Genomic DNA, 71,487 nt, shown 5'->3' on the forward strand with positions numbered 1-71,487 from the left:
TCCCCAGTCCCCAGGACACATGCTCACCCCTAGGAAACTGAAGCCTAGCAATTGCTGCACTCAACATATTCCTTCTCCCCAACCTGCCATGCTGTGCTGGATGCAGCCCCTCGGGATAAAATTTGGGTGGAGGCCCAGAGTGCTGAGCCGAGATTTGGGGAGGGGTCTCTAGACTACTTTACAACAAAAACTGCCCTTCTGAGATGGCAAATGACTCAGGATGAAAAGCTGTTTTTATTCTGGCCTGCAGGAAGTAGACCCTGCAGAGGGTCTAGATGACTCTTTGAAGCCACCATGCCAGGCTCAACACCCAGTCATGCCAAATCTGGGCATCTGCAGTGTGAACTGCTCTGCCACCCTTCCAACCAGTCAGCAATGGGGAAAGGCATCTCCTGTCAATGGACTTAGCCAAGCCATTTTATAGATGTGCAAGTTGAGGTGCAAATAGATCAAAAACCTCATAGGATTCCCCAGGTCACCCCTCACTCTCCTTGATGTCTGTCCCTGGCCTCTCTGAGCAGGTAAAAGATGAGGAATTAACACTTCTTTAAAACAGTTGTTAGCCAGATGTGGTGTCCCATGCCCGTAATCCCTGCTGCTAGGGAGGCAGAGGCAGGAGGATCACAAGTGCAAGGCCAATCTCAGCAACTTAGCAAGGGTTGTGGATGTAGTTCAGTGATAGAGTACTTGCCTAGCATGTGGATGGCCCTGGGTTCAATCCCTAGTATTGAAAAAAAAAAAAGTCCCATCTGTGTTTGCACACCTTGAATGCCATTCACAGACTCCTTGGCTAGTATTTCACAGTGTGACAATGACTACCTAATGGTGGGATCTTAGGCTGAGATTCTTTCCCAGTGCCCAGTACACTTCCAGACACTCATGGAAATGCATGCTGAATGGTACCCAAGACCTCTCCTAGGCCCCCACATCCCTGCTTCTGCACCTACCACTGGGCTGGTTCCTGCAAATCTTGGGCCCTTCAGAGAAGGGCTTTCTCCTAGTTGAATTTGATGGGAAGCCAAGAGGACATTAGCAACAGGTCCTGAGACTGCTGAAGAGAGACCTGTGCTGCAGGAAATGTGCTAGATAAGGATTGATAAGGACAGTTCATCCTTATAAAAATATCCTCTATCTGACCCCAGCTAGCTTAGAGATGAAGGAGAGCGAGGACAGTTGGAAATGAATCTCCAATCCAGAATCAGCCAAACCTTTCATGGAGGCAGTTTTCCTCCTGCCCTAGCCATCAATGAAGAAAATGCCAGTAAATTGGGGCATCAGCCTGTCCTTGTGCCCCAGCTCAGATTGCCTGCTCCCCAAGACCACACAGGGAGGAGTGGTGAAAGGTCTGACCTGCAGCCATGCTCCTGTGGGCATCTGTGAGCCCACCTGACAACAAGACTGGTCTTGGATCCCCCCACTGACTGGGCAGGTATTGCATCCTTGCTTCCTTCCTTTGGCTCCTGCCAATTGTGGTAAAGGTGATCGACTTCAACTCAACAGTGGTGTAGGATAGAGGTTATATGCCCAGACTCTGCAGGCAGACCCTGGTTCAACTCCCTTTTTACCACAATGCTAATTTAACCTCCCTCAAATACAAGTACCCATTCTACAACCTGCAAGATGGACCTAATAATAGCATCCACCTTATAGAGTTGTCAATGAAATCCAGCTATGCACTCAATTAAAGGTAGTTATTGCTTATAATTTAACAAAAGAATACTGTCTTTTTTTTTTTTGGTACTAGGGTTTGAACCCAGAATCACTTTACCACTGAGCCACATCCCTACCCCTTTTTATTTTTTATTTTGAGACAGGCTCTCACTAAGTTGATGAAGCTGACCTCGAATTTGCAATCCTCCTGTCTCGGCTTCCTGAGTCCTGGGATTATAAATGTGCACCACCACGCCCAGCACAAAAAATGTTTTGCACTTAGGAGGAGGACAAGGCATCATACTGAACCATTTCAATGTTCATTGAGGATGCACCAGGTCCAAGAAGAAGAAATTATTTAATTCAGTAAATTATGAGTTATAGGAAAGAAAAGTGTTGGTGGTCTGAGGAAATGATAGCATTGACTGAAGGACAAGAACTGTTGTGCCCTTGATGAGGGGGAGACCCCTGGTGCAGTGGGATGGGGCAGGCGAGTGCCAAGACTTTCTTCTCCCTTCATGTTCTTGTGCTGTAAAGGGAGAAGAAAGCCCTGTCCTAGACCCACAGGGGTGTGAGAAACCCCCAGCAAACAGGAGCCCCCCCAGTGTCTGGCTGTGTCCCAGGAGCCCTTACCAGTCCACACTGCAGATGCAGGGATTGCTCAGGGTTTGAGGGGTGCAATCCGCGCAGCCCTGAAATTGAATGCCACATTTCGTGTGTGTGAGTGTGTGTGTGTGTGTGTGAGTGTGTGTGTGTGTGTGTGTGTGTATGTACACGTGTGCATTTTCCTGGGGAGACCATTTTTGTTGAGGGCCACAGCGGAGTCGGGATGACGCATGGCATTTTTGCCAGAAGTAGTGGTTGAGAGGTGACGCAGCGAGTTCTCGAGGAGTTCCCCTTGAGTTTCAGTTGAGCTCTCCCGCTGGGATTCCCAGAGAGTTCCCATTGGTTGGGAAAGTGCCGGAGGAGGGATATTTCCTGCTGCTGGTTCCTGGAGGAGCCACATGGCTTTGGGAGAATTCCCGGGGAACGTGTGTGGAGTGTGCTGGTGGAGTTCAGAAATAAAGTTTGTTCCTGCTTCAGTGGCTCGTGATTTGTGCCCAGCCAGACTGCGGCAATTGTCTTCACATTTCCAATGGGGGCTTTGACCCCAAAGAATTGAAAACTATTGCTGTGAAGATTAGCTTCATCCTGTCTGTCACGGGTGCTCAGACTACAAGTGAGCACCACTCCTCTGGGGTGGGATTTCTATATATTTGAACTTTTCCCAAAAATCTCACTCTCTCTCACTTGAGAGCACAAATCCTAGGAGGCCTTCCCAGGTACAACTAAGGTAGGTCAGGAAGATGGTGATGGTTTCTCACCTCAACTCACAAGGCCCTGGATTCAATCCCCAGCACCAAAAAATAATAAATAAATAAAATAAAAATAAATATTTATTGAGCACCTACTATGTGGCACACACTCTTGCAGATGTTGGCGATACAGCCATGAACCGGTTAGGCGAAGTTCCCACTGACATGCAGCTCTTCTTTCAGCAGGGAGGCCATCAACCAGTGATCAGACCAGCGTGATGCTTTCAGACAGCGGCAAGCACTCTGAGGAAGATTATTCAGGGGAGAGAGTAGGGGAGAGCAAAGGCGGAAGTCTGGAGGTGGGAAGGAGCTATGTTTGAAGAACAGGAAAGAAGCCAGGACAGCAGGAGCATAATAAGCGAAGAGTGCCAGGTGCCATGTGAGAGGTGAGCAGGAGTCACATCACACAAGATCATGGTGAGGAACTGTGCTAGGTGCAGTAGGAAACCACCGGAAAATTCCAAATATCAAAGTACCCTGGTAGAGTTTGAAATCACTGGACTGCCATGGAGAGCTGTGGGGGAGAGCAGAAGCAGGGAAGCCATATGCCAGGCACCGAGCCAGGCCCAGGGGACGTACGTGCATGGCAGACAAGACAGACCCTGATCTTTGGGATGCAGAGCTTTGGTTCTTAAATTGGGGATTCTGGGGTTCCCTCCTGTTTTAGTCAGCTTTGTCACTGCTGCGATTGAAAGACCTGACCAGAACAACTGTAGAGGAGGAAAGGTTTATTAGAGGGCTCACAGTGTCAGAGGTCTTAGTCCACAGAAGGCTGGCTCCATTCCTTGGGCTCAAGGTGAGGCAGGAAATCATGGTAGCAGAGGAAATAGCTCACATGGTGATCAGGAAGCAGAGAGAGACTCCATATGCCAGATACAAATGCATACCCCATAGCCGTGCCCCCAGTGAAACACTTCTTCCAGCCACACACCACCTGTCTCCAGTTACCACTCAGTTAATCTCCTGAGGGATTAATTCACTGCTTAGGTTTAGGCTATGACTCGATCATTTCTCCCCCAAACCTTGCATTGTCTCACATGTGAGCTTTTGGGGGACCCCACAGCTAAACCATAACACCTCCCTCATTTGACTCTTGGTCATAGACAAACACCAGGCTGAGGTTACTGATCTCTGTGCTGATAAATGGGGAAAAGCATAGTTTCCTTCTGCTGTCCCCAGCTGCTCCCTACCTCAGAGACCCACCTCCACACTCTATGTCTATTCAGACCTCTGCCTCTCTCACTATCCCCTTCCCTAATTCTTCCCTAATTAGTCCAAAGCCTGGTCAAGACCACTTCTTCATCTTGCCCATCAGTTAGTGTTCCTCCAACCCTGGGCCCCAGTCTCCGTGATAAGTGGATTTGGCAGAGGGGCAGGTCTTGTTTTCTTCTGCATCACGAGAATAGTTTTGTGATCTTCTCCCCCAACAGCACTCTACACAGAATTGGACATAGATTAAAAAGCACTTTCTTTGGTGCATGTTGGGGGGTATTGAACCCAGGGCCTCACACAAGCCAGGAAAATGCTCTACCACTGAGCTACATCTCTAGACCTAAATGTGTGCTTTGCTATATTTTATTTTATGTATTTATTTTTTTATGGTGCTGGGGATCAAGCCCAGGGTCTTAAAAGCACTTTAAATGCTCCTTAGATTTACATATTTGGGGAAAAGACATTTGTTTATTTCATTGACTGGAACAGAATGAGATTAGATTAAATTAAATGGCTGGTGAACATTGTCAGTATTTATGTGGGTAACATATGACCTTCTAGGAACTTCTCAGATTAAATGCGGGTTAGAAAAAAGCTAATACAATCTACAGATTCCTTATGAATGGCCACAGCCCCAGCCACGTGCCACAGTAGCCACAAAGATTATAATGTATTGAGCGTACAAATTTTTCCAATTAAGAATGCTTGCTATTCAGAAGGGGGAAAGCTCAGTAACTGAATTTATTTACATTTTCTATTTTCAACTTTCTACCCCTGTTACTACTTAAGTATCCCTCTCCCAAAAGCCATGACTGTAAATAATGACTAAAGTTCCTTATAAAGGACTGGTTTGGGGGTGATCCAGGGGCATATGGTGCCTTGAAAGTGAACTGGTTCCCATGTGTTCAGAACTGATTTCTGCATGTGTATCCACTATTACTATTAATTATCAGTATAAAGCATGTATGTGCATCTACATATGTGTGGGGACAGGTATTTACCTATATGCATATTATTTATGTAAAATGCAGACACACATGTAGGTGTGCCCCTACATTACCCTTTGAACAAGGACTCTAAAGTCTTTCTAGGGCTACCAAATGTCTCACTTCGTCCTTCTTCCATTGCTATAACAAAATATCTCAAACTAGAATTTTTTTTTTTAAGTTTGTTTGGACTTTTGGTTCTGGAGGCTGCGAAATCTAAGATCACAGCATTGGCATCTCGCTAGCTGCTGGTGAGGATCTCGTTTGTGCTGTTTCATAACATGACTAAAAAGCAGAAGGGCCAGTGAGCTCATGGAGGAGAGACATAGCATGAAGGGCAGCCTTGCTTTGCAAAAAGCCACTAACCTAGTCCTGCAGGAGCAAGAACTCACCCACGCTGGGAGAGGGAAGCCAACCCTCATCCCTCCGTGAACTCATGACCCAAGCACCTCCTGAAGGTCCCACCCCCTCTCAACACTGCCACATTAGAGGCCAGAGTTCAACATGAGTCTGGCTAGGACAAAGCACATCCTAACCATAGACTGTCACATGGCCAAGCTCAAGGACAGTGAGGAAGGACTTAGGCTTCTCCTTCAGAAATGTAAGTAGGTGGTGATGTGTATTCATGACACAGGTGAAAGAGATCATGAACTACATACTGCCCAGGATGGCGGAAGCCTTGAATAAGAAGTGGGCATCTTGGAGAGATCTGATGGACATGCATGCAGACTGGCAACAAAGGGCCTCTTCTGCTATGCTGGAGTCTAAATTTTGCCCTGAGGTTAATAGGTATCATTAGAGGAATTTAAACAGAGTTATCACAATCTTATCCGTGCTCTAAATTGGTGACTCTGGCTGCTTTGTGATGGGTGGATTGGAAAAGGCACCAGCATTGAGGAGCTGGGGAAAATAGGAAAGGAAGAAAATTAATATGTATTTAATGACCCTTATGTACCATGCACTAGAATTGCACATTGGATGGCAGAGTGGAACAGTAAGCCCTACACTCACTTCACACCTCCAAGTCTGGGCTCACTGTGTCTGCAGACTGGGCAGTGGACCATGCAGTCCCGCCCACCCACCTGAACCTCAGTTATTGGAGTAAGAATTACCTGAGATGAGCCTATAAGGTGTTCTCTGGCTCCTTCTCTTCCTTTTCTCCTTATCCCTCTTTTTCTCTCTCCTTCTCTCCACTCTTTCCCTCTCTTGAAAATTTGGAATTGGGCCAGATATTTTGTAATGCCAGAACCAAAAAGATAGATTAAAGGCAAGAGAAGGATCAAGAGGAATAGAAACAGAGAGGGCTGTTCCATAGAGGAAGAAGAACACAGACTTTCAGAGAGAAGCAGAGAAGGAGGCCATTCTACCACCTGGAGGCTGCCTCCATCCACTCTGAACTGTTCTCTGGGTTCTTGTTCTATTTCTCTTTAGAGGTGGTGGTCCCTGTTCTCGAATCCATGTTCTACCCCTGAGTCCTTATAATAAATTTATTTTTTTTGTTTGAATTTCTGTGACTTGTGCTTCAATGCACCTTATCTAAGACACTATTTCTCTGGGTGCCACAGGCTCCCCACAGGTGTAATGGATATCAACTCAGCAGAGCCAAGAGTGTGGCCAGACTTCACCAGCTGTGGGGTTGAGAATGCAGCTGTACTGCTGGCCTGGTCACAGTGGCTCCTACCAAGCAGGGGCAAATGGGGACCTAAGGCCACAAACCTCAGGGAATCTCAAGGCTTCAGGAACATAAGTAGGTGGTGATGATGAAGCTGTTAATCATGCCCAGCTCTTCGAGGTATTTGAAATTATGTGAAATGCACAACAGCTGATCTGATAACTGAGATAGCTACCAAGCGACTAATGGGTGAGTAGTGTGTACTGTGCAGAGTGGATATGCTGGACAAAGAGATGGTTCATATCCCAGGAGGATTGGAGCAGGACCACTCCAGATTATATCATGATACTCTGAATTGCACACAATTTAAAAACAATAATTATTTCTGGAATTTTCTGTTTAATGTTTTCAGACTTCAGTTGGCCATGGGTCACTGAAACTGAAACCATGGTTAAGGGGAGACTGTATAACACTAGGTATATGCAAACCTAAACTCCCTATCAAAATCACAGCCCTATCGACAGTAGCCTCATTATTTGACACCTACTACGAACCAGATGTTTCATGAGGATCAAAGCAACTGAATTCCATTCAAAACCAACTGTTGAGTGCTTACTATGCACTGGGCTCTTGTTCTCATTTTACAAATGAGCAAAATAAACTAGCACCATTAAGTAACTTACTAAAGTGGTGGGTCTGGTCAAGGACCCAGCCTGTCTGATGCCAAGGCCCAAGTCCTTATTTCCTTCTCCATGAGTGAGCATATGCTAGCAGGGCAACTATAGTATAATGATAGTAATTGCAAGAGGACCAATCCTATCTGTCACCACAAGCTAGAATGGCCAGGTGTTACCAGAAGGCCTCTATTTGAGACTGGCTTTGACTATGTCCTTCTGCAGCAGCTTTATGCACAGGTTTCCCTGCGCTATCTGCCCTCCTTGGCAGGACTGTATCTTGTTTCTACCGACTTCATTCAAAAGTTCTTTCAGCACTGCATGTAAATTAATTAGCACGTCTTCTATAAGAAAAGGCCCCTGGATTTTAGCCTTATTTCACAAAATATTGGACTGCCAAGTTGAGAAGAATGTTGGCTTTTTCCAGGTCCCATTTCAAAATGCAGAACTTTGTGGAAATCCTGTGTGGGCTGCTTCCAATAGCCAGATGGGAGTGGTCTTTTGCCCAGTCATTACCCGAATCAAGAGAGCCAAGAACAGTCACCAGCCAAGGGAAAGGGTGTCACTGATGAGTGGGTCTGACATATTGTAATTAATGGTAATAAAAATAGATACCACATGAGAGAGAGATGCCAAGCAGGAATTCCTACTCCCAGATAGAGTTTCTCACAGGTAATGGAAAGAAGTGGGGAAAAGAAGTCCTTTCTTACAGGAAACCTGATCTATTCGTTACTTGCAGAGGATTTTTGTAAAGTGACTAAGGAAATGCAACTAAAGACAGCAAGAAAAATCAGAATAACTCTTCTTAGAAAACTTTCTTTCCTGCAACCCATGGGAATCTGGTAATGCTACAGGTAGATCTGGAATTCTGAAGAACAGCAAGTTCAGCCTATAGCTTCATGGGTCTCCGAGGAGACTTCAGCACCCAATACCTCTGGTGAAAGGAAAACATGCAGCTCCGTGAGACTTCCCCTATAAGGAAGAGAATGGATGGAGGTTGAGGCAAAGAGCCAGAGGAAAGAGGAGGAAGAGGGCTATCCTCCTATTGGCCTGGTCACTTCCCAGCTGTTGCTGTCAGTCAAGCCCCGCTGGTCATTCAGGCATCCATTCAAACATTTCCTTGGCGTTCAGAAGCTCCAGAAGGAACATTCTATGGAGCAAAGGCCATGTCTGTCTCCCAAGAATCTTGCGATCAGACCCTGTCTGGCAGCCTATTGCACCTCAGGACCGTGCGAGTGTCTGTAGAGCTCCTCAGGGGCTCCTTGCATTTCTCGTGCTTTCTCCGCCAGCGCACAGCGGGGAATCGGTGCTGCGGGTACTGAGGAGGGAGCCTGGAGGCCCCCCCAGCTCCCTCTTCCTCTTTGGCTAGAGGCCTGGGGGAAACTGACACGCCGACCCGCAGACCCGCCGACCCGAACGCGGGGACCTGCCGCGCGGGGGCGCCCGTGCGCAGAACCGGCCGCAGACTGGACAGGGACGCACAGCGCTTCTACTGTCCCGCGGAAAAACTACCCCGCGGCGGACTTTACCGCTTCCCGGACCAAAAGCTGCGAGCCCGGCCCGCTCACCGGATGCCTGGCCCGCCGCGCCGGCGCCCCCACCCCTGGACGAAAGGGCCTGGAAGGGAACCCGGCGCGATAAGAAGGCACACCAGGTCTGAGCGGTGACGGCAGGCTGGAACCAAAGGGCGATCTGGACCAGTGGCCACCTCGGGTCTGGGCACCCGCCTCAAATACCACCTGGGCCTGGCAACGCCCAAACCAATTCGCCGCCTTGCCGGCCTTCAAACGGGCCCCAGGTCTCAGTGCGCGCTCTTTTCGTTTGAGCAAGATCCCTTGAGAGGCCGTGGCCTCCAAACCGTTTTCTTTTGAGGGGCCTCCAGGTCGTAAGCTAATGGCTCGGAGGGTAGAGGAGCGCGGGGACCCACGGGTTGGTGCTGTTCTGGCTCTCAGGGCCTGTGACCAAGGCGACCACGTGCGGCATAGGCGACGCCAGGAGTGAGGTCACCGTAGCCCAGGGTCCTGCAACCTTGCACTTGTTGGGGGCCGCAGGGGCTGCACGGAGTATTCGCGTGAGCAGAAGTTCCGCTCCGTTACTTGCCCCTAGCGTTGGACAATGCGGAAACGCCTGGACTGTTGGGCTTTGCAAACACCCAGCTGTGCCCTCCCTCACGCGACAGACCGACAGACCCGGCGGATTTGAGGCGCAGGTGGGGACTCGGCGGGAACCCAGGCGTCTACCGTCAGGGCGCAACTGACCTGGCCCGCTTTCAACGAAACACGTCGCCAGGCCTCGGGAAGGGCCCAGGTCTGGGCGAGCGTGCGATGGGGAGAGAAGGCACCGAGGCTGCCCGGCACCGCGCCCGGAGCTGCGGAACCACCAAGAGCCCCGACCTGATCCTGGTGGTCCAGACCCTCAGAACCCAGCGTTGGGCAATGCAGAAACCGTGCTGCGTGCGGAGCGGCGTGGAAGGCCTGAGGCGGGCGATGCCAGGGCAGGACTCTGCCTGGGATTTCTATAGCGATTATAGGCTGGAAAAATAAAAACCATTCAGGCACACAGCTCTGGTTTTCTGGTTTGGCACCGACCGCTCCTTTCTCTTCTTCCCTCAGTCACAAACAGGGATTCGTGCTGGTAAGGGTGGCCTTCCCATCCTCTGGCATTGGAAATAACCTTCCAGTCCTTCCCCCTAGATCACCCCGTTCCTTCTGAAATGGCCCCAACCCAAAGCAAAGGAAGCCCTTCGGAGCACTGCATGGCTGCTTTCTCCCTTAAGTTAAAAGTCCCATGATGGGCCAAATATGTCAGTCCTTAGCTGATCAATGACGGTCATTAATGGCCTTTGGGCTCTGTCCTACAAACTTCTGACCAATTTAGACTCAAAGGCCCCAGCCTGTCCCTGACCAAAAGTCTGGGGCAAAGGCATTCCGTCAGCGTGAGATCATGGGGCCCACCCACTACAGCTTTCCAGCAAGTCCTATCCTCCTAGGGGACTTTCAGAACAGCTTGGAGGTGAAAGGAGGCATTTCAATGAAGCCCAGATTTCCATGGGTTTACAAAAGTTTTCTCTTTCCTGGCCTTGGAACTGCTCCTGTTACTGCTCTATGAGCAAAGTAGGCTAGCCATAAGTCTCTTAGGTGTGTACTCTGAGGGGAGAAAGATAGGGATTTTGGACATTTCCATCTGGGGTAGACCCAAAGCACCTGGCACTGCAGGCCTCAGGAGCAGCTGCTCTAAGCAGCTGGAAATGGGAATGAAATTGTCTTGGGGTCAAGCTGGCGTCTACCAAATCCTCACCCAGACACCTACCAAGTGTTTCATCTTGTGACAAACACTGTCAGGGAGGAGGCCAGGCAAGGAAGGACTGAAGAGACCCTAGCTCAGCTACTAAACTTTTTAGGGCAGACATCCAACAGCCCTTGTGGTCAAGAAGTTCGGGCCCAGACCTGCTAGAACTGGTTTCCTACAAACATGAGAGGATAACTAGTGGCATAAGGACACACACCCATACATCAAGTTTTCTGTACTTACTCTGTAATGATTTTTCATATGGCACCCACACTATATTATCCAAGGTGGTAGGTTCCCCATCTGTTCTGTTCTGTCTCCACAGCTGAGTGCTGTGGAGGTTCCTGGCAAGGCTGCTTCTTGGATTTAGGGCATGGAAGTTTTTCTGTATCTTTTTCAGATTCCCTGTCTCTCCCAGTGCTACCCCCACCCCCGAAAAGTCTGCCCTCCCAGAGTCTGAAAAAGATACAGAAAAACTTCCCTCGCTGAACAGTTCTGAGGGAAGTTCAATATTGAAGCTCCAGCTATCCCAGGAGAGGCACATTCGTGGTAAAGTCTGGGACTGAGATTGCAGAGATCACCCACTTTGTCAAGGTTAGTATTATTAAACCTACACCAGCCTAGAATCAGCAGAGATTGAGAGATCACCCAAGCCTCTTCTAATAGTGAGAAAGAATGAAGCAGAGCAAACCAGAAACTGGCCCAAAGTCTTATAGGAGGAAGTAATTGCCTGGACTCATCCACCCACGCCCAACAAGGCACTCTCCTCCAGCCCCAACCTGATCTTGCAGAGATATAAAATGACCATGGCTAGAACTGGGGCCAGCCTGCTACTGGGAGTCTTTCAAATGTGTGCCTGAGAACAGGTCTTGGAAAGAGCAGGTCACCTTTGTTGAATATTAGCAAGGTGGCTCTGAACCTCAGAGCAGTCTGGAGTAAATTTTCTTCAATATTTCCCAAGGTCCTCCTGGCTGACTCTGAAGCAAATCTTGTGTGGCAGCGCATAGGACTCTGGATAGGGTGTCCTGGATGCATCAGATGAAGACTCCAAAGATACCACCTGGATATCTGCAGGAAGCTGTCCTGCCACTGGTCTGGAACTTAATTTGACAGCCCTTTGGCCTCAACACAAGGGGCAAGCACCTAGGAGCAAACTCTTAGGGAGATTCCAGGTGTTCCACTCTCATGATTGCAACACCCCCCAAAGGAACCCCAGCATGCTAGAGCACTATAGAAGGAAATTTTTGAAAATCCTGATGAACACTTAAAGGAATACATATGTGCCTTACCCTTAGACACAAAGCAAAGCAAAAAGTTAGGGCCCTGGACTTCCATGCCAGGACTGCTAGCACAAACCCTCTAAAAGCTTAAAAGGGTGGAAACAAGAAATGTATTCTAGACTCTGATTCCATAGCCCTATACTGAGAGGAGGGCCAGAGATCTGTGCTGGCTGGGGACCCAGCATTGACAATGGCACTGGGAGTTCCGGCCTGCAACAACTGAGAGTGAAGAGGGGAAATGGAAGGGGAAAGGACAAGTCACAGAACTAGTTAAGCCCGGGGCCTTTCAAAACCGTGGAAATGGAAGTAACACCCCCTCACAAACACACCCCAGTTCTCTCATTTCCTCCACGTGCGCCTTTCTGCCAGAGAAAATGCACCATGCCCTGAAAAGAAAAAAAAAAAAAAAAATCCCTCTTTCTAAGGCCCTCATTACCGAGCCCAGCTCGAGGTTCCCAGGCTGAAGCCGCCTGGAAGGAGTGCGAGCCGAGCCTGAGCCGAGTCCAAGCGTAGAGGCAGGACGGTGGAGGTCCCTCCACTCTCTCCTCCCTACCACCCAACCGGGAAGAGCTGGAGCCCCTGCCTTCAGCTCCCCGTAGGTAGTCTGTAGGTGTACGTCGTTCCTCGGCTCTTCGTCGCCGCTCCCGCCGGAATCAACTTCCGTATAAGCCACACGGAACTGCCTGAGGTTTTTCGGGCCCTGGGACCCGTGGGGTTAAGTCTGAGTCCCCGCCCGACGAGGAGCAGAGCGCGATGAGTAGGGCGGTACCGGCTGAGGGGCAGCCGGCCGGGCTAGGAGAGGGAGGAAAGGCGGGATCCTCCGGGAAGTTGATTCTCAGGCGTCCGCCTGCAGCTACTGCCAAGTCCCCCACTTCTCTCCCCTGTTCCCTCCCCCTTTCCCTCGAGGACAGCTCGGGTCCGGAGTTTCTAGCATGGGGGTGGGGCGTTTTCAGTAAGAAAAGCCAAGTTTTTGAGCGGCGCCTGGGCACGTCCAAACTCTCCATCCCAATAGTCCGCTCCTGGATAGTATCTGCCTGCGAACGGCCACCCTGGCAGGGATGCGGTGACCCAGGTGGGACCCGGGCAACTAGCAGGGCCTGGGTGAGGCTGCAGCGCCGCCCCTTGCAAAAAGCTGCCCCAAATTCCTTCCCCCTGGAAGCTCCTTCTACCCTTCTCCCTCCCCTTCCTGCCAGGAACCCCCTTAAACGGTCCTCCGCCTTTCCTTCTCTCCTCTTCCCTCCCCACCTCCCCTTTTCTTCTTGCGTCCAGTCTCCCCCAATCCTCCCGCGTCCTCCTCCTCCTCCTTGTTCTTTGGGCGTCCGCCCCGTCAATCACCGCCGCCGCCGGCCCCTGCCAGCTCCTCTCCGCCTCCCAAGCCCTTGGAGCGCCTCCGGCTCCTGTCTCGGGCCGCCCTCAGCTTTTCGCGGAGCCTGGCGATCTGTCAGCGGAGCCGGCCGGGGGGAGCCGCCCGGCCCGCCGGGGCTCGGGTTACCAGTGACTGACAGCGTCTCCATGGCGAATAATTTGACTCGACTATTGTCTGGCGCGGGCAGGCCCCGGGTCAGATAACCGGACCAATCAGGGCGCGGGCCGCCGCGCCTCATGCCCGCTTAGAATAATATTATTAAAAAAGCTGCGAGCGAGCTAGACGGGAGGGAGAGCGAGCGAGAAGCGAACTAGGGAGCGGCGGGCGGGCGCAGAGCATGCGGAGCGGCGCCCCAGGCGGCCCCCGGACTTGGGCGAAGGCGCGGGCTGGGCACGCAGGCGGCGGGGGCGCGGAGCTGCGCGGGACCCGCGGCCGGCACGAGGACGTGCTGCAGTGACTCAGGACTCGCCCGGAGCCAGCGCCGGACCAGGGGGCCCGCCCCTCCCGCCTCTCGGCCCGGACGGCTGGCGGGGAGGCGCCCATGCGGGACTGCGCGGCGCGGTGAGGGCGCGCGCGGGCGGGCGGGGGCGCAGCCGGCACCATGTCCATGCTGCCCACCTTTGGCTTCACGCAGGAGCAAGTGGCGTGCGTGTGCGAGGTGCTGCAGCAGGGAGGCAACATTGAGCGGCTGGGCCGCTTCCTGTGGTCGCTGCCCGCCTGCGAGCACCTCCACAAGAATGAAAGCGTGCTCAAGGCCAAGGCCGTGGTGGCCTTCCACCGCGGCAACTTCCGCGAGCTCTACAAGATCCTGGAGAGCCACCAGTTCTCGCCACACAACCACGCCAAGCTGCAGCAGCTATGGCTCAAGGCCCACTACATCGAGGCGGAGAAGCTGCGTGGCCGGCCCTTGGGCGCTGTGGGCAAATATCGCGTGCGACGCAAGTTCCCGCTGCCGCGCTCCATCTGGGACGGCGAGGAGACCAGCTACTGCTTCAAGGAAAAGAGTCGCAGCGTGTTGCGAGAGTGGTACGCTCACAACCCCTACCCGTCACCCCGGGAGAAGCGCGAGCTGGCGGAGGCCACAGGCCTCACCACCACGCAGGTCAGCAACTGGTTCAAGAACCGGCGGCAGCGCGACCGGGCCGCCGAGGCCAAGGAAAGGTACGAGTAAGTAGAGCTTCGGCGCCGGCTTTCCCGGGCCCGAGGGAGTGGGTCGCAGGGGCGTCTGCCCAACCCCAAGCGAGGCCTAAACTGGACCCTTCAGTCCCAGCAACGGCCAGCTGCAGACTAGCCTGACCTAGAGGGCGCACAGGTCTTTTCGGAGACCCGGCGGGCAGGGATTTGTCTAAAGCGGGCAAAGCCCAATGCGGGAAGTTGTCAACTAACTCCCTGGTCGTTTATGGACAAAAGTGAAGAAGCAGCGAGCTTCAAGGAGAGGGCAGAACTGTGGGCCTGAACCCGCACAAAGTAGGCTCAGCAGGCAGGCCCTGGTCTTACCTGGAAAGGCCAAGGACTCTGTGTGGGCCCAGGTAGAAGCGGGAGGCGATTCCTGACTGGTTCTGTGCTTCCCCGCACTTCCCCTCAGCCTTACTCACCTCCAAACCTAAGTGTGACTAGGGGTCAGGACTGGGATTTCCGTAGTATGGACTGAAGGAAGAAGCGCCTGGGCAAGAATTTTCCTTGTCTGAATGTGGGAGTTGAGAGCCAGTCTCTTATGCTGCATGCAGAGGACTGAGGTGAGGCTCCAGAGAGCAAGTACCAGCTCTAAGAGAGAAGAGGAGAAACGCATGACCCCTTTGCTGCTTAACTGGACCCAGCAGCCCTTCCCTGGACTGCCAGGCCCTTGACCCTTTTCCTCAGATTCTACTACCCTCTTTAGGGGGTAGGTCGGTATGTCACCAGTGAGCTAAGAGCCTCACAAGGCCTGAGAGTTGTATGTTGTCAGGGAAACCAGGACTTTCTGAAATAGTCTAGGGGTTGACCAGCAGGCCCTTGTTACTGCCTGCTTTGTAGCCCCTCAGAACTCCAAATCTGGAGAAGGGGTGGGAGAGAAAGTAATTATGGGAACAGAATCCAACCTGAAAGTAACAAATAGGACACCTGAGGTTGGTGGTATGGGGTGTGTTTAGCCCAGAGTTTGAATGATTAGGGTCAGAATTGGAGTGCTGAAGAGTAGAAATGGAGGGAACGCTGCAGGCTGAACTTTGGTATCTGGATATCTGAACTTTGGTATCTTGAGGTTGGGGTATCCACAGTGGTCAGGTTCCCCGCAGCCTGTCTGTGGATTCGTCTCCTAAGATATCAGGAACAGAAGCCCCCAGCGAAAAAGAGACTCTACCCAGTATTTCAAATATCCAAGTCTGAGCAGGGACTGTCAGCAGAGGCAGGGCAAGAGGTGAGTTCTCTTTGCTGGGTCCCCCTACATCCAGACTGGTCTAAGTCCAGACTCCTTAAGAACTGCCTTCCCTGGCCCAAGCCCCTGGTGAGAGCTGGAGTTTCAGGTTATGATGGAAAAGTCTAGGTCAAGACTACCAAGTCCTCCCTTCTGTTTTCTCCCAGGGGCTACCCTCCATGCCCCAGCTTCCAGTTCCCTGGCCAAAGTTTCCACTATGCCCACCAGGGAAAGGGAACCCTCTGTTCTTGGAGCCTTGATCCTAGGCTTAGCAAGGGCAGCCCTCACAGGATGTGCCCAGGTTGGAGAAATAGGACCCTCGGGGTCAGGACCCCGTGCCCAAAAGTTTCTCTCATGCAGACAAAAGCAGAGAGAAATGAAAGGCTATGAGATACTCACTTTCAAATTGGTCACCCAGCCTGGGATCTAGGGTACCTCATCCTCCTGGCCCCACTTCTATTTAGTAAACCTACCTGGAGATTCCTAGAGCAATCTGAAAATCGAGGTATCCTTGTTTTGTTTTGTTTTGTTTTTCCTGCCCACCCTCCAACTCCAGGGTCGCCTTCTCTTGGAAGAAGGGAGGGGGGCAGATAGAGTAGGAAAGATAGTCATGAGACTGAGCGCATGGGAGGCGGGGGAAAGAGAGAGGGAGATGATATAGGAGAGAGGGACAAGCGAAATCGGGTGTTGAAAGATTGTGAAAACGGGCATAAATGAAAAGCCAAGGCCAGGCCGAGAAAACCATAGAAACCGAAAACACCCGCAAGCAGGGCGCCGGCGCTCTGTCTCCGCAGACCGGTGGCAAACTGGCTCAGGGTAAGACTGCGCTAAAAGGCCTCATTTCCCCGCTGACCCGGCTGCTTTGCTCCTGCACTTGCAGGGAGAACAGCGAGAACTCCAATTCCAACAGCCACAACCCACTGGCTTCTTCTCTTAATGGAAGCGGCAAGTCGGTGCTAGGCAGCTCTGAAGACGAGAAGACGCCGTCGGGGACGCCAGACCACTCGTCGTCCAGCCCCGCGCTCCTACTCAGTCCGCCGCCACCACCCGGGCTGCCGTCCCTGCACAGCCTGGGCCACCCTCCGGGACCCAGCGCAGTGCCGGTGCCTGTGCCGGGCGGAGGCGGGGCGGACCCACTGCAGCATCATCACGGCCTCCAGGACTCCATCCTCAACCCCATGTCGGCCAACCTCGTGGACCTGGGCTCCTAGAGCTCTGCTGCCTCTTCGCGTTTGCCTTCCAGGCTTGGCGCTGGGACCCGAGAGAAGGCGGTGCCCGGAGGGCCCCAGCGCCGGCGGCCCCTCCAGGTACTGAAAGACCCGCGCGCAAGGCCGGCAGAACCGCCGGCAGGGACAAAGCGGATGGCACTCTGGGTCCTTATTTGGAATTTATTTTCAACAAGCCGCTTTTGAGATCCTTTGGAGGCCGGGGACCAGGTCTTGAACCAGGGAAGGGAATAAATTATATACACCATTCTCATTCTTTCTCTCCGTCTTTTCTTTCTTCTCTCCTCTTGCCTGCACCCCTTTCCTCCTCTTCCTTTCCTTTTCTTTTCTCCTTTCTCCGTTTTCTGTCCTTTCGCCTCTCCTCTCTCTCCTCTTCTTGCTTTTCCTTGTTTTCTTCTAGATTTCTAGCTCTTTTTTCTTTGTCTCTCCTGATGGTGTCTTGCACTCTGCCTTGGCCCTCTGGGTCTGTACCCTCTCTCTCTTCCGGTCTGGCCATTGATTTCCCTCTCCGCACTTTCCGGGAGTGGGGAGGAGGAAAAGGCCCTTAAAGTCTTGGATCCTAGGTCATCTCCAAAGGCTTTCCGGAGAGGAAACCCAGCTGCAGGTGTCAGCTTTTCGCCTAGTAACTTAAGTGAAAGGCATCCCAGAAGCTCTTTTATTCTCCCCTTGATCTCGCTGTCGCTCTCGCTGTCACTCTTGCTCTCTCCTGCTCTCTCTGCGAGGCTCCTCCACGATGCTCTCTCCTCTTTCCCCGGACTGTGGCCGCAGCACTCCCGGCAGAGCGTGCCTCCCGAGCCGCGGTCTTGCCGTTTCCCTGTTACGCCCTCCTGTGAATGTTCTTCGGAATATATTTCTGCTTTTATTTTATAATAAAATTAGAAATCAAATATATATGAATATATGCCATGAAGCCCGAGGGCCAGGAGTGCAACAGTGTCTGATTTCCCCACAGGGATACTCCGGTGAGTCCCAGAAACCCATGAGTCCCTGAAACCCGGAGGCACCCTCCCAGACAAAGTGTATCACTTGCTAGGTGAAGGGCCTGAAAACTTGAAAGTTCCTCTCCCAAAGCCCTCAATCCCTTTTTTTTTTTTTTTTGTTCCAGAAAATTCCCTGCAGAAGTGGGCAGGGTGCGGGCTCCTTCTCCCCATACCACTGCGCAGAGCACACACACCCCCTCTTTTTCCACCTGGGAAGGGGAGGTGGGATGTGCCCGCCGGGTACGTGCATTTAGAAATGCGGAGGCTGGGGAACCAATCAGACCGCGGAAGTATCCTGTCTAGCTGACACCTTGGAGTAGTCTCAGCCCCTGGAACTAGGGGCAATACTCGGGGAGATATGCCAGCCCCCTGCCCCCTCCCGCCTGGCGGCGGGGTGGGGGGCGGCTGCCAAGACCTAGGCTCCAGGTACGCGTGTAGCCTGTAGGACAGCGCGGCAGAGCGAAGGTCTCTGAGCTCACGTACACGCACCCACCCAATGCTTCAGTCGGTTTGCTCTGGAGGTGAACAGGGGAGAAAGTCAGAGGCGACCGAGCGGCTGGGCCTGCAGGGCGCGTGTTGTAAATGAAGAGTAAGTGGGCACCTGGGTTCGGAAGGTCAGGCCAAGGGGATGCCTTCTCGCGTCGTGCGTCACAGGTGCTTCTGTGGCTGTGAATTAATCTTCAGCGCTGACTCTCCTCTGTGGTTCTAGCCCCCTTTAACTGGCTGGGCCAAGCCGGTCCCGGCAGATTCGCAGCAGGAAGAACTCTGCGAGAAGGAAGTTGGGGCTTTTGGGTGTTGGTTTTCAGTGGCTATGGGTACTGAAAACCCTTCTCCAAAACCAGGACACCCTAGTCCCTGAACTGGAAGGGATGGAGGGGAAGAGGCATTTATTGAGCTGAGATCCCAGAGCACATGGACCTCTTAGGACTACCTTTCTGGCAAAATCAGCGCTTTTGGGTAAAATCGGGGCAAAATCAGAAGACCTTTTTCCTCGGACTTTCTAAGTTATCAAGAATTCTCTCGCGGACTCAGGCTTCTGAGTGGCCTAACTAGGGAAGCTACTATCTGTGCAGGTCTGGAATTCAAGGAGATAACCTACCAGCTTGGACTGCTCAATGATGCTGGAGTCTCCGCCTTCGTGGGCACCCAGCGCTTGTCCACTTCTACACCCCGAGAGAAATTCCAGCCGGGGTACTTCTCTCTGCCTCTCCTGGAGGCTCTACTCTCAAGAAACAACTCAGGTCCTCTCGGGTACTGTCTGTGCTTGTGGGACCTGGGCGACCTAACTTCCACAGCCTAGAAGGATGAAGGGCCAGCCATTGCCTGAAGGTCCAAAAACCCAATCCATGCCTAAAACCGCTTCTCAAAACGACCTCTCCTCAACCCAAAGGGCCGCTTGCTATGTCAGAGTCCACTCTTTTCCATATTCACTTCTGGAAATGAGACAAACACATATTGTATATGTGTATCACCCCTACCCACTCCCTGTTTTTCAGTCCCACACTCACAGGAAAACAGACTATATTAACGTTCATATAAACATGAACATACACATTTAATATTAATTTGATTCAGGCAGTTATGTTCCATGGCTGTTGGATGGCAACAAAACTTTTCACCCTCTCATCCATAGTGACCACCCAGAGAAATAGACTGTCACACACACTCATACCTGCATGCATCAAAATATAGAACCAAGCACACAGAGACCCTCCTACCATTTGCAGACACAGCGGGTCCTCAAGCACTCTCTCTTGGATATATATGCAAGAGAATGCAGAAATAGACCCCCTCCAGCCTGCGTGTGCTCTCTCACACATGCCGACACACATATTAGGCTTCTTTCCAAGAAGCACGCAAATCCACAACCCACACTGTTGCCCCTGCCAGCAGCCACTTTCTGCCCACCGACCTGTGGGGACCAGGGCCCAGTCTTTCAGAAGGACTTACTGTAAAGGCCTGGATACCTAACTGCTCCGTCCTAGAGAAAGAGATGGTCCCAGCCCAAGGCTGCAGCTGATTAGGGATCCCACCCAAGACACTCTAGCGTCTGCCCAGGTGGGATCCTTGGAGTCTGCCCAGAGTCCTAATGCGCCAGTAGAGGGCGGGGTGCCTGTTCCAAAGGCCGCATAGCAGGGGCAACTTGCTGCAATTTCCCGCTTCTCCTAGTTGGACAGCTGAAGGAGAAAATATTTATTTAAACGGGGTGGGGGAAATTATGCAGAAGTTCTGAAAACCCCAAGTAGCTAGCACCAGTTGCACACCAACCGGAGCACTCCAACTGGGCAGGTCTTGCCTGGAGAATATAGACACTCCTATTGGCATCTAGGAAACTGGAATCTCAAAGTCCTGTTACCCCTCTCCCAACCACTGCCCTCTGCCTGAGGACAGCTCTGAAGCCACAGGTTTTGTCCTGAGCCCAAAGGGATGTAGCCACTAGAAGTGGGGAGCCTCCCTTTCTGCTCCCCTCATCACATGCGCTCCCAAATACCCTTCATTTGTTCCTTACCAGGTCCCATGCTCACAAAGCCCTCAAGGGCGAAACCAAATAAACTAAACACAGGCTCAGGGGCAGCAGGCTGGACTGAAGAAAGGAAATCTCCTTGGGGGCAGAAAAGTTCCGAAATATAGGAGACGGGAGGGGCTCCCAGTCATTGTCCTGCGCACCCTCACCCTGTAACCCTGATGAGGACCTTGGTCAGTACACTGACTTCCCTACTTCTTGCATCTTATGTGGTGGCCCCACTGGGGAGCAGGTAGTAAGGCAAGGATTAAACAGAGCCAGGGAGATCTGGGGAGAGAACATGGCTGCAGGTACTCAGTCCTTGGTTATTGCCAGTACTTGTCGGAAACACAATTCCGGTCTGTAAGAAAAGGAAAGGCCAGCTGAGTGGCAGGATGCAGGAAATTCGGCCCTCACAGCGCCACCTGCTCTATCTCCTGTGGGATGCCTCAGGAACTCTGGAAGAGTTTGTGTTGAGGGACAGGTGAGGAAGAACCGAGGTGGAGTTGGACTCAGACTGGCCCTTTCCCTTTTTCGTGTTTCAGTCTCTGAGCACCCAGAGTTGCCTAGGGGATGCTGGAGGGGGACCACCACACAGTGCCTGCGGATGTACTGAAAGATGTGAGAAGGCATGAGAGACACTGTGTGCCCGCAGCGTGGAAAAAACCGCGCTGCTGTATGTAGGTAGGGTCGTGGGAGCCTTGAGAGAGGGGCTGAGAACACAGGCGTGCGCAAGAGCCGGGGAGTGCCCAGGGTGTCTGCGGGAGCCAGGAAAATCAGTGGACACCAGAGCCCTCCCCCTCTAAGTAGATGCCCTGGGACTGCAGGAGTGCCTGATCCCAACCTGGCGCGAGTTAGTCCTTGTTTCTGGAGCCATTTTTGGCCATGAGCTGAGTCGCTGGGGGTCACAGCCGGAGGCGGGGCGAACCTGGACCGGAAAGACCCGGCATCCTGGTGTCAGGGTCAAGGCCCTCCATGCCTCATCTCAGGAGACGGTTTTCAAAACTCCCAGGCGATGTGTGCGGCGGGATCTCAGAAATGGTTTTTCCGGGGTGGCATTTGGAATCCAGAATGCAGAAGGGCCGCGACTACTATTTGCCTCCTGCGGCCGTCTCGCAATGGAGAATCTCAGTAGCTCGAAAGAAGATCGGCCTCACGAGGCCCAGAAGGTGCCCCTAGTTGCCCCCAAACTCCCTTTCTAGGAGAGATCCACAATCCAGAAAGGCCGGCACAAGGGCTGACATATGGAGGGTTGCGGGCGCTTCTTTAGGACACCTGCAACCTTTATCCCTCTCAAGGCTAACTCAGGAACCATCAAAGGCCCTCTCCAATGCAGAGCGCCAAGATCCTTTATTCCGTGAGTAGTGTGTCCAGGTCCCGGCAGCTGCGCCCGGCTGGGGAAGGATACAGGAGAAGCAGGCCTCTGAGGTCCCGCCGGCACTCGGCAAGACCACGGCGCTCTTCTGCCCAGTGCGATTGGCTTTGGGGCTGTGGTCCTGTGCCTCTGCCCCGGTACTGCTGAGGCTAACGTGACTCCAGGATCTGAAGGCAGGACAGTGGAAGACCCAGGGATGGGTAGCCCTGGTCTCTCCGCCCCTTTAAGCAGACGGTGCGTAGGACAGAGGCTTGGGAGCCAGGACGTTTGGGACGCTCCATGGGCACAACTCTGTAATCCCAAGTAGCTATCGTGGCGCGGAGGACCTATCTCGGCACCGAAGCTCACACCTAAGATTCTGGGGGGCTCCCTGGAAGAACGCTTTCCCCGCTACACTCTGGGAGTTGTAACTGAGCCACCTGAGAGTCTACAAAGAGTGGCGGGTCTATCGCACGGAGAGCGGCAACCGGCGGGAACTTGCGGAGCTGCCCGCCCTCCATTCCCTTCTCCCAAGGTTTTTCCACCGGCCAGGGTCTGTCCGCCCAGTCGGGCCCTCTCACTCCTCAAAAGCTCATTGTTGGCAGAATTAGCCAAGTAACTTTTTTTTTGGGGGGGGGGGGCGTGGAGACTTCTTTGGTCCCCAAACTGGTCATAACTACCATTTCTTGAATGCATGCTATGAGTCGGACACTGCCGCACCTGGTATCTGTTTAATTCTCGCAGCAGCCACACAAAGACGCTAGTATTACTGGTGAGAGAATCTGAGGCGCCAGGTTGGGGAACTTAACAGCGGCGAAAGATCGGCCTTTGAATTTGGTCTCTTGGATTTTGCCCACAAGTTCTTCCCTGGATGTCAGCTGCCACTAGCGCAGTGCGGGAAATTGGAGCCTTGTCCTGGAGCCCCGGCTGGCAGCGGGGGCGCGAGTTCTCCACCCGGTTTAGGGACAGCGCTCAGCAGCGCAAGAGCCAGGCGAACCACAGGACCAGGGTCGGCTGCAGGCGGAGGGGCGGCAGTGGAGCCTGCACCTCAGGGCTCAGTTTACCTTTGAGATGCAAAGAGTTTATCTCCTCCAGAGTTTGGCTAATTACTCAGTTCTTCCCTTCCTCACCGGTCACGATGGAATAGCACAAAAGGAGGTTCATGGGGCAGATTATTCCAGAGTAAAGATGAAACCTTGAGACCCCAGTCAGCCTCCTGCAGATTCCCTTTTCCCGCTCCTCTGTACCCCCTCCCCATCTGGCCACTTCTGCGGAAGATGAGGCTGATGCTGGGACTCTGATGAACGTCCACTTTGCCTGCCCCTGCGCTGGTCATGCTGGGATGGTTTGGATGGGGTGTGTGTGTGTGTGTGTGTGTGTGTGTGTGTGTGTGTTTCACACGCGTAATATCCTAAAGCATCATTCCACTCACACGGTTTACCACAGGGGTGAGAGGAGGCAAGGAGGGAGAGGGAGCCCCGACTCTCTAAAGACCAGAATAGATCTGACCCACTCCTCTCCCAACACATTTAGGCCCCACTGCAAGCCTTCAATCCCCTTCTCTCTGGAACGATGTTGATGGTTCAAGTTCTCCAATTCCACCTAAATGATATCTTCACTTTCAAGATAAGGTATGTAATATGTTACTGACCACAGGCAAAGCCATCCAAGTCCCTTGAAAGCTACTGTGAGTCACTTGCACTCAGGAAGTGAGTGAATGGAAGGAATGAAACCAGGTGTAAGGATATAAAATCAAGAAGTGAGTGACTCCTTTCTTTTCCACCCAGGGGAAAAGTATGGGCACCTCCCCCAGCAGTAGGTGGGGGCGACCCTCTTCAACTCCTAGGGCCCTAATGGGGTGGGAGAGGAGGCCAGAGGGCATTAGAAAAGTCCCATCATTTGATATTCAAAATTAAATAGGACAGGCAGGTAATTTTTATCCCCATTCAACCGATGAGAGAATGAGACTCAGGATATTGTTATGTGTAGCTTTCCCGAGGTAACAGGGCTAGTGGGGGCTCTTTCCTCTACAGTCTATTGTTGAGGTAAACTAATTGGGTTTTGGTGAAAATATCAGATGCCAAACTTAGAGCAACGATTGTCCCCCTGGGGTAGGGGGTAGGATGCAGAGAGATGGCAGCCATGGTGGAGGTATAGAGACCTCAAGAAAATGTCTCTCAAAATCACAACACCCTGCTCCTTAAATAACAAAAAGGAATACCCAAACCGAGGGAGCTTGGGGAAGCTGATGGAACTGAGATCTAGAGATTCATTCTCTAATTGGACTTAGCACATGTCAATTAAGTCTCTCAGCCAAATGAGTTGAAAACCAGAGTTTCCTTAGAAGGTGAATAAAAAGTCTGTGGGTGTTGCCCCAAAGTCTGTAGCTTTTCTAACTGAAAAATAGGGTGGGGGAAGAGACTCAAGATTTTTATTTATACTGACATACTAGACCCTGATGTTAGTTTGGAGCCATTGGTATGAAAATCAAGTCTCACTTTCAATTTATTCATTATTCTTTAAAGAAGTAGATAAAGCAATCACCTGAAAGCAAATATTAAATAGGAAGAAATGGCAAGGACGGTTAGGGACAAGGTAGGAAGGAAGATAAGACTTCAGAGAAGATGTGAAGGAGGTGATAGTCCAGGATAGGTGGAGCCAAGACACACTCTTCAATGTTAAAGGCCAATGAGCAGCACCTCCCTCCATAGAATACAGGAACCAAGAACCACGGAAGGCATAAACAGATAGTGCCACATTACCCAGAGGCACCTGGAATGTACTAGGCACCAAACCAGAAACCAGGAAAGACTGAAAAACTACTGTACCTGGTAGCTGTGTCAACACAAACCTACCTCAGGTTCAAAGTTAACCTAATGCAGACCAGCTTCCAATGCATTTGCAGCAGAGGTAAAGAGCGGGAAGAGACGTTAGGGATGGTCTCAAAAGCAATGGCATAAAAGCAATGTATATTCAGTAGAACCATACCTCGAAATTGAATTTTGAATTTTGACCTTTTTGCCAGGCTAACTGTATGCAGTATAAGACTCTCACATGGGCAGTGAGCCAAAGCTCCTAGTTAATCCCAAGGGGAAAGAGCCAACATTTTGCAATGTACTATGTTGTTAAACTATGGTTCAGTAGTTCAGGCAGAGTAGATGCATTTTCAATTTAGGACTAGTTTGTCAGGATGTAAGCCAAACAGCATTTGTATTAGGTATTGCTGTAACCAATAAATCCCAAACCCTGTGCTAATTTTTCACCTGGGTAACAGTCCAATAGGACCATTTCTGGTCAGCAGGTGATTTCCCAGGTGGGTGGTTAAAGGTTCCCTTGTGAGGTGGCTCCACATTCACCTGGGGCCTTAGAGTTCTTTGCATTCCGCTGCTGGATGGGTAAGGAGCATGAGAAGAGATGTAGCTGGGTGGGGGGCAGGTTAGAAGTGGTCCACATCACTCCCACTCATATTCTATTGGATGGAACTTAAGTCACATGACCAACCCAACTGCAAAGGAGGCTGGAAAGTGGAACTACATGTCTGACTAGGTGGGAAAAAACTCCCAGGAAAAGGATTTACTGAGTCTTATAAAGTCAATCAATCATCAGAGAGTTTAGAACAGAGGTATTTATACTCTGTAAATTTTCCCTTTCCTATGCACCTGTATTTATTGTTTTGTTGTTGTTGTTGTTGTTTGTTTGTTTACTATTATGGTTTTAGTGTGAAGGGTTTTTTTGGTTTTTTTTGAGAGAGAATTTCAGTATTTATTTTTTAGTCTTCTGCGGACACAACATCTTTGTATGTGGTGCTGAGGATCGAACCCGGGCCGCACGCATGCCAGGTGAGCGCGCTACCGCTTGAGCCACATCCCCAGCCCCGTGTGTGTGAAGGTTTTTGAGGGGAATTTTTTCTTATATTGGTTTCCCTCATATCTTCATTTGAAGATGTTTCCTGGAAACACAGAGAAATACTGGGAGGGGGGAAGGCAGTTCATAACTTCTTTCATTGTTAATAGAATAGGGAAGGCATCCAAAACATTCCTCTAACTAGCTTTGTAGCCATGGAAGAATTACTCCATTCCTTCATTTGTTTATTCATCCATTCACTTATCCCATCATTCAGTAAATATTTTCTGAATATCTCCGCCTGTTCAGTACCAGATACGGGGTATAAATATCATTTTTTCCTACCTTCATTAATAATGTAACTGAAGCCTCCAACTACATGACTTTTCCAGCCTTTCTTGATGCTAGGTGTGACCATGCTTGCTTCAGAGGAATGTGGGCCACTTCATAAAATCTCCACATATGCTTCCTTGTCCTTTCTCCCTTCCCACAGAATGGCAATGACCAGAGTCATCTAGTAAGTTGTGCATGGAAGATGGAAGTTCTACCATTAGCCTGGGTCCCTAAGTGACCACATGGAATAGAGCACTGAACACCACCCCCCTCAACCCCTATCAGCCAAGCTAAACCAGCTGCCCCAGATTAAGTAAGAGAGAAACAAACTTCTTTTGAGTTTGAGCCAACATGTTTTGGGATCTATTTGTTACAGCAATTTAATTTAATTCAGTTCCAGTGAATCTCTAAGCCCCAACAGGCATTATTCATACTGCCTTATGAGCCTGTGGAGCACAACAGCCTAATTAATAAATTGGGTAAACAGAATGGGCATGCCAAGCAGAGAATTCCTGATGTAGACAGATAACTAGATCTGTGTCCTATTTAGGAAGTGAAAGATCATCCTGTCCAACTCTCACCTGTGTGATTCTGTGAGCCACAACCACAGCAAGCAGCAGAGAACTTTTGAAACAAATATACTATTCTAGAACCAATGCTTTGAGTGAGAATGCTCTCTCTCTCTCTCTCTCTCTCTCTCTCTCTCTCTCTCTCTCTCTCTGGAAGCCAGCTTGTTTGAGTGTTCTAAGAATTCCTGACTTCATGATGTGTGGGAATGGGTATGGGCAGAGAGCAAGGTGGTCCAGGAAGAGGTCAGCTGAAGTCAGCACTTCAAACTCATGGAGAAGATAAAATCCAGGTTCACTGGCACAGAGCACCTGCACACACCTCTCCAGCTTCATCTCAGGAAGAGAGCATTCGGTGGGGAGTTGGGAAATCTGAGGCTTCATCCTGGTTCCCATCTTCTCATGAGGCCTTGAGCATGTTAGTCAGGATTTGAAGTTGGCTTCCCCTGCCCATAAAGGAAGAGGACTCACCATAGCCTCTCATTCCACAGGCATGACAGAGGAAGTGTGATGAGTATGGAAAGCAGCCTGGAATTTCTGGAGGAAAGACCTTGAGAATGGCAATTGGTATTGGTAAGGGCACTGTTCCTTTAGAAGACAAAATTATGCAATACTGACACTATGACCCTAGAAGCTGGGTTGGAGGACGATTATTTGAACCCTCTGCCTTGGAGTTGATATGCTGGGATTTAAAAAAAAATGAGTTTTGGGGAAAAGTCTTCCAGTTAAAATAGCAGAATAAGAAACTCCAGGACTGGGGTTGTGGCTCAGTGGTAGAGCGCTTGCCTGGCATGTGTGAGGCCCTGGGTTCGATTCTCAGCACCAGGTCTATTGGCAACTAAAACAACAACAACAAAAATTTAAAAAGAAGAAAAGAAACTCCATAAAAATCAATTAAAAAAACTGTCAGAATTATCTTTTTCAGAACTCTGGAAACTAATTAAAAGCTTACAGCAACTCAAGGAACGTGTATTAAAGAAAATAACTGAATCTCAGTAACCATGGCAAACTTGATAGTGTTTTTACTTTTCCTAGTGCCATCCACTCACCAGCTCAGCAGTAGACTTAAAAAGAATAGTCCACACTCAGCACCAGGACAGGAGGGAGTAGAATGGACCTCATTTTACTCAAATTGTGGGTCTATCTGGCGGCTCCCTAGAAGTTCTGCTCAAAAGAATTGCTTTATCTTGCCTACCTGACTGAAATTTATCTTGTGCTAAAGCCATTGCCAGGGGGCATTTATCAAAAACATTTACAGGTAAGGTTTCATTTCTGCTGCCTCAGACAATGGATAAAAGTTGGGCAAACAACACAATAACTGAAATTCTTGGGAGGAAAGTTTGGAGAATGAAATGCTTTGGGGAGTAAAGCTCCAATATTCTTGGGACTCTGGAACACCATATACAGGTCCAAGGTTGTGTGCATGCCCAGTAAGTACCTGAGGAGTCTCTAAGCTCTCAGCTCTGGTTGACCCTGAAGCTCTGCTCTAGAAGAACATAAAGGCCAGAGCAGAGGGATACAATTGCTGACTTGGTGTTGAAGACACACTCCACATGCATACAGAATCCCTCTGCAAAGACAGAGCTTTTTGGTTCCAAGTATTTAAGGAAATTGCTGTCTAATCATTAGTTGACTAAAAATCTAATGGAACAGACTTCAGTGGCCACACATATGACAAAAACTACAAACTTTACTAAATTAATTCAGAAAAGTCATTAAGTAAATAAATCATATACAGAAAAAAAATCAAATGCTGAGGAGGGATAAAGTCTTATTCCCAATGTTGGCACATCATAGTAGTAAAGTATTCAGTTTTAACAAAAGTTATGAGGCGTACACAGAAACAGAAAATTACGCTTGGTAAACAGGACAAAATGGAGATCAGTAGAAACTGTCACTGAGAAAGCCCAGGTATTTAAGAGCTAAAGGAAATAATGTCTAAAGAACTAATGGAAGTATCAGAATTGTGCCTCACCAAGTAGAAATCACCAATAAATAGAAATGCTTGATATTGGTACATGCCTATAATCCCAGCAACTCAGGAGGCTGAGGCAGGAGGATCACAAGTTCAAAGCCAGCCTCAGCAACATAGCGAGGCCCTAAGCAACTCAGTGAAATTCTATCTCAAAAAATAAAAAATTAACAGGCTGGGGATGTAGCTCAGTGTTTAAGCATCCCTGTGGCAGTACTAATATAACAAGAAAGGAAGGAAGGAAGGAAGGAAGGAAGGAAGGAAGGAAGGAAGGAAGGAAGGAAGGAAGAGGGGGAGGAAAGAAAAAGAGCTAAGTTAAAGTACAACTGAAATTTAAAAATTCACTAGAAGGACTCAACAGAAGATACAAAGGGATAGAAGAATAAGCAACTTGAAAATAGATGATTGAGATTATCTGATCTAAGCAATAGAAAGAAAAAGCATGAGGAAAAATTAACAGAACTTATGAGATCTGTGGAACATCATAGAGAATACCAGCATAAAAAATAACCACAATTCTAGAAGGAAAGAAGAGGAAGAATCTTTGGGGATTAGCCCCAAATATTAGCCCCCCCCCTAAAAAAATCCTCAAATCTAATGAAAAACCTACATATCCAATAAGCTCAATAAATTTCAAATAGGAAAAACTTGTCTGAGGAGATCCATACGAAGATAAATTATAATCAAAGTGACAAAAGAAAACGAATCTTAAAAGAATCATGAGAGAAGTGTGTTTTATCAGCTTTTCATTTCTGTGACCAAAATACGTGATGAGAACAGTTTAATAGAAGGAAAGATTTATTTTGGCTCATGGTTTCAGAGGATTCAATCCATGGTAAACTGGTTCCAAGGCAGAAGCATCATGGTGGAAGAGCATGGCAAAAGAAAGCTGCCTCAGCTCATGCAGAAAGGAAGCAGAGAGAGAAAGAGAGGGGACAAGAGAAAAGATGAACCTACCCAAGGCATGCCCCCAGTGACCCACGTCCTCTAACTGGGTCCCACTTCCCAGTAGTCCATTCAGCCATCATGGATTAATCCACCAATGAGGTCAGAGCCAATTCATTCTCCAATCACTTCCTAAGAGCCCCACCTCTGAACAAATGAAATTTGGGGGAACTTTCCAGATTCGAACCATAACAAGAAACAACTCATGTGCAAAGGATCTTCAATAAGTTTAACAGCTAATATCTCATCAGAAACCATGAAATCCAAAGACAATAGGATGACCTATTCAAAGTGCTGAAAGAAAGAAAAGAAAACCCCCTTTAACTAAGCTTCTATACCTAGAAAAGCTGTCCAAAAAATGCAGAAGAAATTAAGACATTCCCAGTTCTGCTTTCTGACAATATCCTTGAGTGCTACCAAAAACAAACAAACAAAAACCCTCCATTTTATAGTGAATGGTGTTTTATAAAGCTGTGATTCTCCTGCCACAATGTGAAGAGGCCATTGGCCTCAGTTTGCTCATTGTCCTGAGCAACCAATTAACACTCACTGATCTCCACCCCACTATTAGAGATGACACTTATTTCCAAAAATAAGTTAAAAACAAAGCAAACAAACAAACAAGTAGCCAGAACTACAGTCGAAGTGACTGGCCTCCAGAGTCATTTCCGAGTCCTAGAGTTTCAAAGGGCCCTTTTTTTTTTCTGAAAAAAAAAATTATATAATTAATCTCTGCAATTTTCAGTTGAGAAAGTCAAGGTTCAATGATATGGGGTGACCTTCCTGAGCCCACGTGGGGTGGTTGTCCTGGTTCTGATAGTTTTGTAGATCTCTCTTTTCTTCACTCTTGGTAATCATCCATCTTGGTCCATCTCAAATACATACAGGAAGGGAGAGTCCAGGTACTTTACATATTGGTAATTAAGTAATCTCAATCGATTTTTAATTTCTTTCAAAACGTTCAAAATCTGTGAAATGTCAGAAGGAAAGAGGAAGAAAAAACTAGAAAGGAGAGAACTTGGAAACAGGAGGAAAAAAGAAAAAAAAGAGACGAGAAGAAAAGAGAAAAGGAAGCATCACTGGGAAAAGGAAAATAGAAGAATCAAGGGGAATTGAATGAAGGCAAGAAAGACATGAGCAGAGAAGGAGTGGAATGGAGTGGGGGTCAGGAAGTCCAAGGAGACTCAGATTCATCTCTAAGCAACTCTCAGTTTCCCTATATTGAGGGCACCACATTCTTATGCCCCAGGGCTGTTGCAAAGAGATGTCATTTTGGGGCTGGGGATGTGGCTTAAGCGGTAGCGTGCTCTCCTGGCATGCGCGGGGCATGCGCGGGGTATGCGCGGTTCGAGCCTCAGCACCACATAAAAATAAAATAAAGATGTTGTATCCACCGAAAACTAAACAATAAATATTAAAAAAAAGAGAGAGAGATGTCATTTTCTTTTGCACCATGAAATATGGAGGTTGACATTGGAGGCAGAATCTCCTGGTGGAGAAGGGTCCTGGTCCACAGATCCCTGACTCTATCCCTGGGTACTTTTTTTTTGCTGATTAACACTATCCTGATGGCTTCAAGGGCCAGTTTGGAGCTTAACACTAGCCTTACCCTTGTTCTCATAACACAGCTAAAATTTTGCTAGAATTCAAAAGGGATTTTACTAAAAATCACTTCTTCCAATACTCTCTGCCTCTTTTCCTTGGTTCTCTGCCTTCCTGGCTCTGTCTTCTAGTCTGGATCTCCATAGTTGCCTTGCTTTAATTGCTCATCTGGACTTGTTCCCTTCCCTCTCAACAGTCCCTTGATTAGACTAGAACCAAGAAGTAAGGAATCCTGTCTGGGATGTTCATACCAGACATCGCCCCCTTGCCCCGCCCCCTTTTTTCTTCCTACCAACACCAAGATCTTCCTTTGAAAACTCATTCTTCCCCTTTGTATAACAGCCACGTGGTTTGGGTGGTATTGATGCCAAGCCCAGCTTCAGGATAGAGTCCTGATTGTCCTATACCATCAAACCAATCCCACCCTCTTGCCATAGTTATGGTTAAAAGGATGGTCATATAACCCAGGCTTAGGTCAATGTGGTATTCTATGCAGAGTCATGTGATTTGTTTAGGTTTGCTGACTCTTAGAGAAGTGAAAGACATATTATCTAAGTTCAGTTAAGGAAGAGAAGATTTCTGGATGCAGGTGGCACATATATAATCCCAGTCACTCAGGAGGCTGAGGCAGGAGGATCGCAAGTTCAAGGCCTGCCTGAGCAACTTAGCAAGACCCTGTCTCAAAATACAAATACATACATAAATAAAAAGGAATAGGGATGTAGCTCAGTGGTACAACACCCCTGGATTCAATCCCTGGCACCTCCCATCATTCTCACAAAATATTCCTATATATTTGAAGAGAAGATTGCTTTCTGTCTCCATGTTTGGACTGTGTAATAGGAGGTTGTGGTCTGAAGCCACTTTGGCCACCTTGTCACCTTGAGGAAAGATAGCCTGAGAGTAGGGCGAACACATGGAGGAAAGCAGACTTTGGAGAAGTCTGGAGAAACTGAGCCCCAATTCAACTGCACTTGAGGATTGCCCTACCGCTAGATATTTTTTTTCTGTGAATCAAAGAGTTACCTAATTATTAGATATGCTGTTGTCTGAGTCCAAAAGCATCCTACTGATACTATCACCAGCCTCGATCCAATGGGAACCTATGGACACAGGTTTCTTTCCTTTAGTGAAAGGGGCTGAATCCCCAGGTCCACTCTCTGCCGAGTGCCAGGGGCAACTCCCCAAACCACATAACAATGGCAAATATGGGATTTTATCCAGAACAAGGGCACTTGAACTCTTAGCTCTGATCTCTGTTAGTTTCCCAAGCCTGGCATCTCCTGGTCAGTGTTTCTGCAGCTATCTTACCCATGATGTATAAAAATCCTACCCACTTCCAGAATGTGATATGGGCAGACCCCACGTGATATGTGATTACATCCTACCAAGGAAAAGGGGGACACTGCTTCTCAGTGAGGCGCTGGAAAACTCACACGGTGTTTAGATTCACAGTAATTGAGTGGGGAGGGTGGTTTTCTCAATTAGAAAACTATGGGAAGGTCTTCAGTGAAATAGAAGGAAGTGACAGAGCCGGCGACCATAGAGTGCTCCAAGAAGCATCCATCACGAGCAGTAGTCAGGTCTGCCTGCTTGGTAGCCATGCCCTTTGAGTCTGAGCTGGGAAAGGCGGCCTTCCTTCATCTCCTATGCAAGGTGAGGACTGACGCTAAGAGGACAGAGGGTAGAAAGATGGAGGGGTCCAGAGTAATGGGGAGAGAAGAGAGTAAGTGATCAGGAGAAACCTCCTGATTCTCCTCTAAAGTGAATCCCAGATAGACTAATTAGGTGACTCAAAGAAATTTTTTTTAAAAAATGCTTTTCATATTCCTTAGTTGTGTAGTGTGTGTGTGTATATGTGTGTGTGTGTGTGTTGTGTATGCCCGCTAGGCTGTGGTACTATTTTCTTTCTGGTAATCAGCTCTACGTTCCCACCTGGGCACAGTCGGCCATCAGCCCTCTTCATCCAGAATCCACATCCTTCTTAACAACAGAATCTGTAATCCATAGGTGGGCAAGTGGCCCTCCAAAATAAAACTACATTTTCCAGTCTGCCTTTGACTAAATATGTCATGTAATTAAGTTTGGGCTAATTAATGTAATAGGAAGCATGTATGTAGCTTTCTGGAAATGTTCAAGGAAGAGAATCCCTCTCTTCTCCCTTCTCCCTTTCTGATCATAGGAATTCAGATGTGATAACTGCAGCTGGGACAGCCATCTTGGAACTTGGACCTTGGACCATGAGGCAGTGGGCTGAAGTTGGTGGAGCAGCCAGGCAGAAGGAGCCTGAATTGCCTGTGACTTTGGAGACTTGGTCCTCCGACTCCAGTCTTCATTTAAGTGAAAGAGAAATAAAATTCTACCTTATTTTAAGTATGTATACTTTGGGTATTTTGAAAAGAAGAGCTCCAGCATTGCTTGGATAATGAGGAAAGTTTCCAGCCACACAAATGCCCAGATGGATTTGCCCAGCCTTGGCAGGCTTCCAGAGATGCTCCCACTTTCAGTTCAGGCTTTTTCTTGGGGTGAGCTATTGGTAAACAGAGTTGACTTTATTTTCTTTTCTGCTTGTAGAACCAAAACTGTTTTATCTCATTTTTTATCAGTGCTCTGGAAGAACATAGTGACAAATCTAGATTTTCAGATGTTACTATGCTTCTATAGCGAATGAAAGACCAAGAGGATGAGAACAAATCCAGGAAGCTCTCATCAAGGCTTGGGAGTGGGCAAGAAAATGTTAGGTAAATGGAGGCAAGTTAGTGACACTCTGGGGGTGGAGAGTCACCTAAGACTCGTGAGCTAAGAGCTAATGGTGAAGGTGCAGACTATTGCTGGCTACTCTCTAAAGGCATAGCTAGAGAGCATCTGTGGTCAAGAAGCTCAAAGCAGTTCAATTGCACAGCATTTAGCAAAAGTCTATAACACGCTAGGCGTCCTACCCTCAAGGGGTGTATGGTTTAGTTCCAAGTATCACCAGGAAGGGGTTTGAAAATATTTTCCTCCCCTGCTTTCTGGGATACTGTCTACAGAATGGCTCACTATACTCAGAAGGAGCCACAACAGAGCTGGAGGTCAAAAAACGTGGAACAGTGTCTGCCTCTGCACACTGGTTAGAGGCAAGGGCTTCCCTCTGAGCCCAGACTGGATGTCACTTCCTCTGTGAAGCCCTGCCTGATTAGCTCCCCCAGGAATTGCCTTGCTTTTGAGTGTCCCACAGTACTTTATACTGTTTTTCTTTTTCTTTTTTCTTTTTTTTTTTTGGTGCTGGGGATTGAACCCAGGGCCTTGAGCTATGCAAGATAAGCGCTCTACCAACTGAGCTATACCCCCAGCCCCCCCACAGTACTTTATAAACCATTTCATCCTGATACTTTATTCCAACTACTTTATTAAACATAGCTTCCCTTCCACAATATGTGAAAGTAAAGATCTATGGGGTTTTGTGTCTTTAGCATTTGGTATAGTATATACATGCATATAGTAGACACTCAATAAATATTTTCTAAATTGATGGAAAGATGAAAGCAAATTCCATTGGTTTCCAGATGATTTTTTCCCCCCGGTACTGAAAATGGAATGAATGCTGGGCAAGCACTCTACCACTGAGCTACCTCCCTAGTCCATTCCAAAGTCTTTTGTTCATATACTGCATCCAAAAAAAAATTTTTTGAGCATGCTCTATAGGAACATTTTTAAAATATTTTTTTTAGTTGTAGTTGGACACAATACCTTTATTTATTTGTTTGTTTGTTTGTTTATTTTTATGTGGTGCTGAGGATTGAACCCAGTGCCTCGCATGTGCTAGGCAAGTGCTCTACCACTGAACTACAACTCTAGCCCCTCCATATGAGCATTTTAAATACATTATATATGATATTGTATACATTGAAAGCACAAAGATAATTAGAACTAGATGAGGTACAAAATTCACTATAACATTTTTAATATCTTATTTTTAACAACTCATCAATAACAACAATGGATTCAATATTTGATTATTTCTTTGCCTTATATAATTAGGATAACATTGTTTTTATGTCATCATAGGGTAAATGAAATATCTAAGCCAGGAATTAAAATGCCTCGTCTGCCATTTTTTGCATTATTTTGCTTGGATTAATTGCGTAGTTTTTTAAAAGTACAGATTGCTTGCAGAAATCCTACTAAGCTCTGTGTTTGGGGGGGTAATTTAATTAGAACCAGTCAAGCATCTTGGCATGTCTAAACTCCAGCACCTCTGTAGCATGAGGCTCATGCATGGTTAAGGATTCCCCTGGCAATCCTGTTGGGGAATATCCACTCTTATCTTGGCATATCTTGTATACAACAGGTAGCATATTTTTACACTGAGATACAGCCTGAATGCCAGAGTCAACTCACCCATGACATATTAAAAAGTGTCATTTTAATTTTCTAGGTAACATTAAAATATGAATGGAAGTTCTGTTATTTGGGGTCTCATTCTCAACTATAATTTTGTAGATTGGGTCATAGCTATCTGGAATCTTGACAGAGAAGTTTTGTTTTGTTTTATAGTAATGGGGATTGAATCCAGGGCCTCATGCATGCTGGGGAAGTCCTCTACTATTTTTTAAAATTTTTATTTGTTCTTTTTAGTTATACATGACAGCAGAGTCTATTTTGACATATGTACACAAACATACAGTATATCTCATTCTAATTAGAACCCCAGTCTTGTTTTCCACTATTGAGCTTATATCCCCAACAAGACAGAGAGGTTTTGAATAGAGAAGAAAGGCTAGATTTAGTAAGGATACAGATACAGGAAAAACTAGAGGCAGATACAGAAAAAAAGAATTTCAATTTAATAACAAGCTTTCAGATCATAGTGGCAATTTTTTTAAACACACCTGCCCTATCAAGAAATAGAATTTAATCTCCTTTCTTCTCCAATCTGGGAAGGTCTCTGACTACTTGACAATCAGGATGTGGTGGCCATGGTGCCCTGTGACTTCCAAGCTAGATCCTGAAAGGTCTTGCAGTTTCTAGTTGTTTATCAGCACACTCACTCTGGATGCTCTGAGCCTCCTCACCAGAAGCCTACCTACCCTGAGGCCACCAGAGGTGACCTAGTGGATATTCCAGCCAATCCACTTCCAGCCCTCCCTGTCAAGGCACCAGACAGGCAAAAGAAGCTGTTTTGGACCCTCCCCCAGCTCACTGGCCAACTAATTGCCACCGCCTGACATCTGTCAGGGCTACATGGGACAGGAAAATCAGCCAGGCAAATGCTCCCTGAATCCCTGATGCCCAGAATTATGAGATATAAAAATATAGCTATTGTCTTAAATTACTAAGTTGGGGTATAAGGACATGGTATTGCTTTAAATCACTATTTATTCTGCAGCACAGTGCCGCGTCCGGCTAACGGAGGGACGGCGAGGGACGGCGGGGTTAAAAACTACACAGGACACCAAGGTTCTTCATCCAGGAGGGAGCGTGTGCGCGCTTTATTGCCAAATTTGTTCCCCTTATATATCTTTTTAACAGCTGCGGGAAATCACTCAAAAGTGAGGAGGGAAGAGTAATAACTGCATCCTTGGGTTACCGTCACGTCACCGTCCCCTATCAGGAGGCTCGAACAGGTCAAGATGTTCCCGAGAGACACAAATGCTCTAGGCAGATAAACAGGGAACCGCAAGCCCGCGTCATGGCCTTGTGAGCTGGCCACATTGACATGCATAACAAAGAACTGGGGGTTGAGTCCCCAGGGGCCAGGGCGGGCCTGCTACTGCACAGGACACTCAGACATAAGGAAAGTGTTTCTCAAAACCAGAGGTCTCACAGTGGGACAGACATTCTCGAGAGGGAGGGATGGCAGCCTCTGTGGCAGTACTTGATAAAAGCCAAGGAAAAGGTTCTGGGGGGCTGGGGGTGCAATTCAGTGTAAAGTGGGTGCCCAGCATACATGAGGTACCTGAGTTTGATCCCCAACAACAAAAGGATGAAGCATGGAAGAAGAAGAAAGTGCTGAGCTTGACGTCAGGCAACACTATGAGATCCTGCACTTTGGAGCTGGACTCCAGAGATGAGTCACCACATCACCTGTGTAAATCAGTGAGCATTAAATGGGATATGAACATCATCCACAAACTGGAAGGGACTCTGAAGGTTGTCACATTGCAGGAGGGACCCCTGTATTGGGGGAGCACTTGAATTAGGTGAACTAACACTGAAATTCTAGGGGGGAAAAAGGACCATCCTATGTCATATAGTAAGGTGTAAACATGCTAAAATGTGTGTTCCCTACCCTATCAGTCAGAATTTCATCCTTCTAAAGACTGTTTAGAGCTTAATCTGGAAGTGTGCCCCCTAGCTTCTGAGAGATGAGATGAAAGGGTCAGCGAGACAAGAAATTTCATGATTAGGTTGAACACACAGGTAAATTTTAGAAGCTCTAGATCTGGGTGCAACTCTCTGAAAGGAGGGTGAAGGATCTGGGGACAGTCCAAGGATTTGAGAGTGATCACATTAATTATCTATGCCTTGCACAAATTCTTTCTCACCATTCCAGGTCTGGAAGGATAATCAGTATTTTTCTTTTTTCTTTTTGGCAGTACTGAGGCTTGAACACAGAACCTCATACATGCTAGGCAAGCACTCTACCACTGAGCTGCATCCCCAGTTGAAGAAGAATAACCAGTATTTCTGACGAGTTTGTAAGAAACTGTTCATGATGCTCAGATAAAGAAACAGAAATATTGAGGATCTTGGGAGCAGAGTGATATGGAGAAGGTCAGCTGGGAAAAGACCTCTATGGGTTATTAAAGCCACAAATGCTGAGAAGAGAGTTCCAGGTAGTCGGTTCACATTCCTGTTTTGCAAACTCAAAGCTGCCATCGCCAGCGAGGAGCAGAAGGTAAAGTTATGGCGCCACCTGCTGGAGAAATGTAGGCTTGACTTCCCTACACTTGCAGGTCCCGTTTCTTCCTAAAATTCCGCCCTAATGCTCAATCCTGAAGAGCCAAAATCTGCAGAGAGGCTATCTCCCAACCAGGTGGGAAACCGCTGTCCTGCTTACCCATAGGCCTCCAGATCTTCAAAGCTTGTGCTCTGGGGTCTCAGAATTGCAGTGTTACAAACCTTGCAGTCTTTCCCAAAGGAGACAGATCCATGTCCCTTAAAAGACAGGAACAGAGGAGAGATGGGGTTCCCCAAGCTTCCCCTATCTGTGGATAGGCACTGTCTGCCACCATCGTGAGGGTCCTGTTCCAAGAGCCATGGAGTCAGATGCTGCTGAAGCTCCAGGGCATGGCTAGGGATAAGGGAACAGATTTACTAACTGATGAGTCTGTAAATGCCGCCACTCTGTGTGGACTGGATCTGAAAGGCTCCATAATGACCTAATAATGGCAGGCAGATGCCTTGCAAATGGCTCCCTCCTCTAGGGATCATTAGAATGCTATTAAGAGTATCTAATTATTTCCTAGTGCTAATAAAGGTGTCAGTAAGCCAGGGAAGTTTTCTCACTTTTATGGAGATAATTAGAAGCCCAGTTATTTTTTTTAAATGACTATCTTCTAGTTGTAGTTGGACACAATACCTTTATTTTATTTATTTATTTTTATGTGGTGCTGAGGATCGAACCGAGCACCTCCCATGTGCTAGGCAAGCACTCTACCGCTGAGCCACAACCCAGCCCCCCAATTATTTTTTATGTACATAAATGAGTAAAACCTTAACTACTCTCTTTGCAGCTATATTTTATTCTGCTCTTATGACAGAAGCTACATTGTAGCACTTCGTTATGCATTAACAAGGATCTCCAGCTTTTAAACTCCAAACCACAGTCTACCTCAAATTGAGGGTTAGTCTTTAGGAAGCAGAAAGGAAAACTAGTCCATAGATTATTCTCTAGGACTTATGGGGAGAGGGACTGTGACTTCTTCAGAAGTTTATTGAGACAGGGTTCTCAAGCTTGAGCACAGAGCAGAATCCCCTACAGGCTCTTCAAGGGCAGGTGGCTGGGCCCCACCCTGGAGTTTCTGATTCAGTAGATGAAGGGCAAGAGTGGGCAGCCAAGGGTCCCATCTCCAACAGCGATGCTAACACTGCTGATCCTCAGAGCACACTTAGAATAATTGCTTTAAAACAGATGTGTTGAACATGGAGTGCACAGATAACCTTTCCCCCCAAGAGGGTCATGGATGGAATTCAAAGGAATCTATGACTTTGGTTGGGAAAAAAAAAACCTGATATTTTTATCTTCACTAACTTCTAACTAAAATTCATCTTTTTCTTACATCACACATGCTGGCAACAGACCAGCAGTATTAGCATTGATAACAGATATTTCAAATCCCACAACAGTTGTGGCAGGTATCTGCAAATATTATCTATGCTCATCACTGTTTCAAAAATGTTTCCAGTGGTTATTAGTCCTGCCATTAGATTGTATTCTTTAATCCATTAATGGAGAAGCACATATTACTATATCACTACTTTTTAAAAATATTGTGATCACTGCATTTCAAGATGATTGGTTTCCTTTGAGAGCCTATGTATTTCCTTTTATGCTTTGAAAATGGTTTTTTAGACTCCCAGTGAGGAGCGGATAAGGGAGGCTGGGCCTATGTGCGGGGGGAGAAAGAGAGAGAGAGAGAGAGAGAGAGAGAGAGAGAGAGAGAGAGAGAGAGATTGTGAAATCCTTGCTCTAAAGGTGTGAAATGAAAACCAGAGCATGGTGGCCCATACTTGTAATCTAATGACTCTGGAGGCTGAGGCAGGATGATCACAAGTTCAAAGCCAGCCTCAGCAATTTAGCAAAGCCCTAAGAGACATAGCAAGACCCTGTCTCAAAACAAAATGCAGAAAGGGCTGTGGGTGTGGCTCTGTGGTAAAGCATCCCTGGGTTCAATTCCCAGTACAAAAAGAAGTGTGAAATGAATCTTCAAGAGACATTCAGAAGTTCCTTCAAGAGAAAGTTTGAAAGAAATGGTTGTGCTTGGATGTTGAGGAGGCAGTGCATGGGGTGCCCTGGAGACACGGATGGAAAAGATGGCCAGCTGTTAGCACCCTGATGCTGAGAGGAGTTCTGGAAGTCTGTTGCCCCCTGTGCCATTCATGCTCCTCTAAGAGAGGTCCCTTAAAACCACTGGCTCAGCTGGAGACAAAGAGGGTCAATAACAATGATACCGTAATATTTAAATTATCATTAGCTTTCATTTAGAAGCCAATGACTTATGAAAGACTTGGGTACATAGCACACTTTCTTTGCAAAATCTGACAGTGGTAAGAATTTTATGAAGCACAGAGGTGAAGAGGCCATTCTCTCAATCATTGGAGGGGCATGAACCTGATCTTTGGATTTCAAATCCTGGACTTTCCATCTCATTGTAGGAACACACCTGATATGTATGTCCAGATGTGGGGGTTGAGACATATGCCTCCTGTCCTGACGTCCTTTGTGTCCCTTCTCTAGGTAAACAAGTCCTGTCACAGTGGTCCCCAGATCCAAACCCAAAGTTATCATCATATGACTTTAAGGAAAGAACATGAAATGTGGGGTTTGAGGTTTGGGTTCCAGGGCTGATCCTTCCACAGTGAGTCTGGGCGGCTCACTGAACCTCGGCACCTGAGTCTGTGCATCTATATGATGAGCAAAATGTCTTCCTGCCATGGCCGTGCAGGCTGGAGGCATAGTAAACACTAGCAGTCATCACCATCACATGTACCCTTCACACCGCCTACCGCCAGCGCCCCTTCTCAGCTCCCCTGTCAATCCCTCCAGTTCTGCATGGCCACACCTCCCCCTCTTCTATCTTATCCCAAACTTGCTCCTTCTTCCCAAAACTCCAGAATCCATGAGAACTGAGTAGCTGGGACAGCTCGCCCTGGGTCTGCAGCTGTGCAGATGACAGCCTGCTGACATCTTCCTTAAAGATTGCCACCACTGCCCATACTGGTCGGCAGGGAGAGGAGAGAGGGTTTCACACAGCGAGACTTCCGTGGAATTGTTCAAACTTTCTGGCCCATTTCCTAGGCAGAAACTGAGGCTTGCTCAGCTTTCTTCATTCCCTCTCCTGGGTGGGTTGAGATTAGTTTCTCAAACCTAAGGATGTGACAGCAAGCCCTGCGCCTCATATCAAACCCCTTCTCAACCTACCCTCCCTTTCAGGATGGGACCAGAGAAGCACAGAGAAACTTTAAGGACTGGAGGCCCAGGAGCGGTGGCACATGCTTGTAATCTCAGCTACCCCCCAGGCTGAAGCAGGAGGATCTCAAGTTTGAGGACGACTCGGCAACTTAGCAAGGTCGTGCCTCAAAATAAAATGGAGAAGACTGGATGTAGTTCAGTGGTAGTGTCCCCTGGGTTCCACCCCCAGGCCTGCAAAACAAAACAAAACCAAAAAAACTTGGGAGGAACTGACAGTGTCGACACTTTTGTCCTGCATCCAGAGGCTTCTATTTACTCTGTGACCTTGGACAAGTCACCTACACCTTCTAGGTTAGGATCAGCATGCCCAGGTGAAGGAAGAGACGGCTGCTCCATTTTCTTGAGTGTCTAGGAGGTGTGATTGAGGATTCAGTTTCACCTAAAAGGCGGATGGTAAATGGTTAACGAGAACCACGGCTACGGTACTAGTCCCAAGATCCACAGGGCTTCCCCACATCCCTTTCCTATCCACCCATCCTGATGCCTAAAAACACATAAGAGAAACAGAAGACAGGAACTTAGGCCCCGCTACAGGAGAGACAGACCCATAAACTAGGATGACAGCAGGTGTGTCTGCACTGTTTTAGGTCAAAACTCCAGAGGTTCAGGGGAGTGAGGAGCACAGCTGGCTCAGACCTGGACTGCACACTGGCCTGAGGGAGAGAGGGATACAGAGGTGGCTCCACGTAGTCAGTGATAATAACAAGTGGCCCAGTGATGAACCCAGGGCATTCGGGGGGAGACCCAGCCTTGCCACAAAAGATAAGGACAAGAAGAACCCATATGGGTTGGGGGTGTGGCTTCTTGGTCGAACACTTGCCTAGTACGTGGGAGGCCCCAGCTTGATTGTCAGCACTGCAAAAAAGCCATGTGGAGGTAGACATTCCAGGTTCTAAAAATGGGAAATTAGAAGGAAAAGGCCATAACCAAGAGCATCTGAAACCTAGAGTCTTCCAAGGCAGCTGAGGGAAGCCCAGAGGACAAGGCAAAATAGTCGTATTCATGATAATAATAACTGTGATAACCACCTTGGTGATCTGCCTTTATTGAGCAGGTGCTATGTGTCAGGATCTTGGTCAGTGTTTTTGCTATTGCTATTTAATCCTCAGAGCAAACTTACAAGGTGGGTATCATTGTCCTCATCATTACAGAAAACTAAAGCTCTAGTGGGATGTGTCACACACTCATAACACACCACTGTGTGCTTAAACCTTTCTGTGGTGCTCTGGTGAGCCAGAGGGGACTCCACAGAAGACCCCTTAAACTCCAGCTAAGGACTATAAAGCCAAGAGCCACCATGAACTGAATGGTCCCTTTGCCGGTCTTCTCCCAAATGGGCTCTGAACTTCAGAGACTTAAATGGGGAGAAAGAAACCATCTAATGAGAAAGGATCAAGGTCTAAAGCTGAGCAGATGTAGCCTACAGGCCCATCTCACCTGACAGATGCTTGAGTCACCAACAAGAGGGAGGCTAAGGAGACAGAGCACAAGAGGGAGCTTTCCATACCAGCACCAGCTGGGTCCTCTGACCCCCATTTAATTTATTTAGGACCTCTTCACCCAGGATCCCAATACCTTACTGAGAGGGGATGGGGAAGAAGTAAAGTGGTAGAACAGAGAAGAGCCTCCACATCCCTCTCCTCCTGCTCTTTCTCCTATTAGCTACTCCAGTAGCCAAGCCCCAGAGGCTGACATCTCCTGAATGCCATCCCAGGAAGACAAATCATGCAGTATGCTCATATGTGTGTATGTGTGTGTGTGTGTGTGTGTGTGTGTAGGGTTTGGAAGCTAGTTGTCACCATGCCTTACATTTGACCTTCCCTGAGTTTCCCTGGTCAGGAAACTCAGCAAGTTTAGACAGGCAAACCCCAGATAAACTGGAAACAGCTGAAAGCCAGGCAGCAGCCTGGATAGCTGGATCCAGAATCCCTGAGAGGGTGGAGCTTTATGCTTTGGGGCCAGGGGTCTGGCTAGAACAGGGACGGGGCTGCTTACATACACACAGTGGTGGCCTGCCCACAGCCCACCCTCTCGGGGAATGGATTTTCCTTTGCCCTCTTCTCATTTCAGAAAGAACTTTAGGGCAACTCTGGGGCTATTAAGACCACTTCGCAACCCAATTTGGAGGAACAGGGAAGCTGCTGGTGGTGGTGGTGCTATTAGAAAAATGCCTATCCAAAATTTTTGTCATAGATCCTGGAACTTTAGCTTCTCTCAGCCTCAGTTTCCTTATCTGTCGGACTGACATGTAAATGTAAAAAGCTGTCTTTGCCTATTTAGGCAACTATGACAAAGCACCATAGACTAGAAAGCTTATAAACAACAGAAATTTATTTCCCATGGTTCTAGAGGCCGACGAGGTCAAAAATCAAGGAACTGGCGTTTCCAGTGTCAGGTGAGGGCTCATTTTCTGGTTCATAGATGATTCATAGATGGTGTCTTCTTCCTGTGTCCTCACATGGTGGAAAGGGCAAGGGAAGTCTCTGGGGTCTCCTCTTTCAGGGCACTTATTCATGGGAACTCTGCCTTCACAGCCTAATCACCTCCTGAAGGCCCCACCTCTCAGTACACTCAGGCTGTGATGAGGTTTTTAAATTGGGGGAGGACACAAACATTTAGACCACAGCAAAAACCTAGCACCAAACCTGGCTGGACAACCATTAGCATCAACGGAAGCTGGTGTCTTTCCCTCCCTCCCCACACCCTGCTCTCAGCCCTGGGTTCATCCGTGGGACAAAGAAGAGCAGGACCAAGTGGCTCCAGACAAAGGGGATCTATGTGACTGTTGCTAATCTGAGTCTATGGTCAGGTCTAGATAAGAAACTCCCTCCCCCCAGACCAAAATGGGGTTCTAAGATAAAGCGTTTCAGAAGCTAGGATGTCCCTGGAATTGGGAATGCCTGTGAGTGATCAAATAATGGCTTCCTATATTAAAAAGAAGTTGTATTTGTAGGAATGGGAGCTGGTTGGCCCTGGAACCCCAAGGGTTAGACAGTGGACCCACAGAGAACTTGAGTCAGGGAGAAAGAACTCTTCAGGGGTGGTCCACAGGTGGTAGGGATGGTTCAGATGGTGGTGAGTTCTCAGTGATTGAAGGTGTTCAGGCAGAACCTGGGCAAAGTCAAGAGCATGTGGGTCTGGAAGAAGAAATGGAACCAGGGGCCTTATACTTTCTTTAATCTGAGTCTCCTGGGACTGTCAAAACAGGTGACTGCTAAGAGGAATGGTTTGAGCACTCTCCACTGGAAATCTTTTGCATGTACTTCACTAGCGCTGGAGATTCCTCCATCATAGACTCATTGTGTTGGCTTACAGCAGTGTCCTGAAAAATGCCAGACACCCCATTTGGTGTCACACTGGTTCTTTGGGGCCATTGTGAAGGTTCTAATGGGGGAATGTAGGGAGAATGAAGAGGAGGGCCACCTTAGGTGAAAAGGCACCCAGAAGAAAGGTGGAAAATAAGTAATAGAGTCAGCCATGCATGTTGCTGGGGTGGGAAATCCAGCTCCTAGCCTTGCACACAGATTCCAGACACTCAGGGACCAAAAGAGCAGGAAAAGGTCTTGGTACAAGAAATTCCCAGACTTGAACACACTTCCCAGGAGCCTTGGGAGAATTCAAGCTGTGACAATCTACTTCCTAGTGAGATTCAGCTGCATCCTTTCAGAGCCAATGGAGAAATCTGGGGTCTGGTCCCTGAGAGGTTGAGGAGGGGATAGGGCAGATACTGACACCTCTACCACATATAACCACACACATAGGCTGGGCCAACAGCATGAGAAGGAGAACTGGCAATAACAACAGAAATTACGACTGTTAACTGACTGTTAGTGTTATCTCCAAGAATCTGACCATTTTGAAACAGATATTGGCTTAATTTTACATATGGCAGAGCCTGTATTTGAACACAGGTGACTCAGTGTGCTAAGCCCATGTTATATCCCAGTGTAGATGCTCTAGGAGACAGTCACCTTAGTACCAACACTCACGTCACCCAGCCACACCACCTAAGATGCTTTCTGGTACCCCAGGTACCAGGGGAAGCATTGGAGGTAGGTATAAAGAAGACCTGGATCCAGGCTCCCACCTTCTCTGGAAGAATTTTCTATTTGACTGAAACATAGTGTATGTTTTAGGGGAAGAGGGAAAAGATCTGTGGGAAACATGGAATACATACTCTGGACTTGACACTTGGATATTAATATTCATAGAAGCTTTAAATGCAATAATCAAAAGGTAGAAACAACCCAAGTGCTATGGTCTGAATGTATGTATCCCCCCCAAAAAAAATTTTGTAGGTTAAATATAATCACCAATGTGACAGGTAGGAAAAGGAGAGGCCTCTGGGATGTGACTGGGTCACAAGGATGAAACTCTTATCATGGAATTAACTCCTCATAAAAGAGGCATGAGAGAACTTGTTAGGCTCCCGTGACCCCTCCACCATGTGAGGACACAAATAGGCCCTCACAAGACACCATATCTGCTGACACCCTGATCTTGGATGTTTTATTCTCCAGAACCATAATAAATTTCCATTGTTTATAAATTACCCAGACTAAGATATTTTTAATAGAAGCCCAAGTCGACTTTAGACACCAAAGGTCGATCCGTGGATGAAGAGATAAAATGTGTGGTGTGTAAATACAAGAGAATATTACTGAGCCTTCTGGAGTAATGAAATCCTGACATCTGCTATAGAGTGAATGAACCTTGAAGACAGGATGCTTAGTGAAATGAGCCAAATGCAGAAGGACAGATGTTGTGTGATCCCTCATACATCTGTATGAGGGATCTAGAGCAGTCCAATTCATAGAGACAGGAAGGGGCTGGGAGGGGGGGAAGTGGGACCTGAGTGTTTAATAGGTACAGAGTTTCAGTTTGGGAAGATGGAAAAGCCGTGGAGATGGATGGTGGTGATGACTGTGTAACAGAGTGAATGTACTCACAGCCACTGAACCTCCTGCCTAAAAATGATTAGGATGGGAAATGTCATGATATGTATATTTCACCATAATGAAATATATTGTAGATATGCTGGAGTTTGGGGTTCAGCAAAGTTCAGTGAGGAAGGCTATTGATTCAGTTCCCCAAATCATAGCCTAGTAGCCATTTTCCATGGTTACCTGGGCATGGCCTGCGAGTGACTGGAGTGGTGGCTGGGCACCATCCTTGAGTTCTTGAGGTGTTGGAAGGGCTCCAGGATAAGCACTTGCTGGGGTGAGAGGGTCCAGAAGAAGCAAGCCCCCAGCATCCTGGCCTAGCACTGGGCACAGTGGCACCGCAACTATGCCAACCTGACTGGAGTAATGTCTGAGTGGAGCAAGCAGTTGACAGGGGCCTGAGGTCATGACAGGGGTGGCCAAAAGAGGAGCAGAGGAAGCTCACTGCGGACAGCAATCCTGAAAGTATCCTTCCATTAGGAAGGGATTTTCAGTGTCCAAAGGGGATTCCCTTGGACAGAAGCAGCTCCAGAATTTCTACAGAGGAGGAGCTTAGAGAAAGCAGCCTCTTAGCACATATGTGCCCTCTCTGCCCCTGGACAGAGCAGCAGGTTTTGCTTCACAGCCAAGGAGGAAATAGCAGGGAGGCTGCTTCTGAGTCAGTACAAGGAAGAACTTTCTAGCACAACTAGAGATGGATAGGGCAAAGTTTGGAGGCGGCGAGTTCCCCATCTCAGAGATATTCTAAGATAAGCTGTCTTGTGCATGTTGGAGCCCCTTGTGTGCTAGGCTGCTTGGTTAGGACAGTGGTCAGAGATCTATAGGAGAGGAAGAGTCATCTAAAGGAGTGGCTGTGACTTTTTCAGAAGAAGCCACTAATTCTTGCAAAAGCCTGCCTGGCCTTGGGCACTAGATAATCTCAAACTGCTCCCTTTCTTCCTGGTTCCTGGCACATGGACAGGTCTGCTGCCCTGATGCTTCTCGGCAACAGTGACAGGACAGGGCAGTCCAACTCCCTGTATCTTTACCCTGAGTGCTACAGTGAGGAGATGGGCACAGAGAAAGGACACGTCACTCTCCCACTTTCAGAAGACCACTGCAGAACCTAAGAACAGGTGGCCTTGGGCTGCAGAGTGAGGACCATGGTATCTCCGGATTTGGCAGGTGCAGAGGTGCAGCCCAGGATGGATGCAAGATGACTCCAGAGCCACTGGAGCTGAGCAGCTGGTGCCCTTAGCAGCCCCCACCTTGGGATGGACTCTCCAGAAAAGCAGCATTTCTAAGAGTTTTTGGATAGAATAACACATAGCCCAAAGCCTTAAGTGATTCTTTAAGGTGAACTGGCAGGTTAGGTGAGGGTATCTTTTGGGGCAAAGGGAATTTTCTGGCACTTTTTCGCCGTACCCTCTGCCTGTCCCACCTGGGATCCCATTTGGCTTGCAGATCAATCTCTAAAACTACTGGAAAGCACTTCCCTGGTGCAGGGACTCTGTCTTGACTCTAGGCCCCAAGTCTCTACCCATCAGAATCATCTCCAAGGTGTGTTGAAAATACAGCCTCCCAACTGTCAAGTTCCCTTGCCTCTGAGAATTATCTCAGGTAAAAAATCATAGGATTCTGTGACAAATGTATAGACCCAGGAACAAGAGCTAGGTAGGGAAATCTCTGTCCCTGCTGGAATTTTCACTTTGCAGGGTCAAGGATCAGGTGGCAGTGAGAGGATGTGCATACCAGCATTCATGTGCATCCTGCAAGGAGCATTTATTGAGCATGTCAGAGCTGCTGCGGATACCCTGAGGATGGGATAGCAAACAGTCTGATGATTTATCCAATAATCTGAGTCCCAAAAATGGTCCCTTGAGTTCCCACTCCAGGGCCCAGCAGATAACCACATGCAGTCAATCTCCAGCAATGGCCTCTGTGGGGAGTCAGGGACTCCCCAGGGGCCCTTCTGCAGCCTTTGCTAAACCTTCACCCTGCCTTGCTTCATCCAATCCTCAGCTCTGAGTCAGACTGGGCATCTGTGACTGGGTCACTACCCAAACTGATGAGTGTTTAGAGATCCCAGCAGGGGCTGTTTTTTCCTGGTGACAGGTAGAGACAAGCAGAGAACTCAAAAGAGCTGTCACTTTAGAGGATCCACAAGCCTGTGTCTGTGCATATGGCTGGCAGGCTTGCAGAGAACCTGATTCCCAGCTCGAAGACAAGGGCCCAAAGGGATCCAAGGAGTCAATGAGGAACCCAACTGGGGCGGGGGCAAACTTTGACATCCACAGGATTGTTTCCTAGCTTCAAAGTCTCCTGAGAGGAGTGACACAGGGCTGGAGCAGAGTAGAAGGGCTCTGTCCCTAAAACTTGAACCCTGTTCTCAGGGCTGATGAAGGGGGCAGGCTTGCTTAACTCTGATGGTGAAGCAAGGGTCCCCTCCTTTAGATAGTAACTGAACATAGATTTTTAGGAATGACGATTCCAATGACTGAAGAGCTCATTTCTCTACTGGCCTCTCTCCTTCCTCCCTTCTCTCCTCCAGTGCTCACATACCGTCACCACTCCTATAATATCTCAGTATCTGTCATTTGCTGAGTTCTTGTGTCTGCCAAACTCTGTTACCCTCTGCACATGTGCTGTTACATCATCATCCTGGCCTTCCCCTTGGGGTACTTCTTTGGCACCTGGAACAACCCTGTCTGGTTGTCCTTCTGTGTTCCAGGTCACCCCTCAGCTTCTTGCCCTGATTCTCTCTTCTCCCTGACCAGTAAGTTACCATGCTCAGGGTTCTGCCTTGTTCCTTTCCTCTTCTCCATGCTCCCTTATGGAGTTCATCCCACTCCATGGCTTGAAATGCCATCTCCACATGACATGCCAACAAGTCCAGCCTGCCTACACCTCTCCCGAGGTCATCTTTGTATGTCCAACCCCCGACTCAGCCTCTCTATCTGGACTTCACGTGTCCCAAGTGAACTCCTGATCATACCCCACACCACAGACATCCTTCACCCTAAGACTTCCCAGCCTCTGAGAAAGGCCACTTCAATCTTGCAGCTGCTGAGAACCTTTAGGGCACCTATTTCCCTCCAGTAGGAGCCAATTACTTATAAATGCTCCTGTGTGGCCTTGAGGATCCACACTCTGGCTCCGCATAGTCACCTCTGTGACCACCTCCCCCTCAAGTCACTCTGGCCTCCTTGAAGTCCCTCAAACACAGCAGGCATGGTTTGGAGCTTTGACTATAGCTCTTCTGTCTTCCTGAAACTCAGTTCTTCCTTAAAGTCTGCTCATGCCTAACTTTCTTACCCCCCAGTCCCCTTTTACTGTCCTACTTTTTATTATTTGTTATCTCCAAATATTATGTTTTCCTTATATATTGTTCTTTTCCTTGTCCCTGTCCCTTGACATGAAGACACAGATCCTTAACTATTGTGTCCACTAATGTCATCCAAATTTCCTAGAAATTGTTCTAGGAACTTGATACAAAGTAGGTACTCAATAAACATGTGGAACTGCCCGACATAAGCAAAGTCTCCTTCAGGTCAATTTTAAGAGCTTCGAAGGCTGCATGTAAAACAGACTAATGTGTTACCACATGGACTTGCCTGCTTCAATTTGTCTATAGAATCTTGACAAATTTCATTATGTGGCATTGATGTCTCAATCATTGAACATACTTGGGGAATATTGGGAAATATGAGACCCTAGCTTTCAATCTGATTTCAAATATTTCACAAATATCAATTTAATAAACTTTGGGTACTTTAATAAAATATGTATTTATTGTGATTTTTGCAGTTTTCTTTTAATTTTGTAACCAAAATACATGGGTCCTAACCCTCTTGATTCAGAGGTCCATAGAACAAATAGTCTGATAACGTTAGTGGTGGAGTGAAAGGGGACACCTGCTAAGGGGACAGCCATATAACCTTGATTCTGGAGATGGCTTCCATCCTAAAGACCTTTTGATTTCCAACAGCTCACACCCTGGTCTCCATGAGGTCCAGCTCAAGTTCTCAGAAGCCAGCCTCAGGATTGAGACCCTTCTTGTGTTCATTTCCACATACTGTAAACCCTGCTTTCTGAGAAAATCAAATGGCTCTGTGCTCCAAGAAGTCAAAAGAACCCTATTCCCCCGCCTTCCCACTCCAGGCCCTGTTTGCTGTGTCATCTCTGCAGATAGATTTCCAAGCAGGTCCTGGTGTCCTTATTACCTTCCAATCTGGGATCCCTGCTGTCATGAATATGCATACAGTAGGCAGAGCATGCGCACGCGCGTGCACACACACACACACACACAGGATTTCTGCTATGGCTGGTATGAGATTCTTTGAAGTAACAGTTTAAAGACTATTTGCATTTGTCCATCTCTGACTGAATTTCTGGGCATACTAATGGTACCAGCCTATCTCACAAGTAAGGACAATGCTTCCCTCACCCTCACCAAGTGTTTGCCCTTTATCCATGCTGCGTGCACTCACTGAGGCTCAGGAATGCTGGTGGCCCATCAGTCCCCCACCTATGTTATGGTTTTTGGTTTGGGTTCTGAGCTTGCACCTTCAATTTCAGCACAATCTGCACTTACTCTATAGCTGTCTTTGACCCCCTCCTGGGGATCTCTCTGATTACTAGCCCCTGTTTGAAATGGCCACATCTTTGCACTTCCAGATTACCTGGCTGAGGATCAGCCACATCTCAGTACCCTTGAAGGCACAGTACTCCTCCCTCTGGCCTCCAGAAAGTCCTGTCCTACCCTCTGCCACCTCCTTTTCCCTAGCCCTTGACATTGGGGCTACATGCAACATGTGGGACAAAGTAAAAAAGAAACATGAGCCTCGGAGGTTTACAAATTTAGGTTTGGTTTCTGAATGCGCCACTTTCTACCTCAGTGACATTTTGAGCATGTATGTCACTTGGCAAGTCACTTAACTTCTCTGACCTTCAGTTTTCTTGTGAATCAAATGGGTTTAATAATATCTGTATCTCAGAGGCTCTGTATGAAATAATGTACATAAAGTACCTTGGACAGCGCTGGGCACTTAAGTGCTGTCTTACCAGTCCTCTTCCCCTGGCCTCACCTTTCTGCCCTATTCAGTACATGTAAATTGCTTTGGAAATAGGGTTCTTGGCTTCAGTCTGAGTTCATGTCACCTATGCTGGCTACAGCTAGTGTGCTGGTTCCCTGTGTCTTCTAGCTTTCTGAGGATTCTTAAGTGTTCTGCCTGCTCCTTAGAGGGACAATATATATAGGGATGTTCCAAGGCCAGGGATCACTGTCACCCTGCGTTTTTGTCAAATATTTTCATCACTGGGACAAACTATCTAAGAAAACAACTTAGAAAAAAGATTTCTGTTGGCTCGTGGCTTCAGAAGTTTCAGCCCCTCGGGTTTCGGCTGGCTCTGCTGCTTTGAGCTTGAGGCAGGGCAGAGCGTCGTGGCAGAGGGCAGAGGAGGGATGCTGCTCAGATGAAAGCCACTCTAGGTACCCAGGAAGTAGAGGGAGAGGAAGGGGATGCTGGGGACAATATATATTCTTCCCTGTAACCTACTTCCTTCAACTAGATCCCACCTTCTTCTTTTTTAATATTTTTATTTTGTTTATTCATTTTCATGTGGTGCTGAGGATTGAACCCAGTGCCTCACGTGTGCCAGGCAAGCACTCTGCCATTGAGCCACAACCCCAACCCTAGGTCCCACCTCTATAGGTCCCACCACCTCCCAATAATGCCATCAAATATGAATCCATCAATGGATTATTCCACTGATGAGGTCAGACCCTCATGATCCAACCACTTCCCAAGAGCCCACCTCTGAACAAGATGCATTGGAGACTAAATCCTCAACACAAGAGCTTTTGTGGAACATTCCGGATCCAAACCATAACAGACCCTGGCTGGGCTTGCTTCACAAATCTTCCTCACAAAGTGTCCTCTCTCTAGGGTCAATGAAGGAAGGTGGTGAAATGCTGAGTCTGTCTCATAGTTTGACATTAATTCTGAATTTACCAGAGACAGATTACAATGTACTTCTCTTTGACTGAAATAAGCAGATTATTGCATTGACATAATGGGTCCCTCAGGCAGTTCCGGAGTTCCTGCAAGGCTGGGTAGCTTGCTTCCTCCCCACCATCCTCACCCAGGCACAAATGTCTGCAAAGAACTTTCTTTTTCAGGAGTGTCAGCAAGGACATTGACCTACTCGTATCAGATTTCTTGTTTTAGATAATTTATGTGTGATGTCACTTAACCTTTGAGTATTTGGTTCAAGTGTTAAAAGTATTTTTTCTCCTCTGTCCCTTGTCCTGACTATAAGAGCTGGGTGAGGAAATGAAGACTTTGAAAGACCCTCCTTCTTCAGCTGGTTGGGATGTGGGTGACTTTGTCTGCAAGAAGAGAAATAGGTGAAATCAGTGGTCCCTGAAGCATAAGAGATGACTGGTTTCTGAACCTACAACAGCCATCCTGCTTTCCAAACCTCTGAGACAATGGAACACCTATATTCTCCAAATTCTTTCCTAATAAACTCTGTTTTACTCCAGGAAAACAAGAGTACAACAAAAATTGCTTTGTTTACAGAATATATGCTGTAGTTTTATAGTTTTGCTCCTGAATGTGGTCGGTGGGTTTCTTCTCAGGTCTTTAGGTCCATCCTGGATCTTCCTCCAGGAGGGACAATCTGCAGGTACTGATCAAGGCCAGTGAAGGGGATGGGGATACCGTTCCCCAGCACCAAAGGGGACAGATCACATATGATTCCGCTTTTCTCTGTCAATAGATGGAAAAGGCACATTTTAGCAAGAAGGGGTTTGCTTTCAGATTCTTAGGTGCCACCACCCCCTGCTCTACTGGCAAACCCCACACCTAGGTGACACTAGCTCCTTAGACTTGGCCTAGCAGGTATGAACACTGGACACCAACCGAGAAGAGAAAAGAAGGCAACCCCCCAGCGCTGAGGACAGGCCAGTGGGTATCAAGGCTTCCCAGGCAGCTGGGGAGGAGATATTCCATTTCCTGAGCCCTGCGTGTCCCATCAGTTTGAACAGATGGAAATATAGTTCAATGTTTCAACATCATTTGCCTTTCTTGTGCTAAAATATTGATAAGTGCTGCCCAGGCGGATGCCCCCGCGGTTCCGAGCAGTAACTGGAGCATGATGTGTACTGAAGTGAGACACGGTAAAGCCTTTAACGAGGATTTAAAATTCCTGGAATAATGCGCCGCCCAGGCTCAGCTCCTTGGCTCGCGAGTCCCTCCCCCCTGGGCCGCCTCCTAATCGGCGGGAGGAGTGTGAGCGCCCGGCCCCCCTGCTGGTGGCAATTAGCGACGGCAGCTGCTCGTCTTCAGGACAGGAACAATGCGGGAGGTGCCCGCGTGGCCCGGGCGGAGGGGGACCCCGGCAGGGAGTCAGTCGCAGTCGGGGGCCAGAAGGCACAGGGTGCTGGCTCCTCGGCCAGCAGGGGCTGTCACTCTGCGCTCAGACCCTTACCAGCGGGAGCACCGGGCAGGCTCTCAAAGGAAGGTGCAACTAACAAAGGAGATTGAAGAGGGTGAGGACATAGAAGAAGAGGAAAGGGAAGAAGAAAGGAAGGAGCCAGACCAGCAAGTCCCCTGGGAAGAGTTTGCTAGGCCTCTGGGAAAGGAAAAGGACCCTCACTTGGAAGCAGAGGTCCCCAAATCCTAAGCAGTGGCGTTCCACTCCAAAGACACCTCTCTGCAGCCATGACAAAGGTTCCCAAACCTAGGACCTGAGATGTCACTTCCAAAATGTAGATAACCCAAGTTTCCCGGGTGAGGATCTCCCAGGAGCTCAGTATTCCCACATGGAGATGAGGTGAACTAATTGCAGAGAGTCTGCCATGATTAATTTCTCACTCACTCCATTATGTCCTGGTGTCCCCTACATAGGACACCTATAAAAGCATCAATCAAGCAACAAATATGCCACTTATAGTATATACAAATATGCTACTGCTGCATCCTGGTAAACGCTGGGACATAAAAATTTAAGTGTCTGGTTTTAGATTCAGGAATTTTGAGAACTCTTCATGGATCTTGGTGGGGCTGTTTGGAAAAATGTTTCCTGAGGCCTATTGGCCTTGGATCACAGGAAGAAGAAATCTGCCTTTTTCAGAACCACCCCACTACAGCACTCACCTGGGAAAAAAGCAGTGCTGTACCCCAGAAAGCTGTGGGGTATCCTTACCAGAAGGAATTCTGGGCTGTGTGTATGGGACTTAGATCAGTATAACTCAGAGCCACTGACTGAAAATGTGTGTATTGTCATCGTAGATGATAGGTTGATTACTATTTGCAACTGAGGAAACAAAGGAAATCTACAATGAGTTGGAAAGCAGGGGCTCACAAACATCAATTAGGCTCTACTTTTGCCTTCCACAAAATAAAACTCAACAAAGTCGTGTAAATAAAATGATCATATTTTCTGAGATTAAAAGTGCGGGGGAGGGACATGTGATCTGATACACAGGAGGATACTTAAAGAAACAAACTGGAGGGAGTATAAAACTGAAGGGGACAGGCTAGGAGAATCCAGGACATGAAGCTGTCATGAACACAGAGTGACTGAGGCAGACTGATGGGCTCTGGAGACCTTCTTGGGCAGCTCTGCTGGGCAAATCTTTTTTTTTTTCCTCCCAGTACTGGGGATTAAATCCCGGGGTGCTCTACCACTGAGCTACACCCTAGCCCTCTCTTTTATTTTTTATGTTGAGACAGGATCTTGCTAAATTGCCAAGGCTGGCTTTGAACTTGCGATTCTCTTGCCTCAGCCTCCCGAGTCATTGGGAATTATAGTTGTGCACCACTGCACCTGGCTTGGTCTAATCTTAATAAAGGAGGAAGTGTCTGGAGCTGAGAGATGCAGCTAGCTTTGGGAAGGTTGGCAGCAGCCCCATGTTATTCTGCATCCACAGCCAGGCCAGCTGACTGATTGGGGGAATACCTTGCGTGGTGGCACGATACTCCCATTTACACACATCTGCCCTGGCCACCTTTCCTCAACCCTTCGATATTCCAGCTGCTGGCCCCTGTCCAGTCATCTTCAACAGGCCTGCCCTTCACCCAAACCAATTTCTACAAGGGCTGTTTCTGGGAAGAGCTGAGTCACTCTGGGCTGACCATTCAGCAATGGGTCTGTTCCTCTGTGATTGTTCTCCCCATTTTTCTGCAGCATCTGTCCACTGAGTGATGACGTCATTTGGTTTCCATGGCGAGAGGTGGGGATGGGAAAGAGAAGCTGTGGGTGTGGCCAAATAGAGACCCATCTAATGCTGACGGCGTCCTTGGGAATTTATCTTCAGCAGCTGAGGAGCCCCACCTTCAGGCCATCAGCCTGTGCACCTTGGCAGAGTGGGAAGGCCAGCACCTGTGAGAAGACAGACAGGATGGGGAGTCCTGGGGAGGCAAGAGTAAAAGGTCAATAGCCAAGGGCAAGGGCTGAATAACAGGACTAGTCACGGTTTCTAAGCTTGTGAACTGTCTTCAAGTCCAAATTCCATTGAGTCCCCACAACCAGTATTAGTATGCCACTAATTTACATGGGAGAAAGGCAAGAGCCCAGATGAAAAGACATAACCCAGGTATGAGTTTTCTCTATATAATGTCAGCTTGAAGAACTTCAAATTCTAAGACATTCCCATGCATACGAATCATCTAGAGATCTTGTTTAAATGCACGTTGGAGTGGGACCTAAGACTTCATGTCTACAAAATTCCCAGGTGAAGCCAATGCTGCTGGGACACCCCCACACATACTCCATAGTGAGTGGCAAGGTTCTGCCTGTTCATAAGAATTACCTGGAGCACCTGGAGGCTCTAATTCAATAAGGACTCGGGAGTATGATTGACAAGAGCCTCAGGTGTTCTTGTAGCCAACAAGTTTGGGAACTGCTATCCTAGAAGTGTGAGGGAGAATGTGGCCACAGCTTGGCAGGGTTAGCAGGGTCCTGGAGATGAACCCTTCTTCCTGGCCTCCTAGGTTTACCATGTGCCCTTTCCTCCAGCGGGAGAAGGCCTTATTTGACCCTGACATTGGTTTCATGTTCAACTTAGGACAGGCTTCCTTCCATCTCTCTGCCTGCACCCTCTCATCTCTCACATAGGAACCAAAAGCCAAAGGTCAGGTTGTACCACAAAGTCAGAAGGGGCATCTAGGAAAGGGACAGCTTTCAGTATCAAGGTGTAGCCACCCTGCAAATAAGAGAAAGAATGTCACAAAGGAAAGATGGCCAGTGCAGTGGCACATGCCCATAATCTCAGCAACTCAGGAAGCAGAGGCAGGAAGGTTGCAAGTTTGTGGCCAGCCTCTGCCATTTAGGGAGACCGTGCCTCAAAATAAATAAATAAATAATTTTAAGAAGAAGGAAAGAGAAAGTGGGGACTGGAAAGCAGAGCTGGAGATGTAGCTCAGTAGTAGAGCACCCCTGGGTTCCATCCCTAGAACCACAACAACAAAAGGAAATGCAATGGGGCAGTGAGGGGTGTGTGTGTGTGTGTGTGTGTGTGTGTGTGTGTGAAAGAAATCCAGAGCTGAACCCGGGCACTAAAGAAAAGAAAAGAGCAAAGGGGGAACAGTGGCCATGGGCACAGGCACCACACTCTGCCCTTACCTTGAAGTTAGGGTTAGGGTTAGGGTTAGGGCTAGGGTTAGGTTAGAAAATGCAATCAAGCAGCTAAGGAAGAGACTAGAAGGAGCAGGGATGAGAGGGGATTCTGAAGCAGAGGCCTAAACTGTGTCCACATGTCTGCAGGTCCTCCAGATGACAGAAGAGCAGCGATCTGGGGCTTGGGAGGCTTGGCCCTAAGCCAGCAGCCAGAATGGCATGGAGGAAAGGAAGGCAGAACTGACCCAGAACCAGGGCTTAGCTGAGCCCAGAGGTACCACATAACTGAGCAGGAGGAACCATGGGCTGGAGAGAAACCCTCCCAGCTCCCCACTTATCTGCTCTGCTCTTGTCCCAGCCACCAACAGAGCTGCTACCACCATACCCGGGGCCTCTTTTCAGGCACCCCCTATATAACAGGGGCTGGACACTTACATTTTCTTGTTAATGTTCCATATTCCTTGGCAAGATATGTGCTACTGTATCTATTTTACAGATGAAGAAACCACATTCCAAAAGTTCAAGATGGCAGAGTGCCTACATGGAAGAACTTGAGTCAGTCAAACCCAGGTCTCTGACAATATCTCTCAGACTACTGTAGCTAGGCCCTTCTCTGAAAAGGGTGTTCACACCTGGGGTGCAAACCCAAATGAACCTGGAATATCCTTAGTCTTTTCTTAAAATCAAAATAAACATATATGAGGGTGGTGATTTGGCCCTGTGACACATGGATAGGACCTTTTACAGAGAGATGTTGACCTACAAAAATCATTGGTTCAAATTCCCAGTTTTTGGAATTGGACTTTCCCACCACTGAAGTATATGGATAAATGGTGGTTTATCCATTTATCCAAGATATAGTGAGTTCTTTTGTTTTTTTCTCATTGAAATCCATGGCCTTACCTGAATAAGATGAGTGTAGATAGCCCCAGAAAAGAACTTTCAGTGCTAGTGACCAACCTGGCCCCAAGCAAGAGTGTTGTCAACCTAATTCCAGGAGTTTCAGTGTGACATTGTCTCTAAGACCTCACCCATCCCTGGCTTCCCACCACACCCACAGCCTTCTTTAGCTGTGCTTCCAGAGAAGCCTGCCTACTATAATTTGATCTTAGGTGTCCCCAAATGTCCACATGGTAAAGGTTTGGTCCCTAGGGAGAAGCTAGTAAGAGGTAATAGAACTTTCAAGAGGTGGAGCCTAGAGGGAGGAAGTTAGGTCTTTGGGAGGCGTGCCCTCCAAGGGGATTGTGGGACCCTGGCCCTTCTTTCCTTTCTTTTTCTGCTTCTCAGCCATGAAGTGGATGACTTGGTTCTACCACACACTCCCACCCTGATGTGCTGCCTCACCACAGGCCTAAAAGCAATGGGACCAAACAATCATGGACTGAAACCCTCCCTTCTAAACTGGGAGCCAAAATAAACCTTTTCTCTTTATAAGTTGATCATCTGGGTTATTCATTATAGTGACAGGAAACCACGAGCACGCCATTCTTTTCTCCTGTCCTTGCCTAGTTCTGCTTCCTTCTTTCATGCTCCCTGGCTGCTTCTCTTACATATGACTCTGGAGAATTCTCCTGTTGGCCCCGCTCTGCCCAGGCACTCCTCCCCACCCTTCCTTTTAGTCCTTCTCTAAGGTTCAAGGTTCTGTATGTCCCATCTGGGTCACCTGTTGATTTCCCTCAGAATATCCTGCAGTAGGTCAGTATTGCCTGGCCCCTTTATCTACAGCTCTAAGCAGATGCCTGTTCATTTGCTCACTCATAATTCAGCAAGGGGTGCCAAGTTTTATGGTAGGTGCTATGGGTGGAACGAAAGTGCATCTGATGCAGTTCTACTCCAGTGTAGTAGAAGAGATGAGCCATATGCCAAATCCCTATAAGGCTGGGCAGACTGTAGTCTTGGGCATCCTGGTGGCCAGGGCATCTCAGTGGGGGCACCTTGTTAGTCTAGCAATTTCTACCCCACATGGTATCTTCCCCTCAACCTGAGGAGAGTCCTTCCTCCTGCTACTTTAAATCCCATCTCCCCTTCAACCACCCACAGGGTTCTTTTTCTGTTTTGGGATAGTCAGGATGACTCAGGTATCTCTGAGTCACCCTTCCCAGCTCAGGTTACCATACCCACCCTGTCTCCAAGCCCTTCTGCAGTGACTCAGGAGCCCCCTATGTCCCAGGGGAGTGTCCTTCCAGACTCCCATAGCCACAGGTGTTTAGTGTAATAATACTTTAAATAAACATCAAAAATGACACAGCTCAAGTTCTTGCAGAGGGATGAGGGAGAAATTCTGGCCCAGATGGAAGAACTGAACAGCCACAGAAGGAGGTGAGCCCTGCTGGGGAGGGAGTAGTTTAACCAGAGAGACCAGAGGATGTGTCATCTTTCTATATGTCTATGATGGAGCCTCAGGGAAAGGAGCTCCACAGGATTGTCCTCAAGCCAGGCCTTTCACCCAGGGCTCAGGCCCCCAGCCACTCCTTTAGAAGGACACACACACCTCCCACACACTATCAGGGCTCCAGTGTCACCAGGTTCCTGGAAGAAGGAAGAGAGAAGAACTTGTGATGGAAATCTTTACCTTACTGCAGGGTAACATTAGGGTGAGGAAGAGGACTAGCAAGCATCCAGTAATCTTCCCAGGGCCTCAGCTTTCTCAACTGTGAGTTGGGGATAAAAATACTGATCTCACAGGACGTTGTGAGTATGATAAGAAATAAGATGGGCAAAAGAACTGGGATCCTGCCTGATACCTAGGATGCATCCAGGTTAAGTTTGCCTTCTTCCTTCCTCTGAGACTTTCTCTGTCATGTAAAGGCTTACGTTTTTAGGCACTTACCTGTGGCTTTATTGTAGAGGTGGATTTTTCCTCCAGATGTCCAGCGACATGATCAGGGGGACTGACTGTCCCCACCTGACTGACCTGGAGAGGTGAGTCTGGTGCTTCCCTGGGTCTGGAGAAAGTGTGAATTCTGCCACCCAGGGTGAGTCCCAGTCTGGGAGAGAACAGCCAGGACAGTGGAGAGCTGGCCCTGGCCAAGATGTCAACTTAGCAGTTTATCCAAAACGCTAAAGTGTTATAGGCTTTCTTGAAATTGACCATTTTATTTTCAACTTTAAAGCTTCCTGTACCAAGCCTTTTTTTTTCCCACTGAAGGTCAAGTTTGCATTCCTCCCTAGGCTCAACAGCAAAGAGTAACAAGCAGAGAACAGGAGTGGGGAGAGCCCCCAAGAAGGAAGAGGACACTTAGCCACCACCCCCCCCCCAAAATCCTCCCTGGCTGTTCCAGGAATCTTCCCACATCTCCAGGCAGGATTTTGCTCTCATCCCCACCCCTGGCTTCAAATACCCACATATTCCCCTACTCCTGTCCTAGATGGCTGCTAGGCCCATGGCTTCTTTTTTTTACCCAGGAACAAGGTAAAATTGTCTTAAATGAATGCGCTGAGAAACAGCAGAGTGTAGGGGCTGTGTGTCTGGGGAAGGTACCTGACGACAATAGCCAAAGGTTTTCAACCCAAATGACATTTCCTTCTACAGCCAAAATGTAGCCACTTTCAGATAGGTGACCCAATGCACATGCCCTGCACGTCTTCCCCTTTATCTCTTGCTTTCCCTGAACAGGAGCAAAAACCCACTTTTGTCAATGAATAAATGTATAAGCAAAATGTGGTCTATCCATTGTTATGATTTGAACATTGTGTCCATAAATTAAAGGCAGGTTCCCAATGTGCCTCTACTGGGGGGGTCCTGTGGACCTTTAGGAGAAGGGGCCACATGGGAAGTCCTTAGGTGATTGGAGACGAGCCCTCGAAAGGGATTTTGGGACTCCTGTCATCTCCTGTCTGTCTTTCTTTGCTTCCTGGCTTGATATATGAATGCTTGCTCTGACATGTGCTCTCTCAATGGGACTAATCTTGAACTTGAACCTCCAGGACTATGAGCCAAGATAAACATCTCTTGTCTTCATAAATAGCCTGTGTTGAGTATTTCATTGTAGTGATGTGAAACAGACTTATACATTCATATAAAGAAATATTATTTAGCCATAAAATAGGATGGCATAATACATGGTACAATGGATGAACCTTGAAAACATTATACTAAGTGAAAGAAGACAGACAAAAAGGATGAGACACACACACACACACACACACATAAAATGAGTCCATTTAGATGAATTATCCACCATAGAGACAGAAAGTAAATTAGTGGTTGCCAGGGGGCTGGGGGAATGAGGGAGGGAGCCATGGTGAGTGTTTAATAGGTATGGGATTTCCTTTTAGCGTGATGAAAATGTTCTGGAACTAGATAGTGATGATAGTTTCCCCAACATTGTGAATCCACTAAATACCACTGAGTTTTATACTTCAAAATGATGAGAAAGGTGAATTTCATCATATAGTACCACAATTTAAAAAACAAAAAACAAAAATAAATAAAACCTTTTATGGCCTTGAGAATTTCTTCTTCCATTTTCATTCTTTCAACCACTCCCCTGGTTGGGAGGAAGAGTTCTAGAACTCTTTCAAGTATAAAAGGAAATTTTCGATTTCTGCTGTGGTTGTTTTTGGAGAGGTAGTGTCCATTGGTCCAAGCTCAGTAAGGACAGTCCCAAAGGGCCTTGACTGAGGCAGTAGTGTCCCCCTGAGACCTAAAGTCCCTGGAGAAACATAAAGTGAGAAACATAAAGACCCAGACTTGTTCCAGGTCTTCATCCCATCTGGCCTCCCTATCAGCTCTCTGTCTTTCCTAGCACTGAACTTCCTGGTTGGCCTTTCAGAAGAGGAGTGTCATGTCCCCACCCATGTCTCCAGATACTATGGCTCCTAGTTACAGAAAGGCAGGTAGGGCAGAGCCCATGTTCATAGGGTCTGAGAACTGTTTGGAGATTCAGCTGTTGGACTGCACTGACATTTCCAGGAGAGTTTAGTTCACCACCAGCTGAGTGGCATCCCAGGTGACCTTCCAGGTTTTCTCCATGGTGGGGGCAGTCCAGGGGAAGTTGCCCAGGCCTTCCATGTTATCCATGCCTATCTCCAGCCACAGCACTGCTCCCCTGATCAGCAGGGAGGGGCACAGCCCATATGAAGTCCTGGTGAGCTGCCAGGCTCTGTGACACTGTCCCACAGCCAATTTGACCTACCCTTCCTATGACCTTTATCCTTTATGGTTTATCCATTTGCATGATTTCATTTCCAACTCTTCCAATTTCCTCTCCCACCATGAACTCTATCCTCAGGCAATACAGGCTCATTCCAATAGAACACAATCCCTTTCTCAAAACCTTTGGGAATTCACAATTTTGGATATTTCAGAACAGTACACTGAGTGGGGAATGTAGCTCAGTGGTGGAGTCTTTACCTCGTATGTACAAGGCCATAGGTTTCATCCTCTGCACTAGCAGGTGGGGGGACAGGGAGGAGGAGGAGAAGTAGTAGGAAGAGGAGAAAGAGAAGCAGAAGGAGAAGGAGGAGGAGAAACATAAAGAAAAAGAAAAGGTACATATAATGGTATGTTAGTGTATGTATTATATATTACCTAATATCACCCTGGTGTGTCTGGAAGAGTACCTAATCAGATGCATTAATATATCTGCAGTGAAACATCTAATATCCATGCCAAGTGGATAAATAGACTTTAAATAGCTTCATACAGTTTAGGTCAGGTTTTGCTGCCAAATCATTTTGGCAGCACACATACTCAACAAACAAACAAAAACCAAAGCCTTTGAATTTTGGATGTGTAGAAAAGATTGAGGGTCAGTATGTATGCTGCATGAGAAAGGACCAGGCAAAAAACAGTATTTGAGAAAAGAGAGCCTGCTGTGGCTCCTCTTGCCTTCCCCCACCTCCCCTCTCAGGCCACCTGGCACTGGAAGCCAGCCTCACTTGGGCACTGTTTTGGACTCTAGTTTAGAGCCACCTAACTAGCTGTGTACTTAAGGACAGAGACTTGAGTCTTAAGAGATTTGGAATCTCAGTTTCCTTTATTTAGAAGGGGGAGAAGGGGGATTACCTCTGCCATTGTATGAGCTTACTCAATACATTAGCCAAAGAAGGCTGTACTGTCGAGTGGGGCAATGACTTCATCTTGAGACCAGGGAAGACCCTAGGAAATCAGCAGCCCCTCTCAGGACCCAAAGCTCTTTGCACCTGAGTGTCTCTGGACATGTTCTCCCCAGCCCCTGAATTGTCCTTCCCTTCTCCCCCCAAAAACTAATACTTGTGGGACAGGTCTGCTTCAGGACTGAGGGTGTAGCTCAGTGGTAAAGGAATAACACAGCATGCCGAGGTCCTGGATCTCATCCCCATCACCCAAGGGTAAAAAAAGGGGGAGGGGTGGGGGTGTATGCATCAAATTCCTCTTTGTTCCCACTTCGATATGGCCATTTAAATTATAATTTGTGTGTTGCATTTCTCTGCTTCCCCTAAACTATAATGGCAGGGTCAGGATCTGGGTTGCCATTCGCTGTCCCGTACACATACGGCACATGACAGGTGTTCAACAAAGCGGTTTGGCTTTTCAGCAGACAAACTGTGGAAGAGACCCGCACGATTCATCCAGGCAAGCCCCAGAGGTGTCGGCAGAAGAGAAAGATAGTAGTGCAGGAGAGAAGAAGCCCTTCGCTGGACCTTTGGACAGTCATGGAATCAAATAGTAAAGCAAGAGGAAAGAGGTGGAAAGGGGAACCCAGATCACACAGGCCAGGGCAGAGTGTCCTGTAACGGCAAAACTGGAGTTTGGTATAAGACGGGACTCGGTCCATCACAGACTTCTTTAAGCTTAGGAGCCTGTCCCGGGTAAACAAATGCCTCGAAAAGCCAGGCCCAAGTGGACCCCGCAATAAGACCAGGGCCACAGGCAACCAGTGCGCACCGCGCAGAGAGCTGGGATGCTGCGAGCCATCGCCGCGAGGTGGCAGCAAAAACCCGCCGATGTCTCTAGAGCGCGCGCTGCTTTCCGCCCAGGACCTGTTTTTGCTTGTCGTCTGGGTGCGCACAGCTAGAGCAAAGGGGCATCTGGCCGAAGAAGGACGCAGAGCGCCCTGGAGGGCTTTAGGGGCTTCTAGAGACGGAAGAGTAGCTTCCCCGGGTCTCCAGCTCATAAAGTTCAACTGGTATCTGGGCACTTCTCGAGGGAGTCTTGGAACCTCCCTTCCTCCCACCACCAAGAAGCGGGTTCTTTCTTCTGCCTCCGTGCTCTCTCCTAACCCTCAGCATTCCTCCTCGGAGATGCCTTTAGTCAGTTCTGCCGCCTTAGCTCAAGTCCTCTTCACTTGCCTGCGGGTTGGAATAGCTTTCCTAGGGCCATTCTCCCCTGAACTCTGGCAGAACCAGGACAGAGGGCCTGCCTCCATCCTTCCCCACACACCTCCTTGCGCTCCCACTCACTGCTCAGACTAGGACCCCTGAGCGGCTCAGGAAGCTGAAGTTGCCCTGTCCTGCTCCCTCATACCTGTCACACCACTCACACACACACCCATACACACACCCCTACACACTCAGTAGGTACTTGTAGCCAAGACCACGCAGGCAGGCATCCACTGGTGTGACTTGTTCAGGTCACATGTACCCTCCAGGCTCTGAGGAGAGTCGCAATGGAATCATTGCTGGACTACGGACTGAGAAACCAGTTTGATTCCAACTCACTCCATATCTCTGCCTCTAAATCATCTTTATCCAATTACCAGATGCATAGCTTGTCCCAAGCAGACAGCTCCTTTCTGAAAGTCACCGAGGACAATCTCCAGCAGAATGAAGAAGTGGTGGTCTGGGTCCCCTGCTACACCTTGGACTACCCGGGGACCTTCATATGGGTCCTCCTCCCATTCACTTAGCATGCTGGTTTCCTGCCCACATAGGCACCCCCTCAGAGCCTGTTAGGGTAGAGTGGAACTAAGGCAGATGGGTGGGCATGGGCGATCTAGACATACAGGACTCCCATTCTAGGTAAGAGATGGCTTCCAGAACAAGGTGCAAAGAATTTGATTGTTGGGGAGTCCACTTACAAACTTCTCACCATGCTTCTGGAGGAACTGGGGTGGGGAGGACAGGATTTAGGGCCCAGTCACAGATTCTTAAAAAGGGGGACAAACACTGAGGTTGGGACGTTAAGGAGCCCATAGATCTCCAACTGGTCATCAAGTCCTCCTTGGAAATACCTTTCACCAATAATGTCACCCTAGCTCAAGCCTTTGCTTCTTGCCTGCCAATAGGAAAGTATCCTAAGGGCCCTCCTGTCTCAGTCTCTCTCCCTCCCTCCAACTGAAGTCCTTGAGTTCTAGATGTGACCCCTTAATGCTTTTACAAAACTTTATTGTCTTCCCAGAGCCCATAGGATCAAGGCCACACAATTTGTGTGACTTTGCAACTCACCCTTCCTCAGACTGAATTTCCAGCTTGTCAACACTCATGGGCCCCACCCACATCACACCAGCCCCTGCACCAGCCCTACTGCACTGCTCCCCACTGAAACCAGCACCTGCTCCTGCTGTGCTCCAGCCCTTCCTTCCTGGAATCCCTTCCACTCAATCCAGTCCATCTCTCTGTCAATGCCATCTCTTCCCAAATTTGTAATTAATTACAAATTTGCCACTCCTGGAGACATTCCACGTGTGCCTAACAAGGGATCTGTTTTCAACTGATGACCTCAATTATCCCTCGCATAAGACTGTGAGCAACTGGAGGGCAAGCCTAAATCATGCTTGTTCTCTCCTCTTGATCTTAGAGAACCTATGTGATATTTTGGGACCAAGACACATCATACCCACCAGTGCACATGGGTCTCTCAACAGGCTTCCAGGCACATCTGTATATAGATGTGTCACCTGAGTGAGGTAAACATTTTTCTTGCACCTCAAAGGACTGGGCAAATTAGCCTCGCTGCACACTCAACAAAGTTCACGCATCTCCATACACTTCACATTCAGAGTCCCAGTCCACTGGGAAGCCCTGGCGGCTCATAGAGGCCCATTCATTCTGGGAGGGGAGCCAGCTAAAATCCCTGTTCATCCCCTGGGCTTTGTTGGAAGTCCTGTGCCTAGCGTCTGGCAGACACTGCTCTCCCACCTGGCCCCGGTAGGAGGCTTGTAGGAAACATGGCGGGACACACTGCAAGGTCTTGGAGCAGGTTGCGTGATAGGTGGCCGCCCAGACCGGCAAAGCCTGGAGGGGCCACTCCCTGCCCTACCCCACTCTCTGCTCTCACTTACACCTCACCCTGTGTGCCCCCGCGAAAGATCTCAGAAAAGTAGGTAGCAGAATAGGCGTAGGGGGATGACGGTAGAGGCTTGCTGTGTGACAGTGACCAAGTCATGGTCCTCTCTGAAATTAATTTTTCCCCATTCCCTGTAATCGCTGACGCTTCAGGTCAGATATGCGGGGGTGTGGGGGAGGCAGTAGTGGCTGTGGCTTGGATTCCATACGCCTGCATATGCACGTGTGTCTGTGGGTCCTCAGTTCTTCCTCAAAGTTGGGCCTGGCGGGAGAGCGCCGGTTCATGGCGGACGGACGAGGTGCGGGCAGGCAGGAGGCGCCGGCGTGCGTCCAGGGCTGCAGAGCCAAAGGCGTCCACGCCGCTAATTAGCAGCGCGCTCAGTCATTAGGGGCCTTGCTAAGAATTTCTGTTGAATAATAGTCGCAAATTAATTATGATGGTAAATACTCATCTCAAAATCCAACAAACTAAAGCCAGTGCCGGCCTGGAAGCGTTCCAGGCAGCCCCCAGCCACAGGCCGGGGCCGTCGCCCGGAGCGGCCCAGCACTGCGGGGACCCGGCGCCGGGAAAGGCGGCGCGGCGCGGGGACCGCAGTGTTAGCAGGAAGAGGCCGGGAGAGGGCGGGCTGAGGTCACAGCGCCTCCCAGCGGCCCGAATGAAGAAAGACCGAGTCCGAGCCTGGGAAGGGGGGACAAAGGCCCAACCTGAGAGGACGCCGCCCAGGCGGGGAGGTGGGGAGCGCACCCAGGGGAGAGCGCACCCACGGAGTCGCGCTGCGTCCTCACGGACCCCGGCCCCAGGGGACTGCTTCCTACACCCCTCGCCGCGCTCGCCCTCACCTTGCCTCAGACCTGTGTAGGTTCCTGCACCGCACACAACTCCAGGAATCTGATTACCCCCCAGGGCACTACCCGCTGGTCCCAAACCCCATCTTTTCCTTCAGACACGGAACTCTTTACAGAATGTGCTGGCGATAAAGAAAAGCACCGGCAAGTCATAGGCACTGTGTGATCTCCTCCACAGGTGCTAGCCTGGCCTGCGCCCCTGCAGCCACTCAGGCATTTCCATTCACGGCAAAGAGGGTCTGCTCCCTGAGCCCCCGCGTGAGCAGCCTGGCAGCGCTGCTGTAGGTGCAGCCAGAGGAAACACATACATGTGCCTATGCCTTGCCGGTGTTTTCCCTGCTTGCCAGCACATTCTGTAAAGTCCTCAGTGTCGGAAGGGTTAGACTCCTTTAGGATTAACCCTACATTTTTTCCCAAAAAGCAAAAAGTGGGAAGTCTTTGCTAGAATGAACATGTTTTTCTGTCCTGAGCAGTTGAGGAGAAGGGAGCAGTGTGCAAGTGCCCACTGTAGCAGGCATAGGGAGTATGTGTGCATGTGCACAGGAGTGGCTGGGTGTGTCAGGAGCGTGGCTCCATAAAAGGAAGTGTGCGTGTGATAGTGTGGGGTGGGAGGGAAAAGGTGGATGCTGAGTGCATGGAGCATGGTGTGGGAAGGTGGATGCTATCTTGGGGGGACTCTTCTGGGCAGAGGAAGCTGCCTGGACCCTGGGTCTATAAGGAGAATGGGCACTTCCAGGTCCCAGACTGCCACTCACATGTGCAGTACTTGGTTCATTTTCCAGGTCAAGCTGGCCCCAAGTCAGCATTCTCCCCTAAGTGCTTTCATAAGACTGATTTGTCCCCACACTACAATGGTACCTTTCCCCAACCAAAGCTGGCCTCCTTAGCCTACCCTGGGAAGCAGATGCTCCTTATTTTCTCTTCAATCCTTCCTGCTCCTGTCCCCCCCCCCTCCAGCCACCCAACTTTGCTTCGATTTACCTTTCTTTCCTCTCTTCTTTATCTTGCTCTTCCCTCTATTCGCTGATGGCTCTTCCCCTTTATTCTGCCTTCCCTTTTTTGCTCTGCAAAACAACATACCCTGGGCATTTGGGGGTGGGTTATAAAATGGAAGTTCTGTTTACCTGCTCATTCCCAAGAGTGAGCATGTTTCTCTGAAAGTGCTTATCTAGTTTTCTGTCTTCTTTGGAGGTGGGTGTGTGTGTGTGTGTGCTCTGGGAATAGATGAGGTTGGGCAAATGTTGACCTCCTGTGCTGAGTGCAGAGTTAGGCTATGTGGTTTGGGGTTGAATGCCTCTGGATAGTATTTCTACTATGTCTTTAGATTGGGTACCAGGTTCACTTGTGTTTGAGGTCTTCTTCTGAGTATCCTCTGTGTGTTTGTCTTGGTGAATGTATAGTAGTGGCTGTGTCTTCTGAGTTTATTGCTCTTCTGTTCCTTTCTCATGTGCAAACTTTTAGTGAGCCTCACCCCTCTGTGTATGACAGGCTGTACACTTCAGATCTGTGGGTGCTAGTGTTGTTTTACACAGATGTAGGTTTCTATTGCAGAGTGCATTTGGATAGCTCTGTAGCAGGGCATGATTGTGAGGTTGGACAGGTTTGTGTGTGCATCCATGCCACTTTGGAGTGTACACACCCTGGAGAAGAGACCTGGAAAGAAGAAAGAGAATGAAGGATTCTTGTGTTTGTGTCTGAGGACTAATGTAAAATATGCAAAGGGTAAAGCAGAAAGACAGACCTTGTGCTGTGTAGGAAAGGAGATCTATGAGTGTTAGGAAATTGCTCCAGGGGCAGGTGGATGTAAGGAAAAGACTGCATTTGTGCTGAAATGGCTTGGGGGTGAGGTGTGAGTGTGTGCGTATGTGTGGCATTGCCTCTGTGTTCCCCCGGCTGTGCCTGCCCCCTCCCTCCAAGCCCCGCCCGCCCAGTGGAGCTCAATCAGCCGCTGCATGAATACACTCGAATGGAAAGTTGTGCTCAGCTGACCGGAGAAATTGGAGCCGGGCTAGTACTGCTCCCCTCCTCCCTGGCTCCCTCCCACCATCCCCCTCCCTCCCTGGGGCCAGACGGCCACCCCAGCCAGCACACTGGGGCCTGGAGGCTCAGCTCAGCTGGGACCGGAAAGGGCTTCGACAGTGGAAGCTGAGGGGGTCTGAAAGTGAGGATCTGTGGCCCAGGGTCCTGGTATGCCAGGAGTCTCCGCTTTAGTGAATCGGGGTGGAAGAGACAAGGGGAGGGCCCATGAAAACCTTGAGGTGGCTGCGGGTGTTCCAGGTGACAGCCACACAAAGGCCTAGGCAGGATGAGAAGGCCCCGGAGGCAGAAGACTGGGAAGAGTGATTGGGACGTTCACGCGTCCAAGGTGCCACAGGACTGAAGCTAGGCTGCAAGCTGCCGCGATCCTGGTGATGTGCTGTTTCCAGAATGTGCCAGGGTGTTCCATTCTCCTCTCAGCCTGCCTCCACAGCCCACACTAGGGTTCACCACCATCCCAGGTGTGCCTAGGCCTGAGTCTGGTCTACTCAGTGCCTCACCAGTGCTAGGCGCCTGTCCAAAGTCTGGCCACCTCTGCTTAGTGCCACCGCCTCTAATACCAATCCCAGCCCCGACCTGCCAGGCTCAAGGGCCTCTAGCCACACTATCGACCGGCATCCCCGCCCTGCGCCGTGGCAGCTTCCGGGTCATTTCATTTTAATCAGTTGCCCGTCTCTCTGGGGATAATCAACTGTGTTGGCACTGGTCAGTCGATTCCGCAGGATTTGAGAAGGGCAAAAAGAGGAGCCTGGTGGAGGCTCTGGGCTGAGGCCAGGGGCGGGAAGGGCAAGGTAGGGGGAGAGGTGAGCAGACCAGGAGTAGATTGGCCCATCTTTCCTCAGGAAGCTTCTAGAGGTCAGTTCTTTGATACAGACAGATTTTTTGTTTTGTTTTTGTTTTCAGTTTCACACCCCAAGAGCCCTTTGGATTTCAGATGCAAATCCTGGATTGCCATTGTTTTTCTTTGAGGGAGCCCGGGAAGAAAACATCGCTAAGTCGCCAAGTGGTTTGGTATTCTTAAAACTCCTTGCACCCTAAAGTAGGTGGCCCAGGTACACAGAGGCCTAAACACATTGCAGAAGGTTGGAGGTTGGAAGGTTGGAAACATTGTGGGGTAGGGCACGGGGCGGAAGTGCACAACGCCCAGAGAAGGCGTTGTTAAGTCTGAAACTTGGATACCAGGAGAGGAGCCAGTTCGAAGGCTGCTATGCGGCCCAGAAAGAGGGGACTGATGGTTAACGCTTTAGGCCACCTTATCTGGCCTGATCCAGGCCCATGAGGCCCATGCCAGCGCTCATACACACCAATGCACACACTCCACTGGCCCAGATACAATCTGCAACGTTCCTAGGAGGTGGGGGGGGGGGTGAGGTGGCTGCGCACAAGGCAGAGTGGCTTCTTCCAAGCAGTACTTCAGCCAGGTCTTACCCTGGAGTTCTGCCTCTGCAGCCTCTGAGGCTTGGACTGCTTTGGCCATGGCTTTGGACAACCGGAAAAGAAAATGGGCAGGCAGCTGGCAAAAAGAGAGATCTGTCCAGAAAAGGGTCTCTTTCTCCCCACTCCTATGTTTAAAGAGGCAGAGGCCAAATCCACAGTAATATTTGCAGTCTATCAATATAAAGGGTAAACTAAGAAAACCCACCCTCCTTTCCCTCCAGACAATGAATACCCATTGTGACACCCCATTTCTTAAAGGGAAAGGAAGACCTGTTAGGGATGGGCAGCTTGGTGGTATTATCTGCAGATTGACTCAGAACAAGGAAACTCGCACATGTCTGCAAGAGAACCAAGACCCACAAGGACACTGCACAGAAAGCCCTTGAACATGCAGCATCCTCTAGGTATATTGGGGTCACCCTAATACTCCTTGCAGAAGTAGGCATATATAAACTGCTCAAACCATAAACAAGTATTATATATTCCATGCAATTTACATGAAAACACAAACTAGACACATACCGATGCTCTCTCTATACATGCACTTTTACCAAACATCATACACACCTTCTTTTGTATACAAACCTTGATTATGTGTTGAAAGCCCCACATTCAGAATTGCACACTTACACACTAACAAGCACTCCTGTTCTTCCTGCAGGGGACTTGTAGGTAAGGTCAGAAAGTGCAGAGAGTAGAATATTGGTATTTGTGCAGACCTGGGTAGAGATATAGGGGATGAGAGAAGCAATACCAATACGAGATAGCAAGCCAGACAGATAGGCAAGAGGCTGGTGACATCCAACAGCGACCAGGCCTTCCAAGCTGAAGGTTGCTATGGAATCTGATAGCCTGCTTTCTTCAGTGGAGAAGGAGTGGGCACTGATGTCCCAAGTCAGCTTTTTCTGTCAGGTTATGTTGACAGAAAGAAGCATACATAACTCCTAAGTTTGTCCCCTGACCCAACAAAATGCACCTGCCCCTGGTATCACCAGGCTGGGGCCTTCAAATCTACCCTCCCTCAATGCCCTACCCCTTTCCATCATTTCTGGTTAGTTGGCTGCTCAGACCCTCCATACTGAGGCAGCCACTT

General features: G+C 48.5%; 1 protein-coding gene across 1 annotated transcript; it reads left to right on the forward strand.

Moving 5' to 3' along the window:
- The first annotated feature begins 13,992 nt into the window (after nt 1–13,992).
- Six2 (SIX homeobox 2) lies at nt 13,993–17,887 on the forward strand. Its single transcript, XM_046425909.2, has 2 exons — nt 13,993–14,584; nt 16,696–17,887. Exons 1-2 carry the CDS (start codon nt 14,025–14,027, stop codon nt 17,024–17,026), a joined length of 891 nt encoding a protein of 296 aa, XP_046281865.1. The 5' UTR covers nt 13,993–14,024; the 3' UTR covers nt 17,027–17,887.
- The last annotated feature ends 53,600 nt before the right edge of the window (nt 17,888–71,487 follow it).

Source organism: Marmota monax, unplaced genomic scaffold (genome assembly GCF_021218885.2).
Source record: "Marmota monax isolate L192 unplaced genomic scaffold, Marmota_monax_Labrador192_F-V1.1 WCK01_AAM20220418_F8-fsc00015, whole genome shotgun sequence".
NCBI classification, from domain to species: Eukaryota; Metazoa; Chordata; class Mammalia; order Rodentia; family Sciuridae; genus Marmota; species Marmota monax.

Bases quoted from the DNA above. Each gene is read 5' to 3' on its own strand.
- Six2 (XM_046425909.2), top strand. From the start codon at position 14,025: ATGTCCATGCTGCCCACCTTTGGCTTCACGCAGGAGCAAGTGGCGTGC. The intron at 14,585-16,695 runs GTACGAGTAAGT...CTGCACTTGCAG, and splicing joins GCCGCCGAGGCCAAGGAAAG to GGAGAACAGCGAGAACTCCA.